The 59,899-nt window shown below is 33.0% G+C and overlaps 2 protein-coding genes across 4 annotated transcripts in view; both read left to right on the top strand.

The window, feature by feature from the left end:
- The window catches only part of LOC108219924 (uncharacterized), a 5,794-nt gene extending 77 nt beyond the window's left edge, over window positions 1-5,717 (top strand). The window contains exons 1-9 of the mRNA XM_017393522.2: window positions 1-67; window positions 148-276; window positions 430-510; window positions 587-675; window positions 758-832; window positions 921-982; window positions 1,066-1,131; window positions 2,444-2,737; window positions 5,271-5,717. The exon at window positions 1-67 is cut by the window's left edge and continues 77 nt beyond it. Of these exons, the coding sequence (XP_017249011.1) occupies window positions 154-276; window positions 430-510; window positions 587-675; window positions 758-832; window positions 921-982; window positions 1,066-1,131; window positions 2,444-2,737; window positions 5,271-5,371 (891 nt within the window). The 5' untranslated portion in view covers window positions 1-67; window positions 148-153 and the 3' untranslated portion in view covers window positions 5,372-5,717. The remainder of the gene's footprint in view (window positions 68-147; window positions 277-429; window positions 511-586; window positions 676-757; window positions 833-920; window positions 983-1,065; window positions 1,132-2,443; window positions 2,738-5,270) is intronic.
- Window positions 5,718-40,990: 35,273 nt separating this feature from the next.
- LOC108222167 (uncharacterized) lies at window positions 40,991-44,592 on the top strand. Of its 3 annotated transcripts, none has more exons than XR_010291934.1 (6): window positions 40,992-41,600; window positions 41,678-41,753; window positions 42,621-43,506; window positions 43,587-43,679; window positions 43,761-43,877; window positions 43,977-44,592. XR_010291934.1 is itself a non-coding variant. In XM_064093029.1 (6 exons), the coding sequence occupies exons 4-6, from the start codon at window positions 43,677-43,679 to the stop codon at window positions 44,355-44,357; spliced, it is 501 nt and encodes a 166-aa protein (XP_063949099.1). In that variant the 5' UTR covers window positions 41,013-41,600; window positions 41,678-41,753; window positions 42,621-43,506; window positions 43,587-43,676; the 3' UTR covers window positions 44,358-44,592. The 3 variants fall into 3 exon arrangements, 2 of the variants coding, with proteins under 2 accessions (XP_063949098.1, XP_063949099.1); XM_064093029.1 differs by having other exon boundaries at window positions 41,013-41,600; XM_064093028.1 differs by lacking the exon at window positions 43,977-44,592 and having other exon boundaries at window positions 40,991-41,600; window positions 43,761-43,878.
- Window positions 44,593-59,899: the final 15,307 nt, after the last annotated feature.

Genomic DNA, 59,899 nt, shown 5'->3' with positions numbered 1-59,899 from the left:
TGTTGCTCTTGGTGTTGGATCCATAAAAAAGGAAAAAAAGTTTTGCAGAGACTCACACAAGCAAATCGTACGAAAACAAAAGTATTTGTTAAATTTAACTGTGAGATCCGATTGGCGAGTAATAATATTTGGTTATTGTTTTTGCAGGAGGCGATGGATCGGTACCAGAGGGTAGAGAAGCCTCGTGCAGAGAGTCCGATGAATGAGAACGAGATTCGAATCACTACTCAGGGAAGAATGAGAAATTACATCACTTATGCCACCACTCTCCTTCAGGTATCTTATGAATAACCTCAATTTTATAAAGAATAATTATGTTTAGATGTGATTTTTTTAAATACGTGTAAAAAAGTCGAAAGCAGTTAAAATGAGGCGGAGGGAGTATATGGAAATGGTTGTATTTATATTTGTATGTTATCTTGTTTGCAGGAGAAAGGATCTGATGAAATTGCTCTTAAAGCTATGGGCAGGGCTATTAGTAAAACTGTTATGATTGCGGAACTTATTAAGGTAAAGCTCTGCCCTCACTTTTGTAATTAATTATCTTTCTCTTTTTCTTATTGTTTGTTTTTCTTTGGCTGCCTAGCGCCGGATTGCAGGGCTTCATCAAAACACGGCTATTGGTTCGACGGATATAACTGATATGTGGGAGCCGCTCGAAGAAGGCCTTCTTCCGTATGAACCGACTATATTCTTTTCCTCCTTTATGTCCTTTCTCTGTTATGCAGGATAAAAATTCCAATTTAATGTATTACAGCTTGGAAACCACTCGCCATGTGTCTGTCATAACCGTCACCTTGTCCAAGAAGGAGCTGGATACATCATCCCCGGGGTAAAATATCTTCCATAAAACATTTCCAGGAACTCTTTCTTATGTTATATCTCTAGAATCACTCATCTTATATCTGTTTTTACTATAGGTATCAGCAACCCATTCCAATTGATCAGGTGAAGCCACTGAATGAGCATGAACTTGAAGGAGGTATAGGAAGCAAAGTTTCCTTATTCAGCTCTGTTTTATAGAATCTCTATGTACTAATTTTGTCTCTCTTTCTTATGAATTAGAGGGCTCTCCTAGGGCGAGAGGAAGAGGTCGTGGTGGTAGTGGAAGAGGCAGAGGCCGAGGCAGAGGTAAACATTTTACACTGACTCTTGTTTTTCTGGGACATAAAATTTAGCATTATTTAGATTGGAGTATGTCTTATAGCTTTGGTCATCATTCGTTAAATCATATTAAGAAAGAATAACAGGACATAATAATAGTACACCTATATTTCTTGTGAACACCTTATTGCAAGTTTTTATGCTGTTAATTATTTGGAAGTAGTATCTGACACTTTTTCATTTGATGTAGGAGCTTTTTGTTTTGCATAGCATGATAAATAATCGTTAAGATACTAATGTTCAATTTATGAAGATGCTTTTAAGAGTATTCTTTAATTGATGGACTGTGTATGTTATGGGGATGTTATTCATTCATTTATTATTTGAAATATGAAATCAAGACTATGTGGCCAATATTGCAACATCATGTTCTTAGGAATTAATTGATGAGTTGCATTATTATTCGTTCTTCAGGCCCTGAAATATATCAAGATTCAATTTTTTAGTCCTAGGCTATGGGTTATAAAATACTTCAGGGTATTTGTTTTTTGCAAGTAAATGTAGCAATGAAGAGTCTTTAGATTCTGCCTCACCAAATTCAGTTTCTATGGTGAACCAGCGGAATCTAATTGTATCGGTGAAGATAAAAATTTGTATGTTTACAATTTCCTATTTTAAAAAAATTTATTATGATTTTGTGCATCTTTATTATTATTATTATTATTATTATTATTATTATTATTATTATTATTATTATTATTATTATTATTATTATTGTTATTATTATTATTTTCTTTTAGTTTTTTGACGATAATATAATTAGTATTATCTTGAAAATAAGTTAATAATAAACACCTCCATTTTAACCATGTCTTTCACATCTAATTATGAAGAATGACCTCTTAATAGTTTATGTACATTTACTTTTGAACAGCATATAAAACAGTAAAAGGAATGCTTTTTCTTCTTTGTCTTTACTGGTGTAGATTTTGTCATCTTTTCTCTTGATTTATTTCATTGATTATCGTCAATGTCATTGTGTACTATAGTTTCAGAAACTTATGATGCTGATCTTAAACTGCTCATTTCAGTATACCTCAGCGGGATCTATGCTTGACAGCTTGTGGTATAATTATTCATAAGTGCTAACTCGCAACATGTAGTACACAATGATCAAGACCAATGTTTCCTTGTTTTGCTGTATCCTTTATTTGTGTACTTGTATTGCAACTTCCGTAGTTTACTAGTGAATTGTCTTTTTAATTGTTAATTTCCTTTTCTCCTCTGAATTTTTACTGTAGAGCTGTAATATCTCTAAAACAATTCTATTTATGTGTAGGGAGTAATAGCAACGGAGTGGTTGAGTACAATGGGGATGGCGGTCGTGGATACGGTGTCTATGATGGTGGGCGTGGTGGATATGGGGGCTATGATGGCGGGCGTGGTGGATACGGGGGCTATGATGGCGGACGTGGTGGATACGGGGGCTATGATGGCGGGCGTGGTGGATACGGGGGCCGAGCTCGAGGGAGAGGCCGCGGTTATCGGGGACGTGGAAGGGGATATGGCAGTGGGGAGATGCAACAGGAATTTGGTGGTTACAATGACTATGGTGGTCCTGCTCAAGGCCGAGGTAAGCTGCCTTCTGATTTGGTATTGCGCATTGTTAATGTGATGTATGCATCTTTAATCTGAAGGATTTTATATAAATATTTAAAGCTTCTTGTACTATATTGAGTGTTCGGCAGGAAGAAAGTTATATAACTTCTTTGGGTTAAAAGTCATGCTTAACTTCTCTTGTATGTTCGGATAAAGTTCACAGGCTTCTTGTAACTTGTGAGCCCCAAAACAAGCTCTAATGCTTCCTGGTTTCAACTCAACTAAGGTCCACTAAGCTCTTACGAATATAGTGCATTCAAGTTTATAAAAAATGATATATTTTATTTCTTGTTTTTGACAAATAATGGCATCGTTCTTTTAGAAAAACAATATAATCTTTGAAATACAAAAATAAAATTACAAAATAGTGATTGCCATTGTTGGTATTATTTAGTTTTGATAATTTGTATATATATATATATATATATATATATATATATATATATATATATATATATATATATATATATATATATATATATATATATATATGTAGACCACTTTTATTAGAGACCGTGGAGACCACTTATGTTCTGCAAGTGAAATATTGCATAAAAACATTGCAAAACGTATAGTTTTGCACATCATGTTGTACAAAATCATTATTTCACTTTAAAATCTTGAATATCATATAAGTTTCGCATGTAGAACATTACAAAATGTTACTCCCTCCGTCTCGATTTATAGGTCCATTTTGGAATAAACACACATATTAAGAAAAAAGTTGGTTAGACAGAATCTTATCTCATGTATCATTAATTAGTGCATTGATAAGTGAGAATATAATAGAGTTTCAAAAAAATCACAATAAATATAGGGATTTAGTGCATTGAGAAATGAAAATAATGTTGAGTTTCAAAAAAATCATAATTAATATGTAGATATATTTGTATTAAAAGAAGAGAAGGACAAGTATTTTGGGACAATTTTTTTTTCCAAACTGGACCTATAAATTGAGACGGAGGGAGTATATTCTACGAAATATATTTAGTTTGCAGGACATTGTTCAACTTGCAGAACATACATTATATACTTATGAAACATAAATGATCTTCAACAATTTTAATAAATACATGATATTTGTTGAACATACTTCACAAAATAATGTATTTTATAGTGTTTTGATTGCAAAACATAAGTGGTCTCCACGGTCTCCAGTAAAAGTGGTCTCCATAGAACTTTACTCTCTCTCTCTCTCTCTATCTCTCTCTATATATATATATATGCTAATGATCAAATACAAACCACTAAAAACGAATCAATGGAAACTAGGCCTATATGACATCATCTACCCCTAGATGTCATCACCCACCAGGGCCCCATTCCCGGCCCCATTCAATCAACCTCAGTCCCGCTAAAGTCTCACTAAGGCTCCGGACCCAGACCCAAAAGGGCTTCAGACAAAGCTCAAGAGCCAATACTTTATCCCACCTCCTTCTCACTCCTGTCTAGTAGGCCCTGTCAAGGCACACGTCGGGATCCATTTTCGCGGCGTACAAACCTCCCCATATTTTTAAAAGCATTGGTTCGCATTTAAATTTGTATTTTGTAATCTTACTGGAGTAAGACTCTCTCTCTCTCTATATATATATAATATTGAAATGCAAATAATCAAATAGAAACATATATTAGTATAGAAATTAGAAACTAATTTAAGACATTGAAGCAATCTAGAGGTCGTTTGGCTGAGGACTTAATGTGATAAAACTAATAAGGGGGAAGTTTAAAATGTTTGTTTGGGTAATTTTGACTATTCAATGACTTATGGGTTATTAAAAATGTGATAATAAAATTAAAAGTGTTTTATGGGTACTTATGACTTATGTGTATCTTTTTTTCAAGAAAAAGTTGAAAAAAATTAAGTCATTGAAAAAAGTGCCTTAAACTAATTTCCGATTTTAAGTCAGGTTTTGGTTTATTTCTCTTTAAGCCGACTTCTGACTTATTACCTAAACAAACATTTTTCAACTTAAAGTTGAAAATGGCTTAAAGCCTGGGTTTTAACACCCTCCTAATCTAATGTACCCATAGAGTGGCATCACACAATTAAAATACACACTCTCATACATAATTTCACATAATTTCCTATGTTTCTAATTTGATTTTTCCCGTTAATCGATGAGTTTGTTTTGAATCTGAATTCACTGTATTTTTGTCCAGCCCTCAACGTTTGAACATCATATGTGCTATGTTCTGACATGGTTTAGGAATTTTTTTATTCTAGTTTATAGTTTTTATATGAAAGAGGTTTCTAGTGGAGCAAGACCATATATATATATATATATATATATATATATATATATATATATATTCCAAATTTTTAACTTAAATTCTAAATGAATTTCTTGTATTCAACGAGTTAAAAGTTTTCATCAATTTTTTATAACTTACAAGTCCGAATTTACTCATTGCTTATAATCTACTTCTTGATTTTAAGTTATAAGTAACCTCTTTTAAGTTATGCCAAATTCCCCTAAATAATGGATGTTCACTTGTTCCCCAAGCAGGTCGTGGGCGTGGCCGCGCTGGCAGGGGCAGATCTGGTAGTCGGGGCCGTGGTCGTGGACGAGATTTCAGATCAGATGCTCCAGTCCAGGTAGCTGCCTGAGAACCCTATTCAAGTGAGGTATAGGACGTGGTTTAAATGAAGAGTTCCGGATGCCTGCTCGCTTTCATGTCTAATTGCAGATAAAAATGAAAACTTAAAAAAGGGAAGTGATTTTCCAATCATAAATCTATAGGGTTCTTTGTCATAGTGTGAGCTGCTACTAGTGTGGAGGGTATGGTTTTGTAGCTAGGATTGTTCTAATTTTAAATGAAAGAATCAAAAGTTGTACACCTGTCCTTTTTAGAAATAATAGAGCAGTACATTCTTTCATTCTTAAATTTGGCATTGCACTTTATATGTATTACCGAGGTTATATTAAATGCCTTTTCAAGGGGTTTATAATGTTTTTTTCTTTGCATCTTCCTCAATGACCAGGGCAATACAGTATTCGCCCAGTCTAAGTTTCTTTGTTACTTGTGCATCAGAAATTTGGGATTCTTTTATACTCCCTCTGTCCCATTTTAACTGATGTTTGACTTTTTAACACGTATATTAAGGTGTAAAAAAACAATATCTACACTCAATAAAAAATTTTAATTCTTATATCGAATAAAAGTTTAGACTCTAAACTTTTATTTGATATAAATTTTATAAAAAATAATCATGTTTAGATGTAAGTTTTTTGACATCTTAAAATACGTGTAAAAAAGTCAAAAGCAGTTAAAATGGGACGGAGGGAGTACGTGGATTATACATCTTAGTCAAACAATAGATCTTTGATTTCCTTGCACACTTCTATCTCCATAGTTAATGGGTTTGTACGTGACTCTTGTTTTACGATTGAAATTTATGCTTATCGGATTGAAACCTCATATCTTCCTATGAAAAATATAATGATCAGATGAATATTATGGGCTAGAAATTATTGATATAACTTTTCATTAGGGGTGTACGCTATCGGTGCATGAAGATGTGCTATATGTCTCCAAGTATGTTGTTGTCTAACAATCTCACTAGTGTCTCTTTTCTATTAATGTTAAATATTTCAAAGAAACATTTTATTTATAACTCTGTAACGAACAATATTGAGACAAATATTTAGAATTAATTTGATAATTTTTGTGTGCATAAAGTTTCTATTAGATATAACAAGTGGGAAATTAATTTATATAAATTAATTTATTATAATGATATATTAAAGTAGTATAAAAACTATATTAAATATAATTTTCAAGGTTTATAGTAAATTTTTGTAAATGTTATATTTGTTGGATGTTACGGATCGTTTTAGACTCATTTGCAAGTTATTCGAATTTATCAAAGAGTTTATCATAGTAGTTCAAACCGAGACATTCAAATATTTCGATCACTCAAAATTTGTGATTCCAATTTAACAAATGGACCCTTAGTCAATATGTATATCACATTTATATAAAATTTCCGGCAGCTATAAATATTGTAGTCAAGAGCACAAATTACAAATGTGAAGTCATGATTAAATGTTGTAGTTAAGAGCACAAATTTCAAAATTTCCGACAGCTATAAATATTGTAGTCAAGAGCACAAATTAAAAGTGTGAAGTCATGATTAAATGTTGTAGTTAAGAGCACAAATTTCAAGTGTGAAGTCATGATTTATGTGGTTCAGTTCTCGATTCGTGTCCAACTATTTATGAATCAAGTTTTCTAAAAAATCAGTTTTTTAAAGAAACCAATGATAAAATTTATTACGGTATATGTCTGAATTAGATAAGGTAATGTACATATATATTACAAGTTTTTGTTTAGTCAAGTATATTATTATAAATTGTTCTAAAGTTTTTCTCTGTCGATTTCTATCGTTGGCTCTGATCTCCGCCATGGCCGGAATTTCGATATGTATAAGGTTGGTAAACAAGTAGCGAGATAGAGAATTGTTAACGGAGGAATTCGGTGATAACACGATTCGGGGAGGGTTGCTGGAATTAGTGGTGGTTGATGACGATGGACGACGGAGTATGGTTGATGGTTTTAGGTTTGGCTAAGATCGTTCGTGAAATCAGGGTTTCTCACAAGATCGAAGGAGTATTCGTTCTTGCAAGGGTTGTGTCTTTTCCCCAAACGATGTGCCTACATACCCTATTTATAGGGATCAAGCCAGACATAGTTCTTGGGGAACAAGTAACCTAATCGGTTTCTCATTCCTTGGTTCTAGCGATGGGCCACCGCTTTAGATCAGACGGATATGGGCTTCTAGAGCCCAGCTTCCTCCAAGGAGCATGGTACTAGGTGGGCTGACCAGCTCTAGTCCACGTGGATCTCCTCAGAATTGGCTGTATGGGTTAGCCCTCCGTCCTCTCTTAGGGCGAGGCTGAAGGTGAGCCTGGTCCCAAGATAAGACTAATAATAATAAGATCAAAGGACCAGGTCTAATCGGCCCTTTTGGCTTCGGGCGATAGGTTTATGCAAAAATCAAATCAGGATAATCTTACTGCAGCAAAAAGGCTATACTGAAATATGTAAAAGGTACTACTAGTTTTGGCATATTGTACCAACCAACAAAATATGCACAACTAGTTGGCTATACCGATAGCGACTAGGCTGTAACCAGGACCAGAGCTAGGATATCTCTTTGCTGGTACTCGGTATGAGCTTTTCAATCTTCGGCACATTGAAATTTTTAATACCATCAACATCCGTCTAAGTATGATCCCGGCCTACTAAATCTTAGATAATATTGTCATTGACATGAATGACGAGAGTCGAGAGGCATCAAGAAATATATTTTTCGGGATATAAGAGAGGCATAGAAGTTCCTTTCTGACCCTAAGCTATAGTTGACTCTAATGTAACGAAGTGTTTAAGCTCTATTCTGATTAATGGCTCATGGTTAAGACTCTGTTGAAGTTTGTTGGTCTCTGTTTTGTTTCATTAGAGAGCATGTTAAGCACACACGAGTCACTCCGTACTTGCAGTGGAAGAGTTGCATGACTAATATGTGAGATAGATGAATGCATTGAATGTTGCTTATTCTGAAGATTATATGTTGATGAGGTTAATGCTTTCATGATTGTATATGCATGTTCATTTAGTTTGCATTCATATTAGTTACATTCTTGAGGCTTGGTAGAAATTATTTGATTTTGTGGGTAAATCTTCTATAAACCCTCACGAGACAAAACTCGTCCTACAAGGGCTGCCTAGGAGTTGAACGACTTGTTGAATACGCTCAAATGCAATCGTGTTACAAAAGCGATGGTAGTTAGTTATAGATATTTTAATTCGCTTATTTGCCCTTGGACGTGCAAATGATTAGTGTGGGGATATTTTGATAGAGTATATTTTATATATATTCTAAATGATTTTATTATCATATTTAATTGTATTTTGCATTGATTAGGATATTTATTTTATAGATTTTAATGCTTTATTGTAGAGTGCAAGGAATTCCTAAAGTTGGAAGGATTTGAAGAAATAAAGCTTAATTGGACTCAAATTTGGATGGAAATTCGGATTTATTGGGCTACGACACGTATTATTTCGCTGTTTGGGCCGTATCTGAGTTCCGTACGTTAGATTTTGACGATCTTACAGCCCACGTGAAGCTTATAGAATTTTATTTAATTCAAAGATGATCCAGTATCCAAAACGCAACTGGAACAGCCCAAAATCTGTGGAGAAAAACTGACCTACAACTTTTAATTATAGAATCCTATTCGGTTTCGGAGACTGCCTTTTACATTCATTAAAGCATTAAAATATTTTTATTCGAGGGATATCAATTAATTTTTAATATGCATATATAGAGATGAAGAGAGGAGACTTTTACTTTTCTTCTTGTTCAAGGATTAAAGATTCAAGGTTGTTCATCTATTCTCAATAATAGTTTAATTATGTGTTTTTGTTACATCTTTTGTTTTGTTAGTTTAATTATGAGTGAGTAGATCTATAATCCGGGGTTAAGTTGAACCCTAACTATGATATATGCATGATTTCCCCAACCTTATTATTTAATTGCTCTTGCTTATTGAGTTGTGCTGATCAACAATTACATGTCAGGCATGATTATGTGTATTGTTTGAACCGATATCTATTTAACATCGGAAGTGGGATTTAGATGGTTGTGATTTATCCAATAAGGACATGAACTTCTCCATGGAAATAGGTAGAATGGATTGTTGGGTAATGAGGATGTAGTGTTTAATGTCTCTAATTTACATGATACCATGGAAACAGACTTGATTGTATTTTTAGAGAAGCCATTAATACTCGGAAGAGGTTAATGGTATTTTATAGGGCACATCTTTTCTCTTGAGTAATATATTTGATTGATTGGGGTAGGGAATCGTAATTGCATTGATTCATGCTAGTGGGGATACTTAATTCTGGATGTTTTTAAGTTATTTATAAAATCCTTATTTGCTTTCATATAATTAGTTTAATTATCTCTTAAATATTATTGTGTTCTTTGCTTAGTTGAATTTGTTCATCAATAACGGGTGTTTGACACATTTGTCTCTGTGGGATCGACTCTGACTTGCCCTGCTACATTGTTAGGAGGAATTGTTAGAATTCTTATTTGATAGGTATACGACAGCCTGTCAAGGAGCTTTTCCGGTTCAGTGCCCAAAATGTTTTGAACTGATGCTGATTCCACCAAAAGAAAAAAATATTCTAGAAAATCTGTGAACACATATCACAATGCTTACAAAGTCTTTTGTATCTTTATGTTATATGTATATTCTTTTTCTAGTAGTGAATGGTTAGAGCATCTCTAAGACTCTAACACTCTTTTGATTAACTCCTAAATATAATATAAAAAAATATGAGGAGCCACCTAGTGGGATTGTTATAAATTAATAGAGAAGAGAGAACAAGCTCTTTAGATTTTTAAAAGCCATATTTTTATTTACTCATTTAGGAGTCTATTGGAGATGCTCTTACAATGTCTATCTATATTTTTATTTACTTTTCTTATAAAGAAACACTTGCTAGAAAACTTCATACAAGAAAACTTGTAAGTTAAATAAAAATGTTGGTACAAATATCAAAACACCATAACAGAATCAGATTAGTGGTCTTGTTTATTAACAGTAATAAAAATTTCATCACTGACTATTATATTGTGGATTGAATCGTGAATGATATAAAACGAGTCTTCAAATCATGCATTCTATTTTCATCGAATATGGGTTTTCAGAAAACTTTATATGTAAAATGTTATACTCTAAACACAAATCAGATACAAACCAATGTAATTATGGGCTTACCGAAACTGTGGAATCGGCATAGGGCCAAGTTTTGTTACAGGCTGTCTGTGTGGATAATAATAAATACTAGAATGATAATTATAGAATAGACAAGATGGAAGAGATATATTTACAAGCACGAACTGATCTCAAGTACTACATTATATTGTCCTAGCAGTCATAAGTACTACATTATATTGTCCTAGCAGTCATTTTTAGGGCAGGACGTCATTTTTAATTTTTGGCCTAGTAGTCATTTTTGAATCTTTAATTTTTGGTGGAATTTTCGATTTTTTGTGAGTTTTATTTCCTATCAATTTTAGCAAGTTTTGATTCACTCTAATTTGGACTGATTTATAATCAGTTCAAATCTTTACTTTGGATGGAGTTTTTATTTTGGTAGTTTTTTATCGGACCACATATTTAATTTTTCATAAATTTTTAGCAATTTGAAAAAAAATAATTCAACATAGCTAGTAAACCAAAAAATATAATGAAATTATTTTATTTCTTATATTTTATCAATATGGGTAAGAAATGCCTTCTTGATACGTAGATTAATAATATATATATTAACAATAAAAATGAAGGTGGGTCTATAGAAACATTTGTCAGAATCATCTCTATATATGCTTTGATCATCCGAAATAATTTTCTTAAAATTCAAAATGTGTAGTCCCAAAATGAATAACAAATTTGAGTAGCAAATCAATATCGATTTAACACCTATATTTAAAATCATATAAAAGTTATCGTATCATAAAATCTTAACTTGCTTGAATTTTTAATGATGTAAAATGATGAAGATTGACATAAATTTCAATTAATTATTAAGATACAAATTTAATATTGTGTAATTTTAGAATATTTCACAAAAATCTTGATAAAATTTCTTTTATTTTTAGAATTAAAAAAAATTCAATATGATTTATATATATTCTTCATATCTAATTCAATGAATCTAACTAAGAAGTTATTTGTTTTGGTCAATGAGTAAAATTTTGATGACAAATCTAAATATTCAACAGATGATTGTTTTTGTTAACATAAGTTTTTTAAATGACACAATTTACTATTTTTCAAGATTTATTATTATTAATTCAAAATTTTGGGGAAAAATATTATTACTTATTCTAATAACACACTAATTGATTAGTTTATAGTTCTTGAGAATATCTTATTCTTATTCTGCGCATAATTTTTAGTTATATTAGTTTATTTATAAATAGTAATCTCAGGTTATTTTGATGTAAAAGTAATAAACATTTTAATAACTACCTTTAATTTATAAAAAATGATATTGATATTATTAATAAAAATCATTAGTTAATCTTAAATAAAAATAATTCTCATAATGAGGATATTCACAGAGGTGAAAAAGTGTATAAAAGTATGAGTGTTACTACTTGTAATTCTATTACTATTTCATTCAATAATAGTAGTGTGGACAAAACAAAAAGTTACCGGGCACTCTTTATTCACTTCACTGGGCTTGTTCACCCTTAAACAAATGGGCCCTAAAAAATAAAATCAAACTATATAAAAATCTCTCTTCCAATTTATTCTTCACTGGGCTCGTTTACCCTTAAACAAATGGGCCTAACTATATATAAATCACTCTTCCTACTGTATAATCAAATACATAGTTGTCTAGGTTATACATATGACTTTTATCAGAGGTTGCGGCGCAGATGAGTCTCCCCACACTGAGTTGGAAGCGTTAGAAGAGTCTGATGACAAAGAACCAGACGACCGGAAAGGTAATATCTATAGATCTATATTCTATATACATCTCTATAAAAAATTTATAATTTTGTTGTTTGCTTTTAAAATTTTTTGGGGAATCTTTTTTTTTTTTGTCCTAAAAGGCCTAAATCGGTATTATGTTTTGGAATTTCTAATCCAAATTTTTAATTAATTTTTTTTAGCAAAGTCGATTTCACATTTTTCGGTATATTTATGTTTGTATCTACACTAAAAATGTAATTGTAATATGATTGTTTAGATTCCATTTTTGGTTTGAAAACAATTCAACATAAATGACAGTTTTTGATTTTTATTATAAATTATTTTATGATGAGTAATGAATTGATAATATTCTCTTTGTTGACATTATTTCAGATTCTTGGCATGGGGGTTGTTCTCATTGGGTCAAATGGAGACGGATCTTATCAAAAAAAAATTATGAGGATATAAGTGAAGACATACTGGAGCAACATATGAAATATTGTGTGTTGAGTTATTTTTGTAAGTATAATTTAGTCTTAGTAATCTCTTTTTAAAAAGTCAATTTAAAATATTTCTAATCAATAATAAAGCTTAATAAAACTACTAACTATATATTAATATAGTTGCTTACATGATATGGTTGGTTTTTGTAGTCATATATACCCTCCTTTTTGTATAATATGAAAATTTGTGTGTAGTATTATTTTGCAAGCATAGCTAGTTTAGTAGTTTTACACCTTCATAAATGGATAGTTGATTATTTGATAAGTTTAATTTCATAAATCTTCTTATTATTCCCAATTATAGTAGATACCATGTATTTTAAGGACAAATACCCTTTGATTGTAACTAGGTCACAGTTCATGTACTCTTGCTCAAAATTTATTTTTTTATTTATGGCTTGTGACCCATCTTTTTTATTTGTGTTCGCTAGGGTGGCTAGCAAGCGGGAGGGCAGACGAGGATTTGGAAAAGAAAGAGGAAATCAAAATTCTAATTGTAAAATCTTGAATCTAAGTATTGTTATATTCGGCATACGTAAAATCTTGGAAACATTTCTCCAATGATCAGCCCACAATTTTATGGTGGCACACATTGAATTTTCTCTTTAAAATTCCCACATCAAATATATCTAATATCATTAAATAAATTTATGATAGATTTTTTTAGCGAAACTCACCTATCATATCCTTTGGTGTTCAGGTAACATCTATATATGAAGTACTTGAAGCAAATAATGAAGAAAATGCTCCAAAAAGGATTGAGAATCATATGTCTACCACATATATTTTAAGGTAATGTTATTTTACTTTTATTTAATGAATTTTTTTCATATTAATTGATTATTGAATTTATTTTAAGGGTTGATATTGTTATGTCTTTAGAAATTTGTTGACTTATTCACATTGTTAGGTACAGAATTTGAAAAATCATATAAAGAAAATTTTCTGATTATATTTTTTTTTCATGCTTACATTTGATGGGGTTAGTGAGTATTAAAAAGTATGAGGAAAATTTAATGTAAGCGAAAACATTGAAGCTAGATACCATCATATTCCGGTATTATTTGATGGTTGTTGGCGTCAAACCCAAGTACCACAACTAGCTAATATAATAAGTAGTCAATAAATTCTGTTATGCCTTTTAGGTGGCAGAAATATAGGTCTATGACTGTTGTCGATCACTCCTGAAGTATTACCATAGATAGTTGGATAAGAATGTATATTTATAGGAATAAATAGTACTAACGAAAATGTAAATTTGAACTTTCGAGCATCAATGCAAATTAAAGCCTCATGTAGTTTACTTTTGGGGTGCACTTGACTTGAGTTAAAATGTATCATATATTTTCTTTCTTTGTTAGTCTATGATCAACACATAGATAGTTAGGTAAGGGTGTATGTTTTCTTTCTTTGTTTTCTCTTGTAGTTTTTGCAACATGTACATTCACTATTTGCTGCAATTGACCTCCTTTCTCTACGCAGGCCAAGGTCGCTGGTAGTCTACAATCCTCCTTCGCTCCCGCCTTCGCCGCCAACGTTCGGATCTAGTCATTTCAAAGTATCAGAAGGTTGGGAGGTTGAGGAGGTGCTTAGCACTGACGCTTCTCGTATCGAAGAGGTCCTCTTTCTATTTCCCTACTCATATAACTGTTCTAACCATGTGTTCAATTTTTCCGGCTCAGTCGAAGTTTAGCCTGAGTTCGGCTCTTCTTGGTTCGGCCACCTATATTAATCTGCACCCGCATCACCTTTCAACTTGTTCAATTAACGTTTGTGGTATCAACATATTGGCACTTTATGACTACAAGAAAAGTGGGCATTTCCGACCGCCAAAACCGGTTAGAAATGAACAAAATCGGTCGGTTTTGAGGTCATTTCCGACCACCGACTGACCGACCATGTCGGTCCCTTTAAACCGATTCGGGAATGACGTATCGGTCCGAAATGAAGAATATAACCGACCGATTCTTTTGTTCAGAAATGTGTTGCCATGTCCTTATACACGTGGATTGTATTGGATAAATCTGGCCCACCGTTGACGTGTCATACACGTGGATTGTCTCAAAACCGACCAATGACGGTCGGAAATGTGTTGGTCGGTAAAGAAGTTCAGGGCTCAGCTGTGGGGCCCGGTTGTAAAAACGATCGCAGTGTGATCGGAAATGAGTCGGTCGAAAATGCCTTTTTAGGGTCCATTGGGTGAGCTTCTGGGTTAAAACCGACCACCCAAAGTCATTTACGACCGCATTGTCATTACCAACCGCCTTGCTTTGGTTGGTTTTCTAGGTTTTAGGATATGAATTTGGTCGAAAATGTTTACATCTGGTCGGTTTTCTGGGTTCTTTTTTACCATTCTTGGTCGGAAATGAGCAAATTTGGTCGGTTTTCTGGAGAGAAAATTTCAAAAAAAATGCAGTATTTACATTGTAAACTATACCATATCCCTGTTATTTTACCAAACCAACAATGCACATACAATATCCAATTTCAAACCCAAAATCAAGAATCATATCCATTAAAATTCAGTACAACATAATTTAGAACCAACAAGCATTCATATATTTACAAATTCTTTCAACAAAATAACCGAAACTATGCAAATATACGTTACAACTGAATAAGAAAAGTTATAAGTTCCGTCTCGGTTAACAAAACCAATGTTTAAACAAAATCAACATCCCTACCAATAATGCATCTAGCAAGGTAGATTCATTTCAATCATCCTCATCGCCATCACCATCATCATCACCATCAATGTCATTCTCCGAACTCTAACCATTAGTGACATCCTTAGTTGCCTCCGCAATTGCCTGCAATAATTCATCATTAAAACTAATATATCAATTACATATATAACCATAGGGAACAATCTTGCTTTTACCTTTGTCCTATTTTGGCGCGATAGCCTATACATATATAAAATGAAGCAATCAAGGTCTTAAATAAACTTAAGACAAATGGTTTAAGCACAAGCGAAACTATGTCCTATGTAGTGAATATCTATAAATAACTTATAAATAAAACGTGTTAACCACACAAGCAAGTAGATTTACGGTTACGACAATTATGCATGAATAAAAGTTATCATCTTGTCTCTTTTATGAAATCAAAGGTATTTTGAAGACTTTATAAGCACAAATTAGGAAAGCTAATTACCCCAAAATCAATAATATATTAGTACACCAATAGTTATCTATCCCAAAGTGATTGTTCAATTCATTATTACATCCAATTAAAAGAATCTTATTACCCTAATGCAAGCCATCACAAGTGAATTCGCAACGGGGTCATATTTGCCATGGAATGGGGGCATATTCGCAACTACAGGACGAAATTCATTAATTCCATCCTTTTTGTTCGGATCTTTGCAAGCCCAGCCCCTAAATACACTTGTTTCTCTATAATTTATGTTAGCGGTAGCCCCTATAAGCTAGCCGTGATTCTCGTAGTTGTAACAAATATCCCTATTATTGTGTTATACGGTTCTGGGGTGGGTACCAATTCCTCCCACAACAACGTTCATCCTTGTTACTCCCTCCGTCCTGGTCAATAGTATACAGTGGGGGACGGGGGCACGACATTAATTTTAATGCTTTAATAAAATATATTATGTTTTATAAGAGCCCTAGAATGCGTGTCGAGCAGTGAAAAATAAACGTATACAATTGATTGGGACAGAGGGAGTAACTTTTTGGAAAAGATATATATTTGCGTTTGTTCATCACCCTGCGATTATTTTATATAGATTATAGTTTAATATGATTATAAGAATTTATACAAATTTGAAAATGGGTATACTTGTTGCTTTCTGGGCTTTTGGGTGCTCTCTTGTCAATTGGGTACCACATTCGGTAATATGATTTTATAAGAAATTGGCTGATTGCCAGCTGAGGCAATAGGGAGCTGCATAATTGAGACAAACCTATTTCAGCCTTTGGTCGTACCTATTACGAAACTTTTAATCATTTGCTCACTTTTATTCTTAACTTCTGCATAAAGTATTTTATGTTTTGTTTAGTATTTATTTCAAGTATACATTATTAATACATAAATATATAGGCATGTCGGCAGAGTAGTTTATGGTTTTTTATAGCAAAAAGGAAAGATCTTATACATATTTTACATACACACAGTCTCTAACATGTCTCTGTCAATCTTTTGGTTGCAGTTGTAGAGATTTTCATTTGTATGCAGAAGATGAATCCATTTTAAGGGTTGTCAATTTTAATATTAAAATGGAATCTTTGAACTTTTACGATTTCCTAAATGTCAAAGGCCTACTCGTTAAATGTTCTGAAGCGGGTAATGTAGCTGCTCAGCATGTGCTTGGGAAGGTAACTAAATCATTTTATTAGTTTATGTTCTCTAGGTTTAAATCATTCGCCATTCCTAATAATCTGCTTTCTAAATGCGTTTTATTTGATGTTTTTCTTAAAAATAATCCCTCCATCTCAATTTATAAGTCCGTTTTGAAAAAAAACCATACTAACAAAAAAGTTGGTTATATATAATTTTATCTCATTTATCATTAATTAGTGCATTGAGAAGTGATAATAGATCTTTCGGCCTTATAAAGATGGTGTTTCTTCAGAACTATAGTTCTTGTAGTTACAATTTTCATCGCTGCTGCCATCAATTGCGAGGAACTTATGATTTTCTCAAGTTAACTATTTGGTTGAGTAGAACTCAGCATGCTAGATCGAATTAGGTATTGAGTATTTTAGGGTGCACTAAGAAAAGGTGTATTATGGGGTATTTAGGTGTATCCCTTTTTTTTTTCCTTTGAACTTCATTACATTCCAAATTTTCATCAATATCAGCTTTTTCAAAGTATTTTTTTATTTGGGCTCTATTTCTATTGTTATTTTGTTGCTTATTAAATTACTATTATAACCTTTCTAGTTCAGTAGATTATTCTTTATATCATTCTCTGAATTTGATGGTGTATTTCATATGCAGATGCTGTTAGGAAAAGTAACTGCATATGCTTTAACCATTTTTTGTCTTTTTTTATACGCCTTAAAACTTTTTACTAACTTATTGTGTTCATTTCTCTAAATTGCATCTTATTTTGGGGAATAGCTCCTACATTTATTTATATAATGCACATGTTTGCATAATATGTGTTAATATGAGAGTTTTTACTTGAGTTTTCAGTCTGAATTAGCTTGAAACTTCTTGCCACCCGAACAGTTATTATTTGCAGGTGTTGATATCATTTCACTTTGCAGGCCAAGGTCTTATTTCCCTAGTTCAGTGTGGAAACAACAAAGAAATACTGTAGAGCGCGCTAAAAAAAGGTGCGATATTGAGTGATTGAGAGATTTTGAAATTCAAAGACACTTGCCTGAACATCGAGATGAGGTGGAATGAGTGACCTTGCCTCAATTTTGTGGATTATAAGGCCTTTCAAAGAAATCCACGTGAAAAGCCGAACACCTCGTAATGCTTTTCCTGATGGGGAAACTTTGAGGACTCCCAGATCTTCTCAAGAGAAGCCCTTGCCCTTGTCATGGGCACGTCCAGAAGCAAATACAAACTCTTGTAGCTCGAAATGCTAGACTATGGTATTGCATCGGACATTGAACCTGTAGATCGTCTAGCAGCCACTTATCATGAGGCTCCTCCTCATTAACATGCGGGTTGACCATCTAAGAGATTGAAGCAACCAAAACAGATGCACAATGGTGGTTACACATATATGAACTTCCAGCATGACGAAGGGAGAAGAACCTAGGCATACAAGAAAATGGTTCATCATACGAATTTAGTTGGTTTGTCGACACGTGTAGAGAATATGATGTTCAATAAAATATTCTTTTACCGGAAAAGTTTAATTTTTATCTCATTCTTAGGTATCATTTTAGGTTTAAAAGCTAGTCAATATAAATCACATTTTTTGTAATTATTTCTATGTAATTATTGAATGGATTATACCTTGCATGCAAAGAGATTAACCAGAAATGGAGACTGTCCTTTTGTTGTCAACTTTCCCCAATATCGTCCCGATGATGAGTGCAGCAGCCAAGGTAAAAAATCATTAAACAAGATTGTAATCAGAGACTTCTCCAATAACTAACCATCGTCTCCCTAACCAAGACTTGAACTCTCTCTTGTCGGTTGAGAATACTTTGTCGCCAAATAAAGGTCCTAGTGAACCTACACTTTATATTAAGTTTCAAGGGTCTGGCATAATGATTTAATTTTTACTGGAAGCAACTTTAGCTTGATCTCAAAGGTCAAAGAAGATATGAAAAAAGAATTTGAAATGACAGATCTTGGTCTCTTGAATTATTTTGTTGGCATGGAAATCAATCAAACACATGAAGATATCTTTGTGTGTCAAGAAAAGTATGCCAAGAATTTGCTGAAAAAATTCAATATGGAAGGATGCAAGATTGTAAATACACCTTTAGTCCTAAATCAATAGTTAACTCTTAAAGATGGAGCTCCTCGTGCTGATCAAAAATTATACACAAGTATTATTGGAAGTTTGTTATATATACTTGATAGCAACTCGAACCCATATTATGTTCGCGACAAGTCTAGTGTCAAGGTTTATGCAAAAACCAAATCAGGATAATCTTACTGTAGCAAAAAGGCTATACTGAAATATATATGTAAAAGGTACTACTAGTTTTGGCATATTGTACCAACCAACAAAATATGCACAACTAGTTGTCTATACCGATAGCGACTAGGCTGTAACCAGGACCAGAGCTAGGATATCTCTTTGCTGGTAGTCGGTATGAGCTTTCCAATATTCGGCACATAGAACTTTTTAATACCATCAACATCCGTCCAAGTATGATCCTGGCCTGCTAAATCTTAGATAATATTGTCATTGACATGAATGACGAGAGTCGATAGGCATCAAGAAATATTTTTTTCGGGATATAAGAGAGGCATAGAAGTTCCTTTATGACCCTAAGCTATAGTTGACTCTAATGTAACGAAGTGTTTAAGCTCTATTCTGATTAACGGCTCATGGTTAAGACTCTGTTGAAGTTTGGTGGTCTCTTTATTGTTTCATTAGAGAGCATGTTAAGCACACACGAGTCACTCCGTACTTGCAGTGGAAGAGTTGCATGATTAATATGTGAGAAAGATGAATGCATTGAATGTTGCTTATTCTGAAGATTATATGTTGACAAGGTTAATGCTTTCATGATTGTATATGCATGTTCATTTAGTTTGCATTCTTGAGGCTTGGTAGAAATTATTTGATTTTTTGGGTAAATCTTCTATAAACCCTCACGAGACAAAACTCGTCCTACTAGGGCTGCCTAAGAGTTTAACGGCTTGTTGCATGCGCTCAAATGCAAGCGTGTCATCTACGAAAGCGATGGTAGTTAGTTATAGATATTTTAATTCGCTTATTTGCCCCAGGATGTGCAAATGCTTAGTGTGGGGATATTATGATAGAGTATATTTTATATATATTCTAAATGATTTTATTCTCATATTTAAGTGTATTTTGCATTGATTAGGATATTTATTTAATAGATTTTAATGTTATATTGTAGAGTGCAAGAAATTCCTAAAGTTTGAAGGATTTGAATAAATAAAGTTTAATTGGACTCAAATTTTGTTGGAAATTCGGATTTATTGGGCTACACGTATTATTTCGCTGTTTGGGCCGTATTTGAGTTCCGTACATTAGATTTTGACGATCTTCCAGCCCACGTGAAGCTTAGAGAATTTTATTTAATTCAAAGATGATCCAATATCCAAAACCCAACTAGAACAAACCAAAAACTGTGGAGAAAACTGACCTACAACTTGTAATTATAGAATCCTATTCGGTACATTCATTACAGCATTACAATATTTTTATTCGAGGGATATCAATTAATTTTTGATATGCGTATATAGAGATAGAGGGAGAAGAGAGGAGACTTTTACTTTTTTTCTTGTTCAAGGATTAAAGATTCAAGGTTGTTCATCTATTCTCAATAATAGTTTAATTATGTGTTTTTATTACATCTTGTGTTTTGTTAGTTTAATTATGAGTGAGTAGATCTATAATCCGGGGTTAAGTTGAACCCTAACTATGATATATGCATGATTTCCCCACCTCATTATTTAAGTGCTCTCGCTTATTGAGTTGTGCTGATTAACAATTACATGTCAGGCATGATTATGTGTATTGTTTGACCTCATATCTATTTAGCACGTTGGATTTAGATGGTTGTGATTTATCCAATAAGGACATGAACTTCTGTAGAATGGATTGTTAGGTAATGAGGATGTAGTGTTTAATGTCTCTAATTTGCATGATACCATGAAAAATAGGCTTGATTGTATTTTTAGAGAATCCATTAATAAGGTTAATGGTATTTTATAGGGCACATCATATCTCTTGAGTAATATATTTGATTGATTGGGTAGGGAATCGTAATTGGATTGATTTGGGGATACTTAATTCGGGATGTTTTTAATTTATTTATTAAATCCTTATTTGCCTTCTTGATACGTAGATTAATAATATATATATTAACAATAAAAATGAAGGTGGGTCTATAGAAACATTTGTCAAAATCATCTCTATATATGCTTTGATCATCCGAAGTAATTTTCTTAAAATTCAAAATGTGTAATCCCAAAATGAATAACAAATTTGAGTAGCAAATCAATATCGATTTAACACCTATATTTAAAATCATATAAAAGTTATCGTATCATAAAATCTTAACTTGCTTGAATTTTTAATGATGTAAATGATGAAGATTGACATAAATTTCAATTAATTATTAAGATACAAATTTAATATTGTGTAATTTCAGAATAATTCACAAAAATCTTGATAAAATTTCTTTTATTTTTAGAATTTAAAAAAATTCAATATGATTTATATTCTTCATATCTAATTCAATGAATCTAACTAAGAAGTTATTTGTTTTGGTCAATGAGTAAAATTTTGATGGTAAATCTAAATAGTCAACAGATGATTGTTTTTGTTAAAATAATTTTTTTAAATGACACAATTTACTGTTTTTCAAGATTTATTATTATTAATTCAAAATTTTGGAAAACAATATCATTACTTATTCTAGCAACACACATTATTTGATTAGTTTATAGTTCTTGAGAATATCTTATTCTTATTCCCCGCATAATTTTTAGTTATAGTTCATTTATAAATAGTAATCTCAGGTTATTTTGATGCAAAAGTAATAAACAATTTAATACTACCTTAAATTTATAAAAAATGATATTGATATTATTAATAAAAATCATTAGTTAATCTTAAATAAAAATAATTCTCATAATGAGGATATTCACATAGGTGAAAAAGTGTATTAAAGTATGAGTGTTACTACTTGTAATTCTATTACTATTTCATTCAATAATAGTAGTGTGGACAAAACAAAAAGTTACCGGGCACTCTTTATTCACTTCACTGGGCTTGTTCACCCTTAAACAAATGGGCCCTAAAAAATAAAATCAAACTATATAAAAATCCTAAAAAATAAAATCAAACTATATAAAAATCTCTCTTCCAATTTGTTCTTCAGTGGGCTTGTTTACCCTTAAACAAATGGGCCTAACTATATATAAATCACTCTTCCTACTGTATAATCAAATACATAGTTGTCTAGGTTATACATATGAGTTTTATAAGAGGTTGCGGCGCAGATGAGTCTCCCCACACTGAGTTGGAAGCGTTTGAAGAGTCTGATGACAAAGAACCAGACTACGGGAAAGGTAATATCTATAGATCTATATTCTATATACATTTGTATAAAAAATTTATAATTTTGTTGTTTGCTTTTAAAATTTTTTGGGGAATCTTTTTTTTTTTTTTGGTCCTAGAAGGCCTAAATCGGTATTACGTTTAGGAATTTCTAATCCAAAATTTTAATTAATTTTTTTAGCGAAGTCGATTTCACATTTTTCGATATATTCATGTTTGTTTCTACACTGAAAATGTAATTGTAATATGATTATTTAGATTCCATTTTTGGTTTGAAAACAATTCAACATGAATGACAGTTTTTGATTTTTATTATAATTTATTTTATGATGAGTAATTAATTGATAATATTCACTTTGTTGACATTTTTTTAGATTCTTGGCATGGGGTTTGTTCTCATTGGGTAAAATGGAGACGGATCCCATCAAAGAAAAATTATGAGGATATAAGTGAAGACATACTGGAGCAACATATGAAATATTGTGTGTTGAGTTATTTTTGTAAGTATAATTTAGTCTTAGTAATCTTTTCCTAAAAAGTCAATTTAAAATATTTCTAATCAATAATAAAGCTTGATAAAACTACTAACTATATATTAATATAGTTGCTTACATGATATGATTGGTTTTTGTAGTCATATATACCCTCCTTTTTGTAAAATATGAAAATTTGTGTGTAGTATTATTTTGCAAGCATAATTAATTTAGTAGTTTTATACCTTCATAAATGGACAGTCAATTATTTGATAAGCTTAATTTTATAATCTTCCTATTAGTCCCAATTATAGTAGATACCATGTATTGTATGGACAAATACCCTTTGATTGTAACTAGGTCACGGTTCATGTACTCTTGCTCAACTTTATTTTTTTATTTATGGCTTGTGACCCATCTTTTCTATTTGTGTTGGCTAGGGTGGCTAGCAAGCCGGAGGGAAGACGAGGATTTCGAAAAGAAAGAGGAAATCAAAATTTTAGTAATTGTAAAATCTTGAATCTAAGTATTGTTATATTCGGCATACGTAAAATGTTGGAAACATTTCTCCAATGATCAGCCCACAATTTTATTGTGGCACACATTGAATTTTCTCTCTAAAATTCCCACATCAAATATATCTAATATCATTAAATAAATTTATGATAGATTTTTTTAGCGTAACTCACCTATCATATTCTTTCGTGTTCAGGTAACATCTATAAATGAAGTACTTGAAGCAAATAATGAAGAAAATGCTCCAAAAAGGATTGAGAATCAGATGTCCACCACATATATTTTAAGGTAATGTAATTTTACTTTTATTTAATGAAAATTTTCCATATTAATTGATTACTGAATTTATGTTAAGGGTTGATATTGTTATGTCCTTAGAAATTTGTTGACTTATTCACATTGTTAGGTACAGAACTTGAAAAATCATATAAAATTTTTTTTGATTATAATTTTTTTACATGCTTACATTTGATGGGGTTAGTGAGTATTAAAAAGCAATAGGAAAATTTTATGTATGAGTAAGGCGAAAACCTTAAAGCTAGATACCATCATATTCAGGTATTATTTGATGGTTGTTGGTGTCAAACTCAAGTAACTAGCTAATATAATAAGTAGTCAATAAATTCTGTTATGCCTTTTAGGTGGCAGAAATATAGGTCTATGACTGTTGTCGATAACTCCTGAAGTATTACCATAGATAGTTGGATAAGAATGTATATTTATAGGAATAAATAGTACTAACGAAAATGTAAATTTGAACTTTCGAGCAGCAATGCAAATTAAAGCCTCATGTAGTTTACTTTTGGGTTGCACTTGACTTGAGTTATAATGAATCATATATTTTCCTTCTCTGTTAGTCTATGATCAACACATAGATAGTTGGGTAAGGGTGTATGTTTTATTTCTTTGTTTTCACTTGTAGTTTTTGCAACATGTACATTCACTATTGGCTGCAATTGACCTCCTTTCTCTACGCAGGCCAAGGTCGCTGGTAGTCTACAATCCTCCTTCGCTCCCGCCTTCGCCGCCAATGTTCGGATCTAATCATTTCAAAGTATCGGAAGGTTGGGAGGTTGAGGAGGTGCTTAGCACTGACGCTTCTCGTATTGAAGAGGTCCTCTTTCTATTTCCCTACTCATGTAACTGCTCTAACCATGTGTTCAATTTTTCCCGCTCAGTCGAAGTTTATCTAGAGTTCGGCTCTTCTTGGTTCGGGCACCTGTATTAATCTGCACCTGCATCACCTTTCAACTTGTTCAATTAAAGTTTTTGGTATCAAAATATTGGCACTTTATCACTACAAGAAAAGCGGGCATTTCCGACCGCCAAAATCGGTCAGAAATGAACAAAATCGGTCGGTTTTGAGGTCATTTCCGACCACCGACTGACCAACCACGTCGGTCCCTTTAAACCAATTCGAGAATGATGTATCGGTCCGAAATGAGGAATATAACCGACCCATTCTTTTGGTCAGAAATGTGTTGCCCTGTCCTTATACACGTGGATTGTATTAGATAAATCTGGCCCATTGTTGATGTGTCATACACGTGGATTGTCTCAAAACCGACCAATGACGGTCGGAAATGTGTTGGTCGGTAAAGAAGTTCAGGGCTCAGCTGTGGGGACCAGTTGTAAAAACGACCGCAGTGTGGTCGGAAATGAGTCGGTCGGAAATGCGTTTTTAGGATCCATTGGGTGAGCTTCTGGGCTAAAACCGACCACACTACGGTCGAAAATGAGTTGGTCGGAAATAATTTTCAGGGTCCCTTGGGCGAGCTTCTGGGCTAAAACCGACCACCCAAAGTCATTTATGACCGCTTTGGTCGGTTTTCAGGGTTTTAGGATATGAATTTGTTCGGAAATGTTTACATGTGGTCGGTTTTCTGGGTTCTTCTTTACCATTCTTGGTCCGAAATGAGCAAATTTGGTCGGTTTTCTGGGGAGAAAATTTCAAAAAAAATGTAGTATTTACATTGTAAACTATACCATATCCCTGTTATTTTACCAAACCAACAATGCACATACAATATCCAATTTCAAACCCAAAATCAAGAATAATATCCATTAAAATTCAGTACAACATAATTTAAAACCTAACAAGCATTCATATATTTACAAATTCTTTCAACAAAATAACCGAAACCATGCAAATATACGCGTTACAACTGAATAAGAAAAGTTATAAGTTCGGTCTCGGTTAACAAAACCATTGTTTTAACAAAATCAACATCCCTACCAATAATGCATCTAGCTAGGTAGATTCATTTCAATCATCCTCATCGCCATCACCATCATCATCCCCATCAATGTCATTCTCCGAACTCTCACCATCAGTGACATTTTTAGTTGCCTCCGCAATTGCCTGCAATAATTCATCATTTATACTAATATATAAATTACATATATAACCATAGTGAACGATCTTGCTTTTACCTTTGTCCTTTTTTGGCGCCATAGCCTATACATATATAAAATGAAGCAATCAAGGTCTTAAATAAACTTAAGACAAATGGTTTAAGCACAAGCGAAACTATGTCCTATGTAGTGAATATCTATAAATAACTTATAAATAAAACATGTTAATCACACAAGCAAGTAGATTCACGGTTACGACAATTATGCATGAATAAAAGTTATCATCTTGCCTCTCTTATGAAATCAAAGGTATTTTGCAGATTTTATAAGCACAAATTAGGGAAGCTAGTTACCCTAAAGTCAATAATATACTAGTACACCAATAGTTATCTATCCCAAAGTGATTGTTCAATTCATCATTACATCCCATTAAAAGAATCTTATTTCCCTAATGCAAGCCATCACAAGTGAATTCGCAACGGGGTCATATTTGCCATGGAACGGGGGCATATTCGCAACTGCAGGACGGAATTCATTAATTCCAGCCTCTTTGTTCGGATCTTTGCAAGCTCAGCCCCTAAATACACTTGTTTCTCTATAATTTATGTTAACGGTAGCCCCTATAAGCTAGCCGTGATTGTCGTAGTTGTAACAAATATCCCTATTTCTCACAACAACGATCATCCTTGTTACTCCCTCCGTCATGGTCAATAGTATACAGTGGGGGACGGGAGCGCGACACGAATTTTAATGCTTTCATAAAATATAGTTTCACATTTTTTTTAAGATTTTTTTTTTCTGTATAAAAATATAATTGTTATATTTTTATACAAAAAATTTTTAAAAATAAGTTGTAGAATTATGTTTTATAAGAGCCTTAGAATGCGTGTCGAGCAGTGAATAAGAAACGTATACAATTGATTGGGATAGAGGGAGTAACTTTTTTGAAAAGATATATATTTATGTTTGTTCATCACCCTGCGATTATTTTATATAGATTATAGTTTAATATGATTATAAGAATTTATACAAATTTGATAATGGGTATACTTGTTGCTTTTTGGGCTTTTGGGTGCTCTCTTGTGGTACCACATTCGGTAATATGATTTTATAAGAAATTGGCTGCTTGCCAGTTGAGGCAACAGGGAGCTGCATAATTGAGACCCACATTTGTGGCCTCTATACTCTTGGTAAAACTTATTTCAGCCTTTGGTCGTACTTGTTACGAACTTTTAATCATTTGCTCACTTTTATTCTTAACTTCAGCATAAAGTATTTTATGTTTTGTTTAGTAGTTATTTCAAGTATACATTATTAATACATAAATATATAGGCATGTCGGCAGAGTAGTTTATGGTTTTTTATAGTAAAAAGGAAAGATATTATACATATTTTACATACACAGGGTCTCTAACATGTCTCTGTCAATCTTTTGGTTGCAGTTGTGGAGATTTTCATTTGTATACAGAAGATGTATCCATTTTAAGGGTTGTCAATTTTAATATTAAAATGGAATCTTTGAACTTTTACGATTTCCTATATGTCAAAGGCCTACTCGTTAAATGTTCTGAAGCGGGTAATGTAGCTGCTCAGCATGTGCTTGGGAAGGTAACTAAATCATTTTATTAGTTTATGTTCTCTAGGTTTAAATCATTCGCCATTCCTAATAATCTGCTTTCTAAATGTGTTTTATTTGATATTTTACTTAAAAAAATCCCTCCATCTAAATTTATAAGTCTGTTTTGAAAAAAAAGCATACTAACAAAAAAGTTGGTTATATATAATTTTATCTCATTTATCATAAATTAGTGCATTGAGAAGTGATAATAGATCTTTCAGCCTTATAAAGATGGTGTTTCTTCAGAACTATAGTTCTTGTAGTTACAATTTTCGTCGCTGCTACCATCAATTCCGAGGAACTTATGATTTTCTCAAGTTAACTATTTGGTTGAGTACAACTTAGCATGCTAGATCGAATTAGGTATTGAGTATTTTAGGGTGCACTAATTAAGAAAAGGTGTATTATGGGGTATTTAGGTGTATCCCTTTTTTTTTTCCTTTCAACTTCATTACATTCCAAATTTTCATCAATATCAGCTTTTTCAAAGTATTTTTTTATTTGGGCTCTATTTCTATTGTTATTTTGTTGCTTATTAAATTTCTATTATAACCTTTCTAGTTCATTAGATTATTCTTTATATCATTCTCTGAATTTGATGGTGTAGTTCATATGCAGATGCTGTTAGGAAAAGTAACTGCATATTCTTTAACCATTTTTTGTCTTTTTTTTATACTCCTTAAAACTTTTTACTAAGTTATATTGTGTTCATTTCTCTAAATTGTATCTTATTTTAGGGAATAGCTCCTACATTTATATAATGCACATGTTTGCATAATAAGTGTTAATATGAGAGTTTTTACTTGAGATTTCAGTCTGAATTAGCTTGAAACTTCTTGCCACCCGAACAGTTATTATTTGCAGGAATTGATATCATTTCACTTTGCAGGCCAAGGTCTTATTTCCCTAGTTCAGTGTGGAAACAACAAAGAAATACTGTAGAGCGCGCTAAAAAAAGGTGCGATATTGAGTGTTTGAGAGATTTTGAAATTCAAAGACACTTTCCTGAACATCGAGATGAGGCGGAATGAGTGATCTTGCCTCAATTTTGTGGACTATAAGGCCTTCTAAAGAAATCATCGTGAAAAGCCGAACACCTCGTAATGCTTTTCCTGATGGGGAAACTTTGAGGACTCCCAGATCTTCTCAAGAGAGGCCCTTGCCCTTGTCATGGGCACGTCCAGAAGCAAATACAAACTCTTGTAGCTCGGAATGCTAGACTATGGTATTCCATCGGACATTGAACCTGTAGATCGTCTAGCAGCCACTTATCATGAGGCTCCTCCTCATTAACATGTGGGTTGACCATCCAAGAGATTGAAGCAACCAAAACAGTTGTACAATGGTGGTTACACATATATGAACTTCCAGCAAGACGAAGGGAGAAGAACCTAGGCATTCAGGAAAATGGTTCATCATACGAATTTAGTTGGTTTGTCGACACGTGTAAAGAATATAATGTTCAATAAAATATTCTTTTACCAGAAAAGTGTAATTTTTATCTCATTCTTAAGTTTCATTTTAGGTCTGAAAGCTAGTCAATATAAATCACATTTTTTTTTGTAATTATTTCTATGTAATTATTGAATGGATTATACCTTGCATGTAAAGAGATTACACCAGAATTGGAGACTGTCCTTTTGTTGTCAACTTTCCATAATATTTTCCCGATCATGAGTGCAGCGGCCAAGATAAAAAATTATTAAACAAGATTATAATAAGAGACTTCTCCAATAACTAACCATCGTCTCCCTAAGCAAGACTTGAACTCTCTCTTGTCGGTTGAGAATACTTTGTCGCCAAATAAAGGTCCTAGTGAACCTACACTTTATATTAAGTTTCAAGGATCTGACATCATGATTTAATTTTTACTGGAAGCAACTTTAGCTTGATCTCAAAGGTCAAAGAAGATATGAAAAAAGAATTCGAAATGACAGATCTTGGTCTCTTGAATTATTTTGTTGGCATGGAAATCAATCAAACACATGAAGATATCTTTGTGTGTCAAGAAAAGTTTGCCAAGAATTTGCTGAAAAAATTCAATAAGGAAGGATGCAAGATTGTAAATACACCTTTAGTCCTAAATCAATAGTTAACTCTTAAAGATGGAGCTCCTCGTGCTGATCAAAAATTATACACAAGTATTATTGGAAGTTTGTTATATATACTTGATTGCAACTCGAACCCATATTATGTTCGCGACAAGTCTAGTGTCAAGGTTTATGCAAAAACCAAATCAAGATAATCTTAGTGCAGCAAAAAGCCTATACTGAAATATGTAAAAGGTACTACTAGTTTTGGCATATTGTACCAACCAACAAAATATGCACAACTAGTTGGCTATACCGATAGCGACTAGGCTATAACCAGGACCAGAGTAGGATATCTCTTTGCTGGTAGTCGGTATGAGCTTTCCAATATTCGGCACATAAAACTTTTTAATACCATCAACATCCGTCCAAGTATGATCCTGGCCTGCTAAATCTTAGATAATATTGTCATTGACATGAATGATGAGAGTCGAGAGGCATCAAGAAATATTTTTTTCAGGACATAAGAGAGGCATAGAAGTTCCTTTCTGACCCTAAGCTATAGGTGACTCTAATATAACGAAGTGTTTAAGCTCTATTATGATTAACGGCTCATGGTTAAGACTCTGTTTTTGTTGGTCTCTGTTTTGTTTTATTAGAGAGCATGTTAAGAACACACGAGTCACTCTGACTTGCAGTGGAAGAGTTGCATGACTAATATGTGAGAAAGATGAATGCATTGTTGCTTATTTTGAAGATTATATATTGATGAGGTTAATGCTTTCATGATTGTATATGCCTGTTCATTTAGTTTGCATTCATATTAGTTGCATTCTTGAGGCTTGGTAGAAATTATTTGATTTTTTGGGTAAATCTTCTATAAACCCTCACGAGACAAAACTCGTCCTACTAGGGCTGCCTAAGAGTTTAAGGGCTTGTTGCATGCGCTCAAATGCAATCGTGTCATCTACGAAAGCGATGGTAGTTAGTTATAGATATTTTAATTCGCTTATTTGCCCCAGGACGTGCAAATGCTTAGTGTGGGGATATTATGATAGAGTATATTTTATATATATTCCAAATGATTTTATTCTCATATTTAATTGTATTTTGCATTGATTAGGATATTTATTTAATAGATTTTAATGTTATATTGTAGAGTGCAAGGAATTCCTAAAGTTTGAAGGATTTGAAGAAATAAATCTTAATTGGACTCAAATTTGGTTGGAAATTCGGATTTATTGGGCTACACGTATTATTTCGCTGTTTGGGCCGTATTTGAGTTCCGTATATTAGATTTTGACGATCTTACAGCCCACGTGAAGCTTAGAGAATTTTATATAATTCAAAGATGATCCAATATCCAAAACGCAACTGGAACAACCCAAAAACCGTGGAGAAAACTGACCTACAACTTGTAATTATAGAATCCTATTCGGTTTCGGAGACTGCGTTGTACAATCATTAAAGCATTAAAATATTTTTATTCGAGGGATATCAATTAATTTTTGATATGCATATATAGAGATAGAGAGAGAAGAGAGGAGACTTTTACTTTTCTTCTTGTTCAAGGATTAAAGATTCAAGGTTGTTCATCTATTTTCAATAATAGTTTAATTATGTGTTTTTATTACATCTTGTGTTTTGTTAGTTTAATTGTTAGTTTAATTATGAGTGAGTAGATCTATAATCTGGGGTTAAGTTGAACCCTAACTATGATATATGCATGATTTCCCCACCTCATTATTTAAGTGCTCTCGCTTATTGAGTTGTGCTGATTAACAATTACATGTCAGGCATGTATATTGTTTGACCTGATATCTATTTAGCATCGGAAGTTGGATTTAGATGGTTGTGATTTATCTAATAAGGACATGAACTTCTCCATTCCATAGGTAGAATGGATTGTTAGGTAATGAGGATGTAGTGTTTAATGTCTCTAATTTGCATGATACCATGGAAATAGGCTTGATTTTATTTTTAGAGAATCCATTAATAAGGTTAATGGTATTGTATAGGGCATATCATTTCTCTTGAGTAATATATTTGATTGATTGGGGTAGGGAATCGTAATTGGATTGATTTGGGGATACTTAATTCGGGATGTTTTTAATTTATTTATAAAATCCTTATTTGCCTTCTTGATACTGATTTGGGGATACTTAATTCGGGATGTTTTTAATTTATTTATAAAATCCTTATTTGCCTTCTTGATACGTAGATTAATAATATATATATTAACAATAAAAATGAAGGTGGGTCTATAGAAACATTTGTCAAAATCATCTCTATATATGCTTTGATCATCCGAAGTAATTTTCTTAAAATTCAAAATGTGTAATCCCAAAATGAATAACAAATTTGAGTAGCAAATCAATATCGATTTAACACCTATATTTAAAATCATATAAAAGTTATCGTATCATAAAATCTTAACTTGCTTGAATTTTTAATGATGTAAATGATGAAGATTGACATAAATTTCAATTAATTATTAAGATACAAATTTAATATTGTGTAATTTCAGAATAATTCACAAAAATCTTGATAAAATTTCTTTTATTTTTAGAATTTAAAAAAATTCAATATGATTTATATTCTTCATATCTAATTCAATGAATCTAACTAAGAAGTTATTTGTTTTGGTCAATGAGTAAAATTTTGATGGTAAATCTAAATAGTCAACAGATGATTGTTTTTGTTAAAATAATTTTTTTAAATGACACAATTTACTGTTTTTCAAGATTTATTATTATTAATTCAAAATTTTGGAAAACAATATCATTACTTATTCTAGCAACACACATTATTTGATTAGTTTATAGTTCTTGAGAATATCTTATTCTTATTCCCCGCATAATTTTTAGTTATAGTTCATTTATAAATAGTAATCTCAGGTTATTTTGATGCAAAAGTAATAAACAATTTAATACTACCTTAAATTTATAAAAAATGATATTGATATTATTAATAAAAATCATTAGTTAATCTTAAATAAAAATAATTCTCATAATGAGGATATTCACATACCTGAAAAAGTGTATAAAAGTATGAGTGTTACTACTTGTAATTCTATTACTATTTCATTTAATAATAGTAGTGTGGACAAAACAAAAAGTTACTGGGCACTCTTTATTCACTTCACTGGGCTTGTTCACCCTTAAACAAATAGGCCCTAAAAAATAAAATCAAACTATATAAAAATCTTTCTTCCAATATATTCTTCAGTGGGCTCGTTTACCCTTAGACAAATGGGCCTAACTATATATAAATCACTCTTCCTACTGTATAATCAAATACATAGTTGTCTAGGTTATACATATGACTTTTATCAGAGGTTGCGGCGCAGATGAGTCTCCCCACACTGAGTTGGAAGCGTTAGAAGAGTCTGATGACAAAGAACCAGACTACCGGAAAGGTAATATCTATAGATCTATATTCTATATACATTTGTATAAAAAATTTATAATTTTGTTGTTTGCTTTTAAAATTTTTTGGGGAATTTTTTTTTTGTCCTAGAAGGCCTAAATCGGTATGATGTTTAGGAATTTGTAATCCAAATTTTTAATTAATTTTTTTAGCAAAGTCGATTTCACATTTTTCGATATATTCATGTTTGTTTCTACACTGAAAATGTAATTGTAATATGATTGTTTAGATTCCATTTTTGGTTTGAAAACAATTCAACATGAATGACAGTTTTTGATTTTTATTATAATTTATTTTATGATGAGTAATGAATTTATAATATTCTCTTTGTTGACATTATTTTAGATTGTTGGCATGGGGGTTGTTCTCATTGGGTCAAATGGAGACGGATCCCATCAAAGAAAAATTACAAGGATATAAGTGAAGACATACTGGAGCAACATATGAAATATTGTGTGTTGAGTTATTTTTGTAAGTATAATTTAGTCTTAGTAATCTTTTCCTAAAAAGTCAATTTAAAATATTTCTAATCAATAATAAAGCTTAATAAAACTACTAACTATATATTAATATAGTTGCTTACATGATATGATTGGTTTTTGTAGTCATATATACCCTCCTTTTTGTAAAATATGAAAATTTGTGTGTAGTATTATTTTGCAAGCATAATTAATTTAGTAGTTTTACACCTTCATAAATGAATAGTCAATTATTTGATAAGCTTAATTTCATAAATCTTCTTATTAGTCCCAATTATAGCAGATATCATGTATTTTAAGGACAAATACCCTTTCATTGTAACTAGGTCACAGTTCATGTACTCTTGCTCAACTTTATTTTTTTATTTATGGCTTGTGACCCATCTTTTCTATTTGTGTTCGCTAGGGTGGCTAGCAAGCCGGAGGGAAGAGGAGGATTTGGAAAAGAAAGAGGAAATCAAAATTTTAGTAATTGTAAAATCTTGAATCTAAGTTTTGTTATATTCGGCATACGTAAAATCTTGGAAACATTTCTCCAATGATCAGCCCACAATTTTATTGTGGCACACATTGAATTTTCTCTCTAAAATTCCCACATCAAATATATCTAATATCATTAAATAAATTTATGATAGATTTTTTTAGCGTAACTCACCTATCATATTCTTTCATGTTCAGGTAACATCTATAAATGAAGTACTTGAAGCAAATAATGAAGAAAATGCTCCAAAAAGGATTGAGAATTAGATGACCACCACATATATTTTAAGGTAATGTTATTTTACTTTTCTTTAATGAAAATTTTCCATATTAATTGATTACTGAATTTATGTTAAGGGTTGATATTGTTATGTCTTTAGAAATTTGTTGACTTATTCACATTGTTAGGTACAGAACTTGAAAAATCATATAAAATTTTTTTTGATTAGAATTTTTTTACATGCTTAAATTTGATGGGGTTAGTGAGTATTAAAAAGCAATAGGAAAATTTTATGTAAGAGTAAGGCGAAAACCTTAAAGCTAGATACCATCATATCCAGGTTTTATTTGATGGTTGTTGGTGTCAAACTCAAGTAACTAGCTAATATAATAAGTAGTCAATCAATTCTGTTATGCCTTTTAGGTGGCAATAGGTCTATAACTGTTGTCGATAACTCCTCAAGTATTACCATAGATAGTTGGATAAGAATGTATATTTATAAGAATAAATAGTACTAACGAAAATGTAAATTTGAACTTTCGAGCATCAATGCAAATTAAAGCCTCATGTAGTTTACTTTTGGGTTGCACTTGACTTGAGTTATAATGAATCATATAATTTCCTTCTTTGTTAGTCTATGATCAACACATAGATAGTTGGGTAAGGGTGTATGTTTTCTTTCTTTGTTTTCACTTGTACTTTTGCAACATGTACATTCACTATTGGCTGCAATTGACCTCCTTTCTCTACGCAGGCCAAGGTCGCTGGTAGTCTACAATCCTCCTTCGCTCCCTCCTTCGCCGCCAACGTTCGGATCTAATCATTTCAAAGTATCGGAAGATTGGGAGATTGAGGAGGTGCTTAGCGCTGACGCTTCTCGTACTGAAGAGGTCCTCTTTCTATTTCCCTACTCATGTAACTGCTCTAACCATGTGTTCAATTTTTCCCGCTCAGTCGAAGTTTATCCTGAGTTCTGCTCTTCTTGGTTCGGCCACCTGTATTAATCTGCACCTGCATCACCTTTCAACTTGTTCAATTAAAGTTTTTGGTATCAAAATATTGGCACTTTATCACTACAAGAAAAGCTGGTATTTCTGACCGCCAAAATCGGTCAGAAATGAACAAAATCGGTCGGTTTTGAGGTCATTTCCGACCACCGACTGACCGACCACGTCGGTCCCTTTAAACCGATTCGAGAATGACGTATCGGTCCGTAATGAGGAATATAACCGACCCATTCTTTTGGTCGGAAATGTGTTGTCATGTCCTTATACACGTGGATTGTATTAGATAAATCTGGCCCACCGTTGACGTGTCATACACATGGATTGTCTCAAAACCGACCAATGACGGTCGGAAATGTGTTGGTCGGTAAAGAAGTTCAGGGCTAAGCTGTGGGGCCTAGTTGTAAAAACGACCGCAGTGTGGTCGGAAATGAGTCGGTCGGAAATGCCTTTTTAGGGTCCATTGGGTGAGATTCTGGGCTAAAACCGACCACACTGTGGTCGAAAATGAGTTGGTCGGAAATAATTTTCAAGGTCCATTGGGTGAGCTTTTGGGCTAAAACCGACCACCCAAAGTCATTTACGACCGCATAGTCATTACCGACCGCGTTGCTTTGGTCGGTTTTCTGGGTTTTAGGATATGAATTTGGGCGGAAATGTTTACATGTGGTCGGTTTTCTGGGTTCTTTTTTACCATTCCTGGTCGGAAATGAGCAAATTTGGTCGGTTTTCTGGGGAGAAAATTTCAAAAAAAAATGTAGTATTTACATTGTAAACTATACCACATCCCTGTTATTTTATCAAACCAACAATGCACATACAATATCCAATTTCAAACCCAAAATAAAGAATCATATCCATTAAAATTCAGTACAACATAATTTAAAACCCAACAAGCATTCATATATTTACAAATTCTTTCAACAAAATAACCGAAACCATGCAAATACGCGTTACAACTGAATAAGAAAAGTTATAAGTTCGGTCTCGGTTAACAAAACCAATGTTTTAACAAAATCAACATCCCTACCAATAATGCATCTAGCTAGGTAGATTCATTTCAATCATCCTCATCGCCATCACCATCATCATCCCCATCAATGTCATTCTCCGAACTCTCAACATCAGTGACATTCTTAGTTGCCTCCGCAATTGCCTGCAATAATTCATCATTTACACTAATATATAAATTACATATATAACCATAGTGAACGATGTTGCTTTTACCTTTGTCCTATTTTGGCGCCATAGCCTATACATATATAAAATGAAGCAATCAAGGTCTTAAATAAACTTAAGACAAAATGGTTTAAGCACAAGCAAAACTATGTCCTATGTAGTGAATATCTATAAATAACTTATAAATAAAAGATGTTAATCACACAAGCAAGTAGATTCACGGTTACGACAATTATGCATGAATAAAAGTTATCATCTTGTCTCTCTTATGAAATCAAAGGTATTTTGCAGACTTTATAAGCACAAATTAGGGAAGCTAATTACCCTAAAGTCAATAATATACTAGTACACCAATAGTTATTTATCCCAAAATGATTGTTCAATTCATCATTACATCCAATTAAAAGAATCTAATTTCCCTAATGCAAGCCATCACAAGTGAATTCGGAACGGGGTCATATTTGCCATGGAACGGGGGCATATTCGCAACTGCTGGACGGAATTCATTAATTCCAGCCTCTTTGTTCGGATCTTTGCAAGCTTAGCCCCTAAATACACTTGTTTCTCTATAATTTATGTTAACGGTAGCCCCTATAAGCTAGCTGTGATTCTCGTAGTTGTAACAAATATTCCTATTATTGTGTTATACGGTTCTGGGGTGGTGTACCAATTCCTCTCACAACAACGATCATCCTTGTTACTCCCTCCGTCCTGGTCAATAGTATACAGTGGGGGACGGGGGCGTGACACGAATTTTAATGCTTTAATAAAATATAGTTTCACAATTTTTTTTTAAGATTTTCTTTTTCTGTATAAAAATATATTTGTTATATTTTTATACAAAAAAAAAAGAAATTTTTTAAAAATAAGTTATAGAATTATGTTTTATAAGAGCCTTAGAATGCGTGTCGAGGAGTGAAAAAGAAACGTATACAATTCATTGGGACAGAGGGAGGAACTTTTTTGAAAAGATATATATTTGCGTTTGTTCATCACCCTTTGATTATTTTATATAGATTATAGTTTAATATGATCATAAAAATTTATACAAATTTGGAAATGGGTATACTTGTTGCTTTATGGGCTTTTGGGTGCTCTCTTGTCAATTGGGTACCACATTCGGTAATATGATTTTATAAGAAATTGGCTGATTGCCAGTTGAGGCAATAGGGAGGTGCATAATTGAGACCCGCATTTGTGGCCTCTATACTCTTGGTAAAACTTATTGCAGCCTTTGGTCGTACCTGTTACGAAACTTTTAATCATTTGCTCACTTTTATTCTTAATTTCAGCATAAAGTATTTTATGTTTTGTTTAGTAGTTATTTCAAGTATACATTATTAATACATAAATATGTAGGCATGTCGGCAGAGTAGTTTATGGTTTTTTATAGTAAAAAGGAAAGATCTTATACATATTTTACATACACACGGTCTCTAACATGTCTCTGTCAATGTTTTGTTGCAGTTGTAGAGATTTTCATGTGTATGCAGAAGATGTATCCGTTTTAAGGGTAAAATGGAATCTTTGAACTTTTACGATTTCCTAAATGTCAAAGGCCTACTCGTTAAATGTTCTGAAGCGGGTAATGTAGCTGCTCAGCATGAGCTTGGGAAGGTAACTAAATCATTTTATTAGTTTATGTTCTCTAGGTTTAAATCATTCGCCATTCCTAATAATCTGCTTTCTAAATGCGTTTTATTTGATGTTTTTCTTAAAAATAATCCCTCCATCTCAATTTATAAGTCCGTTTTGAAAAAAAAGCATACTAACAAAAAAGTTGGTTATATATAATTTTATCTCATTTGTCATTAATTAGTGCATTGAGAAGTGATAATAGATCTTTCGGCCTTATAAAGATGGTGTTTCTGCATAACTATAATTCTTGTAGTTACAATTTTCATCGCTGCTGCCATCAATTGCGAGGAACTTATGATTTTCTCAAGTTAACTATTTGGTTGAGTACAACTCAGCATGCTAGATCGAATTAGGTATTGAGTATTTTAGGGTGCACTTAGAAAAGGTGTATTATGTGGTATTTAGGTGTGTCCCTTTTTTTTCCTTTCAACTATATTACATTCCAAATTTTCATCAATATCAGCTTTTTCAAAGTATTTTTTTATTTGGGCTCTATTTCTATTGTTATTTTGTTGCTTATTAAAGTTCTATTATAACCTTGCTAGTTCATTAGATTATTCTTTATAACATTCTCTGAATTTGATGGTGTAGTTCATATGCAGATGCTGTTAGGAAAAGTAACTGCATATGCTTTAACCATTTTTTGTCTTTTTTTTATACTCCTTAAAACTTTTTACTAAGTTATTGTGTTCATTTCTCTAAATTGCATCTTATTTTAGGGAATAGCTCCTACATTTATATAATGCACATGTTTGCATAATATGTGTTAATATGAGAGTTTTTACTTGAGTTTTGAGTCTGAATTAGCTTGAAACTTCTTGCCACCCCAACAGTTATTATTTGCAGGAATTGATATCATTTCACTTTGCAGGCCAAGGTTTTATTTCCCTAGTTCAGTGTGGAAACAACAAAGAAATACTGTAGAGCGCGCTAAAAAAAGGTGTGATATTGAGTGTTTGAGAGACTTTGAAATTCAAAGACACTTGCCTGAACATCGAGATGAGGCGGAATGAGTGACCTTGCCTCAATTTTGTGGACTATAAGGCGTTTTAAAGAAATCCAAGTGAAAAGCCGAACACCTCGTAATGCTTTTCCTGATGGGGAAACTTTGAGGACTCCCAGATCTTCTCAAGAGAGGCCCTTGCCCTTGTCATGGGCACGTCCAGAAGCAAATACAAACTCTTGTAGCTCGGAATGCTAGACTATGGTTTTCCATCGGACACTGAACCTGTAGATCGTCTAGCAGCAACTTATCATGAGGCTCCTCCTCATTAACATGTGGGTTGTCCATCCAAGAGATTGAAGCAACCAAAACAGATGTACAATGGTGGTTACACATATATGAACTTCCAGCAAGACGAAGGGAGAAGAACCTAGGCATACAAGAAAATGGTTCATCATACGAATTTAGTTGGTTTGTCGACACGTGTAGAGAATATGATGTTCAATAAAATATTCTTTTACCGGAAAAGTGTAATTTTTATCTCATTCTTAGGTTTCATTTTAGGTTTAAAAGCTAGTCAATATAAATCACATTTTTTGTAATTATTTCTATGTAATTATTGAATGGTTTATACCTTGCATGCAAAGAGATTACACCAGAAATGGAGACGGGCCTTTTGTTGTCAACTTTCCACAATATTGTCCCGATCATGAGTGCAGCGGCCAAGGTAAAAAATTATTAAACAAGATTGTAATCAGAGACTTCTCCAATAACTAACCATCGTCTCCCTAAGCATGACTTGAACTCTCTCTTGTCGGTTGAGAATACTTTGTCGCCAAATAAAGGTCCTAGTGAACCTGCACTTTATATTAAGTTTCAAGGGTCTGACATCATGATTTAATTTATCTGGAAGCAACTTTAGCTTGATCTCAAAGGTCAAAGAATATATGAAAAAAGAATTCGAAATGACAGATATTGGTCCCTTGAATTATATTGTTGGCATGGAAATCAATCAAACACATGAAGATATCTTTGTGTGTCAAGAAAAGTATGCCAAGAAATTGATTAAAAAATTCAATATGGAAGGATGCAAGATTGTAAATACACCTTTAGTCCTAAATCAATAGTTAACTCTTAAAGATGGAGCTCCTCGTGCTGATCAAAAATTATACACAAGTATTATTGGAAGTTTGTTATATATACTTGATAGCAACTCGAACCCATATTATGTTCGCGACAAGTCTAGTGTCAAGGTTTATGCAAAAACCAAATCAGGATAATCTTACTGTAGCAAAAAGGCTATACTGAAATATGTAAAAGGTACTACTAGTTTTGGCATATTGTACCAACCAACAAAATATGCACAACTAGTTGGCTATACCGATAGCGACTAGGCTGTTACCAGGACCCGAGCTATGATAGCGACTAGGCACATAAAACTTTTTAATACCATCAACATCCGTCCAAGTATGATCCTGGCCTGCTAAATCTTAGATAATATTGTCATTGACATGAATGACGAGAGTCGAGAGGCATCAAGAAATATTTTTTTCGGGACATAAGAGAGGCATAGAAGTTCCTTTCGGACCCTAAGCTATAGTTGACTCTAATGTAACGAAGTGTTAAAGCTTTATTCTGATTAACGGTTCATGGTTAAGACTCTGTTGAAGTTTGTTGGTCTCTGTTTTGTTTCATTAGAGAGAATGTTAAGCACACACGAGTCACTCCGTACTTGTAGTGGAAGAGTTGCATGATTAATATGTGAGAAAGATGAATGCATTGAATGTTGCTTATTCTAAGATTATATGTTGATGAGGTTAATGCTTTCATGATTGTATATGCATGTTCATTTAGTTTGCATTCATATTACACTACGCCATAAAAGGCCTATCGCAACGCGACCTTTGTAAATGTTGCTAAAAAATGTTACCTTAGTTACACTACTTTCACCCTTCCGCAACATAATATTTTTCATGTTAGCTTAGCCAAAAAGGGGATGTTGCCTTTGTTAGAAAGTGTTTAAGGGTGCAACATGGAGACAAATATGTTAGCTTAAGCTATTAAAAGGTGAAAATAATATTTTAACTTAAAATTAAAGAAAAAAGTAATTACTTGTATTAAAAATAAAAATAGAAGTTATGTAATAATATAAACTAAAAATATATAAAATTATATAAAATATTAAATAATTTAATAGGTGAATGATTTTATTTTAAATAATAAATATATGTTTATTTATTTAAAAAGTAAAATAAAATGTAAACAAAAAAATAAAATATAAACTAAATATATGTATATATGTTTATTTGAACAAGCGGGCGTGGTTCCCGGTGAAATCAGACAAGCAGCGGGACTTTGTTTCACTAACACCCCGCCCCATTTTTTCACTTCCTTTTCCACTCACACTCAGTCATCTCTCTCATTTTCCACACAGTCCTCTCTCGCTCTTCACCCCCACATCTCGTCTCTCTCTCTCTCTTTTCACCCCCACAGTCGCCTCTCTCTCTTTTCACCGTGTCTCTCTCGTCGCTCTGGTCTCTCTGGTCTCTCATCAGCACATCTCTCTCATCTCAGGTTTGGATTTCAAGTTAGGGCATGGTTTGAGGGCTCGATGCTTTGATACTCCTAACTAGGGGTTTCTCTCTTTAAATCAGGGCTTCATTTCTTTATTTTCTTCCATTTACAGGTCTTTCTTCTTTTAAACTACATCTAATCGTACTTTATCTTTGATTTCAGGTATTTTCAGCGGAGGTTTTGCATTTGGAATTAGGTATGGTGGCTTTGATTTAATTTTTTTCATCTGTATATAGTGGGGGCTGTTAATCTAACTCTATTTTCTATTTTCAGGGCTTCTTCGGTTGATTTTAAGGATTTCATTTAAAGGATTTAAAATTAGGGTTTCAGTTTAAAGATTTTGCTACAGGTATCTCCCTCTCTGCTTCAACATTTTTGAGTTTTTGGGTTTGTTTTTGTTGTTATTTGTTTTTATTAGGGAAGTTATCTGATTTTTGATTTTATTAGGGGTTTGGAATTGCATTTTATGAATTTTTGTTGTTTTCATTTTGTGGCATTTGTTATTTGTTGCATTTTGTAGTTAATATTTGTTACTAGTTAACATTTGATTGATATTTTGTGGTAAGTGTATGTGTCCAGGACTTGTTATTAAATATTTATGCTTGAAATGGGTTGTTCTGGTGACCAGTTATGACTCTGTTTTGTGGTTTTTATATGTATGCTCTGTTTATAACTTAAAAAAATTTGACAATTAAGAGTAGCTGGTGTTGATTCTCTGTTGAACATTTGTATATTTTTGTGCTCTGCTGCCATACATGTAAGATTCCATTGTAGATATTGTGAGCTAGTTGGTTAGATGCCATAACATATTATCTTGGCTCATAAACTCTATGTATACTCTATATATAACTTAAGGGAATTGCGATAAATTTCTATGTATGACTTACCTGATTAAAAGAATATTGTTGTTAATGATTTGTATGATTAATAATATGCATGTGTTTGGTCTTATATTTGAAAGTGAAACTATAAATTATGACATATATGTATATTCTGTTTATCTTAACCCCTGGGATGAGGTAGTACACGGCAGATATGTTAACCCCTGTATAGGTTACCATAATAAACATATAGGTTTTGAATGTTTTATTTTAAGTATAATCCATATATGATCTTCAATATATAAAGTAAAAGAATGGTCTTGTCTAGGAAAGGCATTGAAATCGTTTGTTTATGTGACCTAAATAATAAATAAACTGAATTGTCTTAATTGTAGCCATGGACGATGTGGATAATACTTGGATAAACCTTCCAAAGTATAGTGTCGAGTACATCAGAGGAATAAAAGCCTTTATTCGGAATGCATTCCCTAACGTAGCCGTAGGTGATGAAATGACATGCCCCTGTAGAATATGTAAAAACATAAAGTGGCATAGTCAGGACCTTATATACGATCATCTCATCTGCAATGGCCATTCGCCTTTGTGCTCTGAATGGATTGTGGGAATTGCACAGATTCCTCTCCAGCCAGTTAACGACGAGGATCTTGATTTAGGGGATAAAGAGAATAATTTAAATTTCGAAGATAACCTAGATGAGATGTTTCATCAGCCTAATGGACCAAATGTCGATGCTAAAAAATTTTATGCCCATCTTGAAGAGGGAAAGCAACCCTTATATCCAGGCTCCAAAAAATATTCAAGATTAAGTTTTATTATCCGACTTTATTCCTTAAAGTGTGTTCACGGAATCACGGAGTCTGGATTTGGGGCTATATTAGAGCTTATCAAAGAAGCTTTTCCAGAGGCAAACATACCACTGTCCTTCAACGCTGCTAAGAACATAATTAGGGATTTAGGGCTCGATTATCAAAAGATACACGCTTGTCCAAACCATTGCATGTTGTATTGGGGAGAGAATGAAAATGAAAACTCTTGCAGAACTTGTGGTATTTCAAGGTGGGTTGTAGTGGAAAAGAAAGGGACCAGTGATGATAATACGGGGAAGACAATTCACAAAGTCCCTGCAAACGTGATGCGTTATTTTCCACTACGCCCTAGGCTGCAAAGACTATTTATGTGCAAAGAGTATTCAACACTTATGGTATTCCACTTGAGAGGTTCAAATTGCTGTTGGAATATTGGAATGATGAAAGTATTCAGGTATACTTGTGATTTTAGGCACTAAATATTGTCTTGGGAACATAGTATAAGTTGCTCAACTTTCGTTTAATTTTTTGTAGGATAAAGCCAGGAAAAATTCAAATAGCCGCAAGTCATATACCGAGACTCACACTCTTGGTCCTAAAAGTATCGCACAGCTTCGACACAAAATGGTATATGGTCATCTAATTTAAATTAATGATTTTTGGCTTTCTTGTTCGATAATTTATGTCTCGTATAATCTATTTTTGTAGAAAAAGAATGCCCCAGATGAGTCTGAACCATGTGATGCAGAGGTTTTTGTGAAAACTCGGACTCGTGATGCAGGACGCAAGTACAAGACCAGTACTAAAACAATGAAAAAGAAAATTGTAAGTATTTAACTTAATCAGTTACACATAATATTTGCCCTTTCAGTTTTCTCTGTTTTGCATTTGCTCGTTTATGTTCATGTTATTGTACTTTTGTAGGATAAAATTAACAAAAAAATCAATTCCGGGGAGGCTGCTGATGAAATGCTTTTGGATAAAGAGCATGGCCCGACTTGGCTCTTAGGGAGATGCAAGAAGCCGCAAAAACTATCAGCTGCTGCTCCAACGGATACATATGTCAAAGAATTGACAACAAAAATTAAGGAAGGCCTTGCTGCTGAAGTCGAGGAAAAAGTGAAGAAAATCCAAGAAGAGGTAGATGAGCAGGTAAACAGGAAGGTGCAACAAAATTTGGCATCGGTCCTTAAGAAACTTGGTGAAGCAAACCCCAACATCACAATTGATGTTACAGAGCTGTGTGCACATGTGGCTAGTGACAATGACGATGGCACACCAATGACTAAAGGCACCAGCTTCTAGTTTGCTAATAGTATAGTTGTTTAGACTTTGGTTCTTTGAAGTTATTTTGACTAGCTAATAGTATGGGGTTATATATCTAGACTTTTTGTTATTAAACTGCTAGTTTGCTGGTAGTTGGTCGATTCTGGATATTATGTTGGTTTAGCTGTGGATTTGATGTTGGAGTAAATTGGATTTGATGTTGGTTTTTGTATGTTTACAATGGTTTGTTGAAATGATGGACAAATTTTGGGAAGTATTGTATTTTAACAGTAGAATTGCAAAATTTTTTGGATAAAATGTTGCAGTAGCCTATTTAAATGTTGCAAAACTTGTATTTCAAAACTGTTGCAGTATAGGAAAAATATGTTGCCAATTTAGCTGCTGCCACCTGGCAACTTGATGGCCCCCACGTGGGCCCCACAGTGGCCCCCACGTGGGCCCCACAGTGGCCCCCACGTGGGCCCCACGTGGGCCCCACAGTGGGCCCCACTTTTAAAAAAAAATAAAATTACTCTAAGGTAACATAATTTTTTGTTGGAGTAGGAGAATAAAATGTTAGATTAAACACTCTTTGCTAACATATCTCGGTTGTTGCTCTAGGCAAACGATATGTTGCCTTAGACCCCCTAAGGCAACGGCAAAAATCCTATCATAAAATAAATGTTGCCTTAGCCCTTTTATGGGCCTTTAGCAACATATTGACCCCATTCTGCAACAATTTTTTTATGTTAGATAAGGCCTTTTATGGTGTAGTGTTAGTTGCATTCTTGAGGCTTGGTAGAAATTATTTGATTTTGTGGGTAAATCTTCTATACACCCTAACGAGACAAAACTCATCCTACTAGGGCTGCCTAGGAGTTTAACAGCTTGTTGCATGCGCTCAAATGCAATTGTGTCATCTACGAAAGCGATGTTAGTTAGTTATAGATATTTTAATTCTCTTATTTGCCCTAGGACGTGCAAATGCTTAGTGTGGGGATATTTTGATAAAGTATATTTTATATATATTCTAAATGATTTTATTCTCATATTTAATTGTATTTTGCATTGATTAGGATATTTATTTAATAGATTTTAATGTTTTATTGTAGAATGCAAGGAATTCCTAAAGTTCGAAGGATTTGAAGAGATAAAGCTTAATTGGATTCAAATTTGGATCAAAATTCGGATTTATTGGGCTACACGTATTATTTTGCTGTTTGGGCCGTATCTGAGTTTCGTACATTAGGTTTTGACGATCTTACAGCCCACGTGAAGCTTAGAGAATATATCCGGGGTTAAGTTGAACCCTAACTATGATATATGCATGATTTCCTTAACCTCATTATTTAATTGCTCTCGCTTGTTGAGTTGTGCTTATTAACAATTACATGTCAGGCATGATTATGTGTATTGTTTGAACCGATATCTATTTAACATCGGAAGTTGGATTTAGATGGTTGTGATTTATCCAATAAAGACATGAACTTCTCTATGGAAATAGGTAGAATGGATTGTTAGGTAATGAGGATGTAGTGTTTAATGTCTCTAATTTGCATGATAGAATGGAAATAGGCTTGATTGTATTTTTAGAGAAGCCATTAATACTCGGAAGAGGTTAATGGTATTTTATAGGGCACATCTTTTCACTTGAGTAATATATTTGATTGATTGGGGTAGGGAATCGTAATTGCATTGATTCATGCTAGTGGGGATACTTAATTCTGGATGTTTTTAATTTATTTATAAAATCCTTATTTGCTTTCTTATAATTAGTTTAATTATCTCTTAAATATTATTGTGTTCTTTGCTTAGTTGAATTTGATCATCAATAACTGGTGTTTGACACATTTATCTCTGTGGGACGACCCTGACTTGCCCTGCTACATATTGTTAGGAGGAATTGTTAGAATTATTATTTGATAGGTATACGACAGCCTCGTCAAGGAGCTTTTCCGGTTGAGTGTCCAAAATGTTTTGAACTGATGCTGATTCTACCAAAAGAAAAAAAAATATACTAGAAAATCAGTGAACACATATCACAATGGTTACAAAGTACTTTGTATCTTTATGTTATATGTATATTCTTTTTTTTAGTAGTGAATGGTTAGAGCATCTCTAAGACTGTAACACTCTCTTTATTAACTCATAAATATAATATAAAAAAATATGACTCTTAGTAAGTTTATACTAATTTAAGATTGTGGACTCCAACAATGCCTCTCATACTCCCCCTTTTATCTGATATTTTATTAATATTTGAACTACACTATGTCAATATGAGTGGGAAAACCACTTGATGAATTGGAGGGCATGCATTTTGTATTATTAAATTTAAGTCAGAAGCCACCTAGTGGGTTTGTTTTAAATTAATAGAGAAGAGAGAACAAGCTCTTTAGATTTTTAAAAGCCATATTTTTATTTACTCATTTAGGAGTCTATTGGAGATGCTCTTACAATGTCTATCTATATTTTTATTTACTTTTCTTATAAAGAAACACTTTCTAGAAAACTTCGTATAACAAAACTTGTAAGTTAAAAAAAAATGTTGGTACAAAAATACAAACACCATAACAGAATCAGATTAGTGGTCTTGTTTATTAACAGTAATAAAAATTTCATCACTGACTATCATATTGTGGATTGAATCCTGAATGATATAAAATGAGTCTTCAAATCATGAATTCTATTTTCATCGAATATGGGTTTTCACAAAACTTTATATATATAATGTTATACTGTAAACACAAATCAGATACAAACCAATGTAATTATGGGCTTACCGGAAGCGTGGAATCGGCATAGGGCCAAGTTTGGTTCCAGGCTGTCTGTGTTGAAAATAATAAATACTAGAATGATATTTATAAAATAAACAAGATGGAAGAGATATATTTACAAGCACGAACTGATATCAAGTACAACATTATATTGTCTCTCTTCTTTTCTAGAAAAATGAACTACATGCATATTTAAAATACTACTCTACTCGGCTCCTACTTCTACTCCATCACTTCATGACCTATAAGAAGCTATTTTCTAGGCCTGCAACAATACTCAGGACCATACTGGAGTAAAACAAACTTTATACAAATAAATAACTAAACAAAACAAATAATTAATAACAACTAAACTTAAGATTAATATTCCAACAGTCTGGAGCCTGTCCAAAGGATGCTTGGTACTTTAGTGAGGCTCTAGTAAGTCCGAGATGGATTGACTGGGGTCGAGGATGAGTCTCGGGTTGGTGATGTTATATATGGGGTACGGGTGGGTGACGTCATACATGAGTGTTTTTCCTTGGGTTGAAAATTCATGCACGAGAAAGTAAACAATGTCTACCTTCTGGCGTTTTTAAGGAGAAGCTCATGATCACAAGGCTTCAGTACACGGAAGAGTGTATTTTTCAAAATGATGTGATCATTCAAGAAGTAAGGGTACCGATTCTACTACCTATTATTACGAAAGATGTTGGGAATTCCTCTAGGAACGAACAAGAGAACACTGAGGAGATCCCAATGATTGATCACCTCCCTGACGAGGTTCTCACAAATGAAAATAATAATGGAGATTCATCATAAACAACATTGAGGAGATCTCAGAGACAAAGGAGATCGGCCATTTCTGATGATTTCTTGCTGTATCTCGTAGAAGCTAAGGAAAATAAGGATCCGGTTTCTTATGCTCAAGCCATTAAAGGCCCTGATTTTGACAAATGGGTTGATGCAATGAAGGATAAATTAAACTCCATGAGTGATAATCAAGTCTGGGCAAATTGTTCAACTCCCACCGGGTCATAAAGCAATTAGTTGTAAATGAGTATACAAAACCAAATGTGTAGCTAAAGGCGATGTTGAATGATGTAAAGCTCGACTTGTGTTTAAAGGCTTTAATCAGAAAGAAGGCATCGATTATTTCGAGACTTTTTCTCCAGTTTCCACAAAAGATTCTTTTAGAATCATCATGGCATTAGTAGCTCATTATGATCTCGAGTTGCATCAAATGGATGTCAAAACGGCGTTCCTGAATGGAGACTTGGAAGAAAGAATATATATGTGTCAACCCGAAGGCTTCATAATTGAAGGGCAAGAGCATATGGTCTGCAAACTTAGGAAATCGATATATGGACCAAGGCAAGCTTCTAGAGATTGGTATTTAAAATTTCATGAAACCATTACAAGTTTCGGTTTCACTGAAAATGTTGTTGATATCTGCATATATCTTAAATTCAGTAGGAGCATATTCATATTTTTGATTCTGTATGTTGATGACATACTATTGGCTTGTAGTGACCTTGGTTTGTTGCGAGAAACTAAAAATTATCTCTCAAAGAACTTTTAAATGAAAGATATGGGGGACGCTTCCAATGTTCTAGGCATGGAGATTTTTCGTGATAGAACACAAGGAATTATGGGCTTGTCTCAAAAGGCCTATATCGATAAAGTTCTTAAGAGATTTAACATGGATTCTTGTTCCTCTAGTCATGTTCCATTGCATAAAAGAGACAAACTTGTTCTTAATCAATGTCCGAGGACCCTTATGGAACGAGAAGAAATGCAGAATTATCCTTATGCATCTCTAGTGTGGAGCCTGATGTATGCACAGGTCTGTACCAGGCCTGACATTAGCCATGGGTTTCAGAGTGACCCAGGCATCGCTCATTGGAAAGCTGCAACGAAAGTTCTGAGATACCTAAAGGGAACCAAAAATCACATGCATGCTTACGTACGGAAAATCAAATCATCCACAGATGATTGGTTAAGTTGATTCGGATTTTGCTGGATGTCCTGATACTAGGCTCTGCACTCTTGGATATACATTTCTTTTATGTGGAGGGGCTATTTCATGGAAAAGTCAAAAATCTGAAATGATTTTCGGTTCCACCATGATGGCTAAATATGTGGCCTGTTATGAAGCTTCCATTCAAGGAACATAGCTGCGCAATTTTGTGTCACAGTTTGGAGACTTAACTTTTATCTCTAAACCATTATCGATCTGTTGTGACAATCAAGCTGCGACGTTCTTTTTTAAGCATGACAAGATTACTGATGGTTCAAAACACATGGACCAAAAATACATGTTGCTAAAGCAAGATGTTAAACAAAAGAAAATTGTCATTGAGTCCATATGCACTGACTTGCAAGTGGCAGGCATACTTACAAAAGGACGGCCAATTAAGACCTTTGAAAGGCATGCTGAAAGTTTAGGTCTCCTGGACAGTTCCTAAATTACTGATTATGTCGCTTGTTTTATGTATGTATATGTGAAAGACAATTACCGAGCTCTTAATATATAACATCTGAAGTTTTCTGTTTCTTCATCATAAAGGTGTACACACTTATGTTTAAAGATGAATGAAACATTAGGTGACCATTAAGCCATTCTCATTATGACCTGGTTGTGAAAATTGTAGATGTGGTAGTACATGGAAGTAAGCGTGTTGTACAATAACATGTGCAGGCCATGACTCATGCATCTGTTAATCTATCAACTACGGACTTGAAGAATAACTAATGTCTTTGTGCACATTGATGACTTGTTTCCTATAGACCAAGTGGGAGACTGTAAGAAAAATTTATATTATTGTAAGGAATTTATATTTATTCCTTTATTGATTCCTTTAAATTTTTCTTTCTCAGAAAGTGGTCTATAGGAAACTCAAGAGTTGAAAAACACCTTACCTGATTAATTCTGATGGATAATTAATCAAAGGAAAAATAGATAAGGTGAGATGGATGGTCCTCTCTCTGTCTATATATATATCCACCTTTTCCATAAAAGGGTTGGACTTAAGAAAAGTGTAAAGGGTAACACATAATAGATGTATATAGAAAAGAGAGAGAAACTCATACATCTCCATTGAAGCACCAACATACAAGACCTTGTTGCATCCAAATAATCATCACCATGTCAACAGGTATGTATTCTACTTATCTGTGATGATCATATAGTTAAAGATCCGTGGATTCCTGTTAGTGTTCCTGATAGTGTTCTTTCACGATGCTCCTGATTATAACATATAGTGTTATTAATTCTTATGCGATTGTCAGCGTTCTTTTACTGATTCTTACAGATAAAGCTCAGGACGCCGAGTTCGGAGAGCACAATGAAGAACCACCAGACTGCAGGAAAGGTGATATGTATAGACGTTCTCTATAAGATTATGTTAAATTTTGATGCTTTTAAAAGATTTTGTAGTGAGAATGAATTTTTTGGATGCTAGATGACCTAGATTTAGTGGAGACTGCCTTAATTACACAATTTTCTTTTACGACTTATTAAGTTGATTCTGATATTTTTGTTATATATTGATATATACCCGGAAAATGTAATTTTGATTTGTTTTTGAAGTTTTATTTTCGGTTTGAATAGTTTTTAATATAAATCACATATTTTAACTTTTGGTTGATTTATCCTATATATATATGGTATATTGATTTGATTAATTTTCTTTGTGCAGACATTATGTGGGATTTTGGCCTGGGGTTGTTCTTATAGTATACATTATAACAACTGATATGTGTAGCTACATTAATACCAGCTTCTAGTTTGTTACCTAATTATTCCATTTTACGGTTCAGTGTGCAAAATGTGCCGCAAAAGGAAAAAATACATCCTGGAGCAGCCATTTGTATGTGAAGCATCCTGAGATATCATTCCATGATGACAGTTGTGGCTTGGTGTCTGAGAAGGTCATCGGCTGTATGTTTTATGATCGAAGGTGTACTACTACAAGTTACTGAACTTTTACTAAATATTATTTTCTTTCTTTTTTCTCTTCACATTATACTAAAAATCTAGTATAAAGTTCATAATGAAATGGAAACTGACTTATTGGTGCCAACTTTTCATAATATAGTCCCCACAATGAGTGGATCCGCAGCCAAGGTAAAAAAGTATCAAACAAGATTGTAATCGGATTTCCCCAGTAACTAACCATCATTTCCATAAGCAAGATTAACTGTCCCCATGTCGGCTGACAAGACTCTGTCCCCACAATGAGTGGACGCTCAAAGCCTCATTTCTTCTGCTTAAACAGGAATCAGTTAGACCGAACATGATACTAGACCCCCTCAATCCACAACTCACACTAATTAAATTCTTGGCTTGCTGCAGGGCTCATGATCTGTAGTGCTCTGTCAAATCTATCCCCAGTCGCGGATCTGCAGCAACTGAACTCACTTCTAGCATCCATGTAGCAAGATTGTATTTTTCTTTGATTTTCAGGACGGAGGAATCACCTTGAATAAATTGTGAGATTCCACTTAGTTTCTCATTAAACTAACAAATAAAATATCCCATTAATTTAAAGCATATCAAACAACAAGTATCTCAAAAATATTCTATAATTTTGTGAGAATTGTTGCCTAATGGTCCAGAGAATATCACTTATGCATGTGAAAGGCAAGATAGGGACATATTTAGATTTCATATAGCCATCTCCTGTTTTTCATTTATTTTAACCAACACATTTTTTCTTCCAATATAGCAACCTTGAATGACTGCTCTTCTTTCTTTGAATCCTCACTTATGTGGCTCTATTAGAATACTCAGAATCATAAGCCTCAATATTTTTCTTTCACCTTATTAAAACTGGGCAACAAAAAATTAAATCCTATGAAAAGAAGATAAAGAGAGAGAAAAAAAATAATGTGAAAATAGAAGTAAGAATGTGATCCATTAATAAATTTTAATTACCGTTTTATTTTCTAGGGCAGGACGTCATTTTTAATTTTTGGCCTAACAGTCATTTTTGAATCTTTAATTTTTGCTGGATTTTTCAATTTTTTGTGAGTTTTATTTCCTATCAAATTTGGCAAGTTTTGATTAACTCTAATTTGGACTGATTTATAGTTAGTTCAAATCTTTACTTTGGATGGATTTTTTATATTCGTAGTTTTTGATCGGACCGCATATTTAATTTTTCATAAATTTTTAGCAATTTGAAAAAAAATATATTCAACATAGTCAACCAAAAAATATAATGAAATTATTTTATTTCTTATATATTATCAATATGGGTAAGAAATGTCTTCTTGATACGTAGATTAATAATATATATATTAACAATAAAAATGAAGGTGGGTCTATAGAAACATTTGTCAAAATCATCTCTATATATGCTTTGATTATCCCAAGTAATTTTCTTAACATTCAAAATGTGTAATCCCAAAATGAATAACAAATTTGAGTAGCAAATCAATATCGATTTAACACCTATATTTAAAATCATATAAAAGTTATCGTATCATAAAATCTTAACTTACTTGAATTTTTAAAGATGTAAAATGATGAAGGTTGACATAAATTTCAATTAACTATTAAGATACAAATTTAATATTGTGTAATTTCAGAATATTTCACAAAAATCTTGATAAAATTTCTTTTATTTTTAGAATTTAAAAAAATTCAATATGATTTATATTCTTCATATCTAATTCAATGAATCTAACTAAGAAGTTATTTGTTTTGGTCAATGAGTAAAATTTTGATGATAAATATAAATATTAAACAGATGATTGTTTTTTTTAAAATAATTTTTTTAAATGACACAATTTACTGTTTTTCAAGATTTATTATTATTAATTCAAAATTTTGGGAAAAAATATCATTACTTATTCTAATAACACACATTATTTGCTTAGTTTATAGTTCTCTGAGAATATCTTATTCTTATTATGCGCATAATTTTTAGTTATATTAGTTCATTTATAAATAGTAATCTCAGGTTATTTTGATGTAAAAGTAATGAACATTTTAATAAGTACTTTAATTTATAAAAAATGATATTGATATTATTAATAAAAATCATTAGTTAATCTTAAATAAAAATAATTCTCATAATGAGGATATTCACATACGTGACAAAGTGTATATATAAAAGTATGAGTGTTACTACTTGTAATTCTATTACTATTTCATTCAATAATAGTAGTGTGGACAAAACAAAAAGTTACTGGGAACTCTTTATACACTTCACTGGGCTTGTTCACCTTTAAACAAATGGGCCCTAAAAAAATAAAATCAAACAATATAAAAATCTCTCTTCTAATTTATTTTTCACTGGGCTCGTTTAACAAATGGGCCTAACTATAAATAAATCACTCTTCCTACTGTATAATCAAATACATAGTTGTCTAGGTTATACATATGACTTTTATCAGAGGTTGCGGCGCAGATGAGTCTCCCCACACTGAGTTGGAAGCGTTAAAAGAGTCTGATGACAAAGAACCAGACGGCCGGAAAGGTAATATCTATCGATTTATATTCTATATACATCTCTATAAAAAATTTATAATTTTGTTGTTTGCTTTTAAAATTTTTTGGGGAATCTTCTTTTTTGTCCTAGAAGGCCTAAATCGGTATTATGTTTAGGAATTTCTAATCCAAATTTCTAATTAATTTTTTTAGCAAAGTCGATTTCACATTTTTCGGTATATTTATGTTTGTATCTACACTCAAAATGTAATTGTAATATGATTGTTTAGGTTCCATTTTTGGTTTGAAAACAATTCAACATAAATGAAAGTTTTTTGATTTTTATTATAATTTGTTTTATGATGAGTATTGAATTGATAATATCCTCTTTGTTGACATTATTTCAGATTCTTGGCATGATGGTTGTTCTCATTGGGTCAAATGGAGACCGATCCCTTCAAAGAAAAATTATGAGGATATAAGTGAAGACATACGGGAGCAACATATGAAATATTGTGTGCTGAGTTTTTTTTGTAAGTATAATTTAGTCTTAGTAATCTTTTTCCTAAAAAGTCAATTTAAAATATTTCTAATCAATAATAAAGCTTAATAAAACTACTAACTATATATTAATATAGTTGCTTACATGATATAATTGGTTTTTGTAGTTATATATACCCTCCTTTTTGTAAAATATGAAAATTTGTGTGTAGTATTATTTTGCAAGCATAATTATTTTAGTTGTCTTACACCTTCATAAATGGATAGTCGATTATTTGATAAGTTTAATTTCGTAAATCTTCTTATTAGTCCCAATTATAGTAGATACAATGTATTTTAAGGACAAATACCCTTTGATTGTAACTAGGTCACAGTTCATGTACTCTTGCTCAACTTTATTTTTTTATTTATGGCTTGTGACCCATCTTTTCTATTTGTGTTCGCTAGGGTGGCTAGCAAGCCCGAGGGAAGACGAGGATTTCGAAAAGAAAGAGGAAATCAAAATTTTAGTAATTGTAAAATCTTGAATCTGAGTATTGTTATATTCGGCATACGTAAAATCTTGGAAACATTTCTCCAATGATCAGCCCACAATTTTATTGTGGCACACATTGAATTTTCTCTCTAAAATTCCCACATCAAATATATCTAATATCATTAAATAAATTTATGATAGATTTTTTTAGCGTAACTCACCTATCATATTCTTTCTTGTTCAGGTAACTTCTATAAATGAAGTACTTAGAAGCAAATAATGAAGAAAATGCTCCAAAAAGGATTGAGAATCAGATGTCCACCACATATATTTTATGGTAATGTTATTTTACTTTTATATAATGAATATTTTCCATATTAATTGATTACTAAATCTATGTTAAGGGTTGATATTGTTATGTCTTTAGAAATTTGTTGACTTATTCACATTGTTAGGTACAGAACTTGAAAAATCATATAAAGAAAATTTTTTGATTATAATTTTTTTACATGCTTACATTTGATGGGGTTAGTGAGTATTAAAAAGAAATAGGAAAATTTTATGTATGAGTAAGGCGAAAACCTTAAAACTAGATACCATTATATTCAGGTATTATTTGATGGTTGTTGGTGTCAAACCCAAGTACCACAACTAGCTAATATAATAAGTAGTCAATAAATTCTGTTATGCCTTTTAGGTGGCAGAAATATAGGTCTATGACTGTTGTCGATAACTCCTGAAGTATTACCATAGATAGTTGGATAAGAATGTATATTTTTAGGAATAAATAGTACTAACGAAAATGTAAATTTGAACTTTCGAGCAGCAATGCAAATTAAAGCCTCATGTAGTTTACTTGTGGGTTGCACTTGACTTGAATTATAATGAATCATATATTTTCTTTCTTTGTTAGTCTATGATCAACACATAGATAGTTGGATAAGGGTGTTTGTTTTCTTTCTTTGTTTTCTCTTGTAGTTTTTGCAACATGTACATTCACTATTGGCTGCAATTGACCTCCTTTCTCTACGCAGGCTAAGGTCGCTGGTAGTCTACAATCCTCCTTCGCTCCGGCCTTCGCCGCCAACGTTCGGATCTAGTCATTTCAAAGTATCGGAAGGTTGGGAGGTTGAGGAGGTGCTTAACACTGATGCTTCTCGTATTGAAGAGGTCCTCTTTCTATTTCCCTACTCATGTAACTGCTCTAACCATGTGTTCAATTTTTCCGGCTCAGCCGAAGTTTAGCCTGAGTTCGACTCTTATTGGTTCGGCCACCTATATTAATCTGCACTTGCATCACCTTTAAACTTGTTCAATTAAAGTTTTTGGTATCAAAATATTGGCAGTTTATCACTACAAGAAAAGCGGGCATTTTCGACCGCCAAAATCGGTCAGAAATGAACAAAATCGGTCGATTTTAAGGTTATTTCTGACCGCCAACTGGCCGACCACGTCGGTCCCTTTAAACCGATTCGGGAATGATGTATCGGTCCGAAATGAGGAATATAACCGACCGATTCTTTTGGTTGGAAATGTGTTGCCATGTCCTTATACACGTGGATCGTATCAGATAAATCTGGCCCACCGTTGACGTGTCATACACGTGGATGGTCTCAAAACCGACCAATGACGGTCGGAAATGTGTTGGTCGGTAAAGAAGTTCAGGGCTCAGCTGTGGGGCCCAGTTGTAAAAACGACCGCAGTGTGGTCAGAAATGAGTCGGCTGGAAATGCCTTTTTAGGGTCCATTGGGTGAGCTTCTGGTCTAAAACCGACCACACTGCGGTCGAAAATGAGTTGGTCGGAAATAATTTTCAGGATCCATTGGGTGAGCTTCTGGGCTAAAACCGACCACCCAAAGTCATTTACGACCGCATTGTCATTACCGACCGCCTTGCTTTGGTCGGTTTTCTAGGTTTTAGGATATGATTTTGGTCGGGAATGTTTACATCTGGTCGGTTTTCTGGGTTCATTTTTACCATTCTTGGTCGGAAATGAGCAAATTTGGTTGGTTTTCTGGGGAGAAAATTTGAAAAAAATGCAGTATTTACATTGTAATCTATACCATATCCCTGTTATTTTACCAAACCAACAATGCACATACAATATCCAAATTCAAATCCAAAATCAAGAATCATATCCATTAAAATTCAGTACAACATAATTTAAAACCCAACAAGCATTCATATATATTTACAAATTCTTTCAACAAAATAACCTAAACCGTGCAAATATACGTTACAACTAAATAAGAAAAGTTGTAAGTTCGGTCTCGGTAAACAAATCAAATGTTTTAACAAAATCAACATCCCTACCAATAATGCATCTAGCTAGGTAGATTCATTTCAATCATCCTCATTGCCATCACCATCATCATCCCCATCAATGTCATTCTCCGAACTCTCACAATTAGTGACATCCTTAGTTGCCTCCGCAATTGCCTGCAATAATTCATCATTTACACTAATATATCAATTACATATATAACCATAGTCAACAATCTTGCTTTTACTTTTGTCCTATTTTGGCGCCATAGCCTATACATATATAAAAATGAAGCAATCAAGGTCTTAAATAAACTTAAGACAAATGGTTTAAGCACAAGCGAAACTATGTCCGATGTAGTGAATATCTATAAATAACTTATAAATAAAACATGTTAATCACACAAGCAAGTAGATTCACGGTTACGACAATTATGCATGAATAAAGTTATCATCTTGTCTCTCTTATGAAATCAAAGGTATTTTGCAGACTTTATAAGCACAAATTAGGGAAGCTAATTACCCTAAAGTCAATAATATACTAGTACACCAATAGTTACCTATTATTTCCCTAATGCAAGCCATCACAAGTGAATTCGCAACGGGGTCATATTTGCCAAGGAACGGGGGCATATTCGCAACTGCAGGACGGAATTCGTTAATTCCAGCCTCTTTGTTCGGATCTTTGCAAGCTCAGCCCCTAAATACACTTGTTTCTCTATAATATATGTTAAGGGTAGCCCCTATAAGCTTGCTGTGATTCTCGTAGTTGTAACAAATATCCCTATTATTGTGTTATACGGTTCTGGGGTGGTGTACCAATTCCTCTCACAACAACGATCATCCTTGTTACTCCCTCTGTCATGGTCAATAATATACAGTGGGGGACGGGGGCGCGAAACGGGGGTGTGTCAAGCAGTGAAAAAGAAACATATACAATTGATTGGGACAATGGGAGTAACTTTTTTGAAAAGATATATATTTGCGTTTGTTCATCATCCTGCGATTATTTTATATAGATTATAGTTTAATATGATTATAAGAATTTATAAAAATTTGAAAATGGGTATACTTGTTGCTTTGCTTTCTGGGCTTTTGGGTGCTCTCTTGTCAATTGGGTACCACATTCGGTAATATGATTTTATAAGAAATTGTCTGATTGCCAGTTGAGGCAATAGGGAGGTGCATAATTGAGACCCGCATTTGTGGCCTCTATACTCTTGGTAAAACTTATTTCAGCCTCTGGTCGTACCTGTTACGAAACTTTTAATCATTTGCTCACTTTTATTCTTAACTTCAGCATAAAGTATTTTATGTTTTGTTTAGTAGTTATTTCAAGTATACATTATTAATACATAAATATATAGGCATGTCGGCAGAGTAGTTTATGGTTTTTTATAGTAAAGAGGAAAGATCTTATACATATTTTACATACACACGGTCTCTAACATATCTCTGTGAATCTTTTGGTTGCAGTTGTAGAGAATTTCATTTGTATGCAGAAGATGCATCCGTTTTAAGGGTTGTCAATTTTAATATTAAAATGGAATCTTTGAACTTTTACGATTTCCTAAATGTCAAAGGCCTACTCGTTAAATGTTCTGAAGCGGGTAATGTAGCTGCTGAGCATGTGCTTGGGAAGGTAACTAAATCATTTTATTAGTTTATGTTCTCTAGGTTTAAATCTTTCGCCATTCCTAATAATCTGCTTTCTAAATGCGTTTTAGTTGATGTTTTTCTTTAAAATAATCCCTCCATCTCAATTTATAAGTCCGTTTTGAAAAAAAAGCATACTAACAAAAAAGTTGGTTATATATAATTTTATCTCATTTATCATTAATTAGTGCATTGAGAAGTGATAATAGATCTTTCAGCCTTATAAAGATGGTGTTTCTTCAGAACTATAGTTCTTGTAGTTACAACTTTCATCGCTGCTGCCATCAATTGCGAGGAACTTATGATTTTCTCAAGTTAACTATTTGGTTGAGTACAACTCAGCATGCTAGATCAAATTAGGTATTGAGTAATTTAGGGTGCACTAAGAAAAGGTGTATTATGGGGTATTTAGGTGTATCCCTTTTTTTCCTTTGAACTTCATTACATTCCAAATTTTCATCAATATCAGCTTTTTCAAAGTATTTTTTTATTTGGGCTCTATTTCTATTGTTATTTTGTTGCTTATTATATTTCTATTATAACCTTGCTAGTTCATTAGATTATTCTTTATATCATTCTTTGAATTTGATGGTGTAGTTCATATGCAGATGCTGTTAGGAAAAGTAACTGCATATGCTTTAACCATTTTTTGTCTTTTTTTTATACTCCTTAAAACTTTTTACTAAGTTATTGTGTTCATTTCTCTAAATTGCATCTTATTTTAGGGAATAGCTCCTACATTTATATAATGCACATGTTTGCATAATATGTGTTAATATGAGAGTTTTTACTTGAGTTTTCAGTCTGAATTAGCTTGAAACTTCTTGCCACCCGAACAGTTATTATTTGCAGGAATTGATATCATCTCACTTTGCAGGCCAAGGTCTTATTTCCCTAGTTCAGTGTGGAAACAACAAAGAAATACTGTAGAGCGCGCTAAAAAAAGGTGCGGTATTGAGTGTTTGAGAGATTTTGAAATTCAAAGACACTTGCCTGAACATCGAGATGAGGCGGAATGAGTGACCTTGCCTCAATTTTGTGGACTATAAGGCCTTTTAAAGAAATCCACGTGAAAAGCCGAACACCTCGTAATGCTTTTCCTGATGGGGAAACTTTGAGGACTGCTGGATCTTCTCAAGAGAGGCCCTTGCCCCTGTCATGGGCACGTCCAGAAGCAAATACAAACTCTTGTACCTCGGAATGCTAGACTATGGTTCTCCATCGGACACTGAACCTGTAGATCGTCTAGCAGCCACTTATCATGAGGCTCCTCCTCATTAACATGTGGGTTGACCATCCAAGAGATTGAAGCAACCAAAACAGATGTACAATGGTGGTTACACATATATGAACTTCCAGCAAGACGAAGGGAGAAGAACCTAGGCATACAGGAAAATGGTTCATCATACGAATTTAGTTGGTTTGTCGACACGTGTAGAGAATATAATGTTCAATAAAATATTCTTTTACCGGAATAGTGTAATTTTTATC

Source organism: Daucus carota, chromosome 5, assembly GCF_001625215.2.
Source record: "Daucus carota subsp. sativus chromosome 5, DH1 v3.0, whole genome shotgun sequence".
Classification (NCBI taxonomy): domain Eukaryota; kingdom Viridiplantae; phylum Streptophyta; class Magnoliopsida; order Apiales; family Apiaceae; genus Daucus; species Daucus carota.
The sequence above is the reverse complement of the archived record's forward strand: the minus strand, read 5'-3'. Positions and strand labels throughout refer to the sequence as shown.

What these genes read in the sequence shown, in the direction of transcription:
- LOC108222167 (XM_064093028.1), top strand. Translation starts at nt 42,623, where the DNA reads ATGGACGATGTGGATAATACTTGGATAAACCTTCCAAAGTATAGTGTC. An exon ending in GGAATGATGAAAGTATTCAG is followed by an intron (nt 43,507 to 43,586) that starts GTATACTTGTGA and finishes AATTTTTTGTAG; the next exon opens with GATAAAGCCAGGAAAAATTC.